This window comes from Nicotiana sylvestris, chromosome 7 (genome assembly GCF_000393655.2).
Source record: "Nicotiana sylvestris chromosome 7, ASM39365v2, whole genome shotgun sequence".
Taxonomy (NCBI): domain Eukaryota; kingdom Viridiplantae; phylum Streptophyta; class Magnoliopsida; order Solanales; family Solanaceae; genus Nicotiana; species Nicotiana sylvestris.
In genome coordinates this window covers 13,465,617-13,537,705 of record NC_091063.1, presented here as the reverse complement: position 1 = coordinate 13,537,705, position 72,089 = coordinate 13,465,617, and the positions used below count along the sequence as shown (strand labels likewise).

General features: G+C 39.2%; 1 protein-coding gene and 1 long non-coding RNA gene across 3 annotated transcripts; one reads left to right on the top strand and one right to left on the bottom strand.

Annotated features, from left to right (window-relative positions):
- The first annotated feature begins 43,968 nt into the window (after positions 1–43,968).
- Positions 43,969–60,253, top strand: LOC104214267 (uncharacterized). 2 transcript variants are annotated; one of them, XR_011401125.1, is made up of 3 exons: positions 43,969–44,312; positions 55,025–55,110; positions 60,002–60,253. It is a non-coding gene; the product is annotated as an uncharacterized lncRNA (long non-coding RNA). The 2 variants fall into 2 exon arrangements; XR_011401124.1 differs by lacking the exon at positions 60,002–60,253 and having other exon boundaries at positions 55,025–55,258.
- Positions 60,254–60,423: 170 nt separating this feature from the next.
- Positions 60,424–61,342, bottom strand: LOC104214272 (uncharacterized). Its single transcript, XM_009763925.2, has 3 exons — positions 61,100–61,342; positions 60,634–61,029; positions 60,424–60,516 (listed from the first exon to the last, which is right to left on the bottom strand). The coding sequence occupies exons 1-3, from the start codon at positions 61,340–61,342 to the stop codon at positions 60,424–60,426; spliced, it is 732 nt and encodes a 243-aa protein (XP_009762227.2).
- Positions 61,343–72,089: the final 10,747 nt, after the last annotated feature.

Genomic DNA, 72,089 nt, shown 5'->3' with positions numbered 1-72,089 from the left:
TTGGACGTCGATGTTGGTTTTGGGGTGGGGCTAAAGAAAGGCTATCAAAAAATGAAATAACTTTGATGGGTGATCCGCTACAACTTTTGGAATCAAACCTTTGTTGGAATTTTAAAACATAGCCTCTGCCCCAGTTTTCTTGCTTGGGGAATTTTATTTTTTACTCTATGTTGAGATATGTGCATTTGCACACTGTGCCTATTATGCGTACTTATGTACACTGTGATGCACACTATGACCGAGCCGTGAGGCGCCTACGTATCCTCTTTGAGGAATCAGGTCAAACGTAGTTCCCACGGTTTTGTTTTTCTTGTGATTTTATCTTCTTCTTTTTTTCTTATTCTCTTTTTCATTTTTCTTAACACTTTCCTTTTCTTTTCTTTCTCTTTTTCATATCTTTTCATTAGTGATTCCAAAAGAGGGGTATGAAAGAATAACTTAAGGCTCAAAAGGGGGAAACAATGGTTAAAAGTGTTTGGATAGAAGAAAGAATTGCCTCCGTCATCTCATTATCCAATAAATACCAAATACAAACAAACGAACCAATAATTGCCATAATTAAAGAAATTACGCATAATATCTCTTGACTACATCAGAATTGATAGCCATGTCGACACATCTCCCCTCGATATCTGTCAAACACAAAGCACCGTTGGACAATACTCTGGTCACAATATAAGGCCCTTGCCAATTTGGGGCGAACTTGCCTTTTGCCTCGACCTGATGCGGGAGGATCCTCTTTAATACCTGCTGCCCTACTTCAAACTTCCTGGGGCGTACCTTCTTATTATATGTTCTTGCCATTCTCTTCTGATACAGCTGACCATGGCACACCGCTGCCAATCTTTTCTAGTCTATCAAGCTCAATTGTTCCAGTCGAGCTCTGACCCATTCATTATCCTCAATCTCGGCTTCAGCGACAATCCGGAGGGATGGAATTTCGACCTCTGCTGGTATTACGGCCTCAGTTCCGTACACCAACAAATAAGGAGTTGCACCTATGGAAGTCCGGACGGTAGTGCGATAACCCAACAAAGCAAAGGGTAGTCTTTCGTGCCATTGTCTAGATCCTTCCACCATCTTTCGCAGTATCTTTTTGATGTTCTTATTGGCTGCTTCGACCGCTCCATTCGCCTTGGGACGATATGGGGTGGAATTGCGGTGTGTAATCTTGAATTGTTGGCATACCTCTCTCATCAGGCTGCTGTTAAGATTCGCACCGTTATCCGTGATGATTACTTTTGGGATCCCAAATCTGCAGATGATATGGGAGTGCACAAAATCCACCACCGCCTTTTTAGTTACCGACTTGAAGGTTTTAGCCTCAACCCATTTGGTGAAGTAGTCAATGGTTACTAGAATGAACCTATGACCGTTGGATGCTGCTGGCTCGATAGGTCCAATGACATCCATGCCCCATGCAACAAACGGCCAGGGTGCTGACATCGTATGTAACTCTGTTGGCGGAGAATGAATCAGATCTCCATGTATCTGGCACTGATGGCATTTCCTCACGAAAGTGATACAGTCGTGTTCCATGGTGAGCCAATAATACCCTGCCCTAAGGATCTTCCTTGCCAATACATATCTGCTCATATGTGGCCCACAAACTCCAGCATGTACCTCTGCCATAACCGTCGTGGCTTGACCGACATCTATACATCTCAACAATCTCAAATCCGGGGTTCTTTTGTATAAAACTCCTCCGCTGAGGAAGAAACCATTCGACAATCGTCGAAGGGCTCTTTTTTGGTCTCCAGTGGCCTGTTCCGGATATATTCCCATTCTGAGGTATTCCTTGATATCATGAAACCAGGGCTCGCCATCTGCTTCCTCTTCTACGGCGTTGCAATAAGCGTGCTGATCACGGACCTGGATGTGCAGAGGATCAACATACATTTTGTCAGGGTGGTGCAACATTGATGCTAAGGTGGCCAATGCATCCGCAACCTCGTTATGAACTCTCGGGATATGTTTGAATTTTACCGATCGAAATTGCTTGCTCAGATCGTGCAAGCATTGTCGATATGGTATGAGTTTTAGATCCCGCGTTTCCCATTCACCCTGAATTTGATATACCAAGAGGTCCGAGTCTCCCAAGACCAAGACGTCTTGGACATCCATGTCCGTAGCCAATCGCAGACCCAAAATGCAAGCTTCATACTCGGCCATATTGTTGGTGCAATAGAAGCGTAGTTGAGCCGTAACAGGATAATGGCGTCCTGTTTCAGAAATGAGTACTGCTCCTATTCCAACCCCTTTCGCGTTTGCAGCTCCATCGAAGAAAAGCTTCCAACCCGGTTCCTCGGGTAACTCCAGCTCATTTGTATGCATTACCTCTTCGTCGGGAAAATACGTTCTTAAAGGCTCGTATTTTTCATCAACAGGATTCTCTGCCAAATGGTCGGCCAGCGCCTGGGCTTTCATGGCTGTCCTCGTCACATAGACGATATCGAACTCTGTGAGCAGAATTTGCCATTTTGCCAACCTCCCTGTGGGCATAGGTTTCTGAAAGATATACTTCAATGGGTCCAAACGGGATATGAGATAAGTAGTATACGAGGACAGGTAGTGTTTCAACTTCTGAGCTACCCAAGTTAGGGCGCAACATGTTTTCTCGAGTTGAGTGTACTTGACCTCATATACTGTGAATTTCTTGCTAAGATAGTAGATGGCCTGCTCCTTCCTTCCTGTGTCATCATGTTGACCCAGCACACAACCAAATGAGTTTTCCAGTACCGTCAGATAAAGGATCAAAGGCCTCCCCGGCTTAGGCGGGACCAACACGGGTGGATTAGACAAGTACCCTTTGATTTGGTCGAAAGCCTCTTGACATTCTGTCATCCAACTTATTGCAGCATCTTTTTTCAGTAGCCGAAATATGGGCTCACAAGTTGATGTGAGTTGAGCGATGAACCTGCTGATGTAATTGAGTCTGCCCAGCAAACTCATTACCTCTGTTTTGTTCTTTGGCGGTGGCAAATCTCGGATGGATTCGATCTTGGATGGTTCTAACTCAATCCCCCGTCGACTGACGATGAATCCTAACAGCTTTCCTTATGGAACCCCGAATGCGCATTTGGCCGGGTTGAGCTTAATATCATACCTTCGGAGTCTTTGGAAGAATCTCCTTAGGTCTGCTACATGGTCCTCTTGACGCCAAGACTTTATGATTACATCATCTACGTACACTTCAATTTCTTTGTGTATCATGTCGTGAAATACAGTAGTCATTTCTCGCATGTACATTGCCCCGACGTTCTTCAATCCGAACGGCATCACCCGATAGCAGTAAGTTCCCCATGGCGTAATGAAAGTTGTCTTTTCCGCATCTTCCTCGTCCATTAGGATCTGATGATAACCCGCATAGCAATCCACGAAGGATCCAATCTCGCGCCCAGCGCAATTATCGATCAAGATATGGATGTTGGGCAATGGAAAATTGTCCTTGGGACTTGCTTTGTTGAGGTTGCGGTAGTCGACGCACACCCTGATTTTTCCATCCTTCTTTGGAACTGGTACCACATTGGCCAACCACTCGGGATATCGAGTGACCCGAATGACCTTCGCCTGCAACTGCTTAATCACCTCTTCTTTGATCTTTACACTCATTTCTGTTTTAAATTTCCTTAGCTTTTGCTTGACCGGAGGGTATGCCGGGTCAATGGGCAATTTATGAACCACTAGATTGGTGCTTAATCCCGGCATATCGTCGTATGACCATGCAAAAACATCTTTGAATTCCACGAGGGTTTTGATCAATTCTTCCTTGACATTCGGCTCAATATGGATGCTGATTTTGGTTTCTCGGACATTATCAGCATCTCCTAGATTCACAGCCTTAGTGTCATTTAGGTTAGGTTTGGGCTTTTCTTCAAATTGGCACAGTTCTCGGTTTATCTCTTCGAAGGCTTTATCTTCGTCATATTCAGATTCATCGTCACAAACGACCTCTTGCCTCATTGAGTCGGATTCAGATTGATTTATTAGACTAGGTCGAAGATCCACTGTGCATGCCATGTCATTAGAACCAGTAAAAAGAGAACTGTTCAGAAAGAAAAACAAAACAAAATTAAAATGGGACAAAAGAAGAGAACTTTATTAAACTTGCGGGATAACAGGGTTCACACTTTTACAGAACAAAAGTAAAATTTGGATTACACCCTGGAATAATCCGAACAAAACAAAACAAACAAACATAAATCAAAGCCTACTACCAAGACTCCCCTCGGACAAGAAGAGGAGTAACTGTCCAATTGTTGGTTTTGGCCTCAGGCCCCACAAACTGTATCTCTGCTCTGCTGGAACCTTCTCCAGCTTCTACCATACTGACATCAGCGAATAGCTTCTCAAAACTCTGATTCAGGTCCCCATCCATACCAATCAATGGTCCTAGGATCTTCGGGACTGGCGACCCCTTGGAACTGGCTCTGACAAAGGACCTTGAGAGACGTGGCACCGGTTTGGGTAGAAACCAGACCCTCTTCTTCATTTTTCGCGGTTGCTTCCTATCTGCTGCGGTTGGTTTGAACCCCAATCCGAAAGTTTCCAGATTTTTAGGCAGGGTGACAGGTTGGACAATCCCCTGAAGCTTGACTCCCAGGCCTTTTCCCGGCACGAATCCATTACCCAGCATTTCCGAGACCATCATGACTGTCGCGGCAGATACCCTAGGCTGCGAGATGATTTCTCCTTCGGAAATTTTGTTTGCCGACCCTGTATCGAAAATCTGGTAGACCCAAGGACCTTTGTCATCATCGGTCTCTATGAAAGGTACAATGGCGCCACCCATGGCGCACGCCGTGTCCTCGCCGTGTAGTACGACCTTCTGCCTATCCCACTCGAACTTCACCATCTGATGCAGGGTGGAGGGCACTGCTTTGGCTGCATGAATCCATGGTCGTCCTAACAGAAGGTTATAAGATACTGTGGCATCCAACACCTGGAACTCCATGGTGAACAGGACTGGACCGATGGTCAATTCAAGCACAACATCACCCACAATGGCCGTTTCGTTTCCGTCAAACCCTCGGACGAAGATGCTATTCTTGCGGATCCTTCCATGGTCGATCTTTAACTGGTTTAGGGTGGATAATGGACAGATATTGGCGCTTGAACCGTTGTCCACCAATACCCGAGTGACTACCGAGTTTTCACATTTGACAGTTAGGTAGAGAGCTTTATTATGCTCCGTACCTTCCACCGGCAGATCATCATCTGAGAATGTTACCCTGTTCACCTCGAAAATTTTGTTGGCAATGGTTTCCAGGTGGTTTACCGAAATCTCGTTGGGCACATGAGCTTCGTTCAATATCTTCATCAAGGCCCGACGATGCTCCTCCGAATGGATTAGTAATGACAGCAGTGAGATCTGGGCCGGTGTTTTCCTCAGTTGTTCGACCACGGAGTAGTCTTGCTCTTTCATCTTCCACAAGAACTCCTCAGCCTCTTCTTCGGACACAGGTTTCTTGGTTGCAGCTGGGTTGGGTCTTCTCAATTCTACCGGAGCAAAACATCGACCTGATCGAGTCAGCCCTTGCGCTTCACAACTAACTTCCTCCACTTGTTTACCTTTGTACATCACCACCGCCTTCTCGTATTTCCAAGGCACAGCCTTGCTATCAATCATAGGCAGCTGGACTACAGGCTTTATGGTGACCAGTTCTCTGTATACCCCCTTCAACACAACTGCAGGTGTGGGCGGAGTCCCTGATACTACCAACTTGTTTGGCTCGGGTTTGCTTGTTATGGCGGACGGGCTCTTCCCCAATATCACTACTGGCTTGATGCCTTCTTTCTGTGACCGCACCCTGGTCCCTCCACTGGTCAATTCCTCTTTTGGAGCGGCCTGGATCATCATCACTGTTTGTGAGGGTTTTCTCAACTCTCCTCCCTCATACACCAACTCAATCATGTGAGTCTCGTGGTGCGCTGGCAGTGGGTTCTGGTTGATGTTAGGAGCTTCCGGTGTCTGGACCTCGATCTTATTGGTGTCAATAAGATCCTGTATGGCATGCCTTAATTTCCAACACTTTTCGGTATCATGCCCCAACATCCCTGAGCAGTACTCACAGCTTATTGATTGGTCCAAGTTCTGGGGTGGGGGATTTGGTCCTCGAGTCTCGACTGGACTAACCAAACCCAATTGCCTCAATTTGTGGAACATATCGGTGTAGGTTTCTCCCAGCTCAGTGAAAGTTCTCTGCTTCCGCAGCCTGTCATTCCTAGCAGCTGGATTTCCCCAAAAACCTGCCCCTGGAGGGTTTCTATATGCCCCTGGTGGAGGATAGGTGTTTTGTGGTGGTGTATAGGTGTTCTGGGGAGCCGGCGCGCGTCATTGAGGGCGAACCGAAGGCTGAGTGTATGTCTGGGCCTGGTGTACGGAGCAATGTGGTTCTTGAGGCGGATAGCAATGTTGCGGTGGGTTGTATGGGTAGTTTGGCCTGTGAGGTATGGGTTGGTTGTAGTGTGTCTTGCCAGCCCTGGACCAACTGCCTGCCTCGACCGTGGCAATTTCTTCTTTCTTTCTTCTTCCCAGCGCACCTCCCGTGCCGCTCTGAATAGCCTGGGTCGTGGCCTTGAGTGCCGAATAATTCAAGATTTTGTCAGACCTTAGGCCTTCTTCTATCATGACCCCTATCTTCACTACCTCGTTGAAGGATTTTCCAACTGTCGTCACCAAGTGACCAAAGTAGGTTGGATCCAATGTTTTGCAAGAAGTAGTCCACCATCTCCCCCTCTCTCATGGGAGGATTGACTCTGGCCTCTTGTTCTCTCCAGCGGAACCCGTACTCGCGAAAACTTTCCCCGGGCTTCTTCCCGGTCCTCAACAATGTGAGACGGTCTGGGACTATCTCGAGATTGTATTGGAAATGACCTGCGAAAGCCTGCGCCAGATCATCCCAAGTGTACCATCTACTGGAATCCTGCCTGGTATACCATTCTAGTGCAGATCCGCTCAGACTTTGGCCAAAATAAGCTATCAGCAGCTCATCCTTGCCGCCTGCCCCTCTCATTTTGCTACAGAATCCCCGCAAATGTGCCATAGGATCGCCGTGCCCTTCATACAAATCAAACTTAGGCATTTTGAAACCAGCCGGGAGTTGGACATCCGGGAAAGGGCATAGATCTTTGTAAGCCACGCTAACTTGGTTGCCTAATCCGTGCAGGTTCCTGAAGGACTGCTCCAGGCTTTTGAACTTTCTCAATACCTCATCCTGTTCAGGGGCTTTAACCGGCTTTTCAATCTCTGCCGGTACCTCCAAGTGCGGATTGTAGGCCTGTGGTTCGGGGGCGTGGAATGTAGGCTCAGGGGGATAGTATTGCGTATCGGGAGCCTGAAACAATGGCTCTCTGGCCGTTCTCTGCAAGGTGGCTGATGTGGGTCCCATAAAAATGGGAATATTTGGTGTTGGGAGAGGTTGATGGGGTGGTGGAGCTTGGGAATCATGAGGGCTTCTTTCTTGATGATAACGGGGATTTGGGAGGCTTGTGGAAGGGCCGGAGTGAGGGTATTCCGGCATGTTCCCCAGTGGCTCAGTGCTCTTTTGTGCCCTGGCTAAAGCCAGCTGCATTGCGTTCATCTCTAATCCCATCCTTTCAATCTTTTCCATTGCTTCTTTTAACAATTGGCTCATCGGCCTTTCTTCCTCATTACTATTCTCTGAAGTAGTCATGCTTGTTGCTACCGGTCCTTTGGATCTGGTTTGGTAAGAGTGTGTTGCCAAAATTCTTTAACAACTAACTTGTCTGGTATAGACAACAACAAACTTTGTTAGCGTTAGAGTTTAACATATTTGATCACAACACATAGAGGATGCAATGCTCCCAGGCAGTTAACCGTTTCTACATGCTTTGCTTCAAACAACATGTGTCATCCCGGTTTGCTCAACCCTGTATTTTATTTTATTTTTGTATTTTCTTTTCCTTTTTTATTAAAGCGGTCGAATCTTATGGGGATTGCCTACGTATCACGTCCCCGCGCGAATCAGACCAGGCGTAGTTCTGCTATAAAGTAAAGAAACACAAAATTCTTTTGGAATCATTAAATTCATTCTCAAAACTTTGCTATTACAAATTACTTCAAACAAGGAATAGCAATAGTACAGACTCCACAATCCTTAACCCGGTTTGACCTAAAAAGAAAACAACATATGGGAAAGCAACAAAGCCAAATAAATAGGATTCGACCAAAGATTAATTTTCCAACTTAGGGGCCCACGAGGCATCATTCGGCCCTTCCGCGGTCCTTGGTGTGAGGTCCCTCTGCAAGCTCTTCAACTCGTTCATAATCCGGTGGACGCAACCCATGATGGAAACAAGGAGGGTCTTCCGAGGTATTTGCTCACATGCTAGGCATTTCATGTAGATGTAATGCCCAATTTCGTCGATCCTTCCTCGAATGTTGTTCCTTTCAATGAACAATTGCCTGATTTGTCGATTCTTCAATCCCAGTACCTGAGCATTGTCGGCAAGTCGATCCTGGAACAACTCCATTTGTCTTTCCATGCAGGCCATTGCATCGTAACAATGTCTTCCGTCGGCCTGGGCATCTCGTGCTTGTTTGATGATTTGATCATGAAGAGTGGAGTTCGTCTTCCTTAATATCCCGATGCTCATCTCATAATCCCTTATGACCTGTTGCAGACGCTGCCTCCGGGCTATTGTACCTTTTGCCCATTTGACCTTCATCCTTTCTATGCAAGCTTCTGATTGTTCTAACTCTTCTTGGCTTTGGAGAACCTGGTTTCTCAAACTTGCTATCAATCTTTCGTCAGAGCGACGCTTCTATCGGTCAATGTTACTCTTACTGGCTTGGCGAAGGCGGGTCTTTAGGGTCTGGTTCTCTTCGGCTATCTTTTTTCTTTCAGCCTACTCCGAGGCAACTTGCACGTTGTTCTCAAACACAAGCCTTTCAACTTCTTGCTTTAGTTTCCCGATTTCAACCCGGTAGCCTTCCTCTCTTTTTAACCATCCCCATTGCTCCTGCGAATCATCTGTGAATTGTTGAACGTGGGCTCTTTTAGCAGGTATTTGCCGAATCTAAAACCTTCTTTCGAACCAAGCATCGTACTTTGGGTCTACCTAACCTTTAGCTAGTTCTCGCACCATGGTCTTGTGTTCCAAGAATCTACATTCGTGCCACAGCTTTCTAATCTTCCCCTCGGGAAATATGACTCTCGGGCTCAGCTCCAAGGCATGCTTGCTCAGATCTTCGTCAGTAGGGATTACTTGAAACCTGCCCAGCTGTCGTAATACCCGATGAGGAGCATATGGCTGGATGCTGCGAAGTCCCATTAAGAGAACATGACATTCTTCAGCCGACATGTAGATCACCTCAGTATCAATCAACCAACTGAATGCCCATTCAATTTGGTCAGCTGTTGTTGACCTTAACCGTGTAAACCATGCTTCGACACCTTCAGGAAATCTGGCGCCTGTCATGCGCTTCTCGAAGCCGCTGATACAATTCCTCTCGGTCAACCCGTGGTTCATGTATCCTTCTCGGTGATGGAGGTGTTCTTGCATCCATAGCTGAAGTAACAGATTGCAACCTTGAAAGAACTTGCCTCCTTCTCGGCATATAGTCAAAGCTCGGTAGACTTCGGACAAAATCAAAGGAACCACAATGCTGTCGGTTATTTTGATTGCAATGTCGGCCATCCCTACAAGGCCTATCTCTATCTTTTTATCCTTCCTTGGACAGACCATGACTCCCAAAAATGCTGTGATGAAAGCCAAAGTACGTCTTGCTTCCCATTTGTTTTTGTTCCCGCCATGAGTTAGTCCAAGGTTTGGTTCCTCGAAACCTTGCGGAGTTCCGTACCGCTGATACAAAAAATGGAGATCACAACATCCTCTCGATAAATCATCATGTTGTATCTTTCGACTGATGCTTAGCAGATCCAGAAACGCATGCGGAGATACCGGCCTTGGCGAAAGTAGGTATTGCCCTCTTAACCTCCCACTCAATCCTGCATATCCGGCGACTTCCTCCAGTGTTGGTGAAAGTTCAAAGTCAACGAAACGGAATACATTGCGGGTTGGGTCCCAAAATGGTATTAGAGCTTCAAGAATATCTGTCCTTGGCCTAACACTCAGCAAATCGACAAAACCTCCCAATATTCTTCCCGCTATCTCTTTGCCATTGGCTTCCAAGTCATTCCACCACATGTGGAGTTGTAGAGGGACCTCGCTGAGGGCCGAGAACGGTTCATTTCGCTCTGTGCTCATCCTGCACATTTATTAAGGTGTTTTTAGGCGACAACAAAAATCTTTATTTTGGTTCCAAAAAAAATCTTTGAGAGAGAAAAAAGAAAAAAGAAAAAACAATATATGCATATATATACATGTGTATATATATATATATATATATATATATATATATATATATATACATATATACTTTGTTGTATGTCACTATTGGTAAAAATGAAACAGGGAATTCCAAGGCTTCTTGGATTCCACAAATGTTCCCCATGCTTTGATTAATATAATAGCATGCTTAATAAAAAATCGTGCAACTTTCTTATTTAACGTGATCAGCATGATAAGAAGTGTCATTTGTCCGCAAATATCATTTGTCCGCCAAATGACTCATTCACCCTTGAATAAATATAACATGTAGCACATAGGATGCCAAAGATGGTCTATTATTTTCAGGTTGCTTGTCCTAGACGGACCCAACCCCTGTGTTGAGTCCCCTAAGTCAAATGCACATGATGCAAATAAACGTTCCTACTAGGGATCCGGCATGTGGCTTTGTTATACTAGGTTCAGAACCTGGGTGTTTGTTCTAGACCTGGCTTACCCGAGCGGACAGCTCGAGCCGAGGGGGGGCAGCGTACCGGGAATACAGAAGCTTCACCGGCTTAGCAACTTGTCCGAACCTCGTTCTAAATTGGGATTTGACACTATACAGAAAAGAAGTCGTACGAAGTACGCCCTTCTTCGTGATTTAGAAGACTCAGAAAGGATAGGGGTTTCGGCACAGTTTATATACAGTTCACGTAATATCAAAGCGGTAAAAGCAGCATTTAGCACATTAGGCTCAACATGTAAAAATCAGATAAAACCAAATATAACAATTTATCTAAGCTCGAATTTCTAACCCTGAACCAGTGGTTCTGGGCCACCACTCCCCAGCAGAGTCGCCAGAGCTGTCATACCTCCTTTTTCCGTACCCGCAAGGGTGCAAGGGAGTTTTTTCCAATTAAAGGACAATCGAAACGGGATTGGTTTATTTATTTCAGAGTCGCCACTTGGGAGATTTAGGGTGTCCCAAGTCACCAATTTTAATCCCGAATCGAGGAAAAGGATGACTCCATATTACAGTCTGCGTACCAGAAATCCGGATAAGGAATTCTGTTAACCCGGGAGAAGGTGTTAGGCATTCCCGAGTTCCGTGGTTCTAGCACGGTCGCTCAACTGTTATATTCGGCTTGATTATCTGATTTTTTAATACAATTATGAACCAATGTGTCAATTTTAACTTTTTACCGCTTTTATAATGATTATTATTGAGAATGTGAACATCGCTTAAAACATGTTTTTAGACTGCGTCACATGAAATGCACCCACAATCCGGAACATATTTTATTTGACGTTTTGGGATTTGGATTTGGGTCGCATGAAATGCACACCCAAGTTTAAGAAAGTAGATTATTAAACACGCACCTGAAGAGACTATCGTGTTATTATTTTGGGAAGGCCGTGAAATTCGCTAAACGGCTCTCCCGAATTCTAAGTAATTAACACATATATTTTGTGAGGGCCCCGTGATCTGTGTGTTTTATTTGGCGAGGCTCATCTCGTTTTATTTAAAAGGATAAACCTATAGTGACTACGTTTTCTATTAGGTTCGTCTCTACTTAATAAAAGCAAAAATGATCCTACTTAACTACATGCTTGCAGGTTATTTATAGAAGGATTCCGAGTGCTAACGCAAAATCAGAAGCATGGCCACATACACAGGCTGCATATCGACTATTATGGGCCCAAACCCAGCCCACACAGTGTCGGCTAGGCCTGGGCCACTGCTTTCCGACGGAAAGCCTGCTCGGTTCGTTCGACTTGGGCTCAACCTTCGTGAGGTTGAGAAGTGCAGGCTTGTGTTTTTTGTTCTAAAAGCAATGGTTTGCCAATTATAATGAGGCAGTTTATCGAAGGGAAATGAAATTAACTAACAAGGGATAGCTTCCATACTTAACATGCATTGAAGGATATGCTAAACAAAATTAGCTAAAGTCTAAGATATAACCTACTGCACTGTGAATCCTTTTATCTAACAGCCTATATACACAATCTGACATCAAGTTACCATACATTGACATTCACTATACATGAGGGCTACCTCCAGTATCCAAGCAAAAATGTAAACTATTATACATCACATGATATTTAATATAACAGGATATGTATAAAAATAACGTCTTCAACTCTTCTCTTTTGAATTCATGTTCAAACCTTCAAGTTACATTGACAGTGTATTAGTCGTGTACCTGGTATAGAAAGCAAAAGAAGAAGGAGAATGATCAGCAACAGGCAACCAAACACAGCAACAGCAGATACACAGCAACAACACAGCGACAACAACCAGCCCAACAATGATGAAGCTCACAAGTGATCGAGCAATGAACAGACAACCCCAGAAATAGAGTAGAAAAACAGCAGGAAGCCCAGAATATCGAATGTAACCGCACCAGCAGTTTAACAATCACACACAGTTCGGCAAATAACCAACAACAATTGGCCAAGACAGCTTGGCCAGCTTAAATTCTTATGCTGTTTTCAGACAGTCTTTGTTACAATGTTCTGAGATTTCTTTTTGTTTCTTTCTTTCAGCTTTTCTAAGAAAACCTTCTCTCCAGGCTCAAAAATCCCCCCTCTTCTAATGGAAGGTCTGCCTCTTTTATAGCCTAACCTCAGCACTTTACAGTCTGTTGGACAACTCAGAATTCCCCCCTCCCTGCTGTTTTTCCCACTCAGCTATTTAAAATAAACAAAACTACCACGAGATTCCCTGACAACCCCTCTCTATTTTATTGTTAAAGTGGCCTAATCTCTTATTTATTTAATAAAGCATGAGCAGCAGGAATATAATCTGACAGCACATGCTGTCCAATTATTTAAATTCCTTAATCAGCTGACCAAGCACATGCTGCCCAAAATCTGAACCAAGTAAACATGCCATCCATTTAAGACCAAAGTCTGAACTGCCATTATAACGCACCCCTAAATGTTTTTTGATTCAAATTGAACAAAATCAATAGGCAACATACTTCAGTTCCTAATGGAATTCAAATACGATCACAGCAGAACACAAACAACATGAATCAAATTGTTACCATTTAATGACTGAAACTAATTGACGACACACATCGACTCGACTATATTAATTGTGATACATGACAAGCAATAACCCCAACAAAACAACACAAAACAAAGTGTAACAACGCTCTTGGCAATTTGCAATGATACAGGAAAACAAACGGACATTTTTGGTTTGACGAATACCAACTGAATTGAAATAAACACACTACCACATGAACTTAACATAACAGAATAAACTAAACAAAAGGTCTTGTATAGATGGGGAGACAAACTGATAACATAAATCCCAGAACTAGACAAACAACTAAACATGCTAACAAATTAATCTGAATAACAAAATAGACGATAAAAGGGACAAATGAACAAACCTGAAAAACTTTAAACATAGCTGAACCCAGGCCCGGGCTTGATTTGCTCGTTTAAAGTCGAACAAATCCTAACCGAGGTGTTCTCGACCAAGAACACTTCGATTAGGGTTTACTAGACTACAAACTTGTCTAAATTCAAACAGACCCCACGAAATCTTTATGTTCTAGGATTTGACTTTTCCAGATTTGGTTTTTTGGGATTTGTGGGTGGATTCGGACCAAACCAAGCATGGTTTGGTCACGAGGGATGTTAGGGGAGTATCTAGTGTGAATCTGGGGTAGATCGGTGTAGATCGAGTTTTGTCTCGAATCTTCCAATGAAGATTCGAGAAGGTGGAGGAGGATTCGAGCCAAGCTGTTGATGGATTTGGATTCAGGGGGTTGAGGTGCATCAGGGGTGTTAAGGGGGTGGTCACCGGCGTCCATGCCGCCGGGATTAGTGGTGAGGGGAAATGGGGCGGCTAGGGTTCCTAATGGGAGGTTTGGGTTCGTGTTTGGGGACGACGGAAGGGGGGGTGTTCGTATAGGGGGCTGGGTAAAGGGTTAGGCTTATATATGTAACGGGTAATTAGATCCTGGCCGTTGGATGAATCGAGATTGATGGCCAAGATCTTTCACTTAATACGGAACGACATAGTTTGGCCTTGGTTGGGGGGTCGGTTCGAACTGGTTACTGGGTCGGGTTTGGAAACGGGTTACTGAAAAGGAATCCTGGGCCGTTGGATTGGCCTGGACAGGTGGCTCAGATTAAATGGCTCATACGACGTCGTTTTGGGGTCGTGCCTGGGCAGGCCTGGTTTGGACTGGATCTCTGTTTTGATTTTGGGCCTCATTTTGGGGCCCAATCTGATTTTCCACAGCCCCATTTTCCTTTAATTAACAAGACTAAACTAAAACTCCTAAATTGCAAAAATTAAATACAATTACACCATATTGGTTATCACCTATAGTAGTTAACACATAATTTTAACATTAAATAAAAATCACTCAATGACAAAATACTTACGCATATATTTTTGAGTTTCTTACTTTTCTTTTTTGGAGTATTTCCGTGAAGCAAAAATCACATGCTTACATATGTGTCTTAATTTATGATTGTAATCTCACCCCCTTTGCTAACATGATACCCTACTCTGCTATGGTTATTTGACTCATCACAATGCTACCCTGTTTCCTTGGTTATAACATTAGGTTGTGTACTTGGCATAATTCAACCATGTTTTAACCTGTCTTGCACCTGTGTGTAACAACTTTAGTCAATCCTGCAAACATGTTCTTCTCTCAACTTTTCTTTTAGTATGTGACTGCTTCTGTGCTAAGTGTTGAACATGTTTCTCAGTTTACATTAAGCTTTGTGATTTAATCAACTGTCTGCCTGGTTTGCTCAACACTTAGGCTAAAATATTTGAGGGAGTTACGAAGTATTATTTATGTTGCATGGGGTGATCCTTTAGGCTAAAAACTTAGGACCCCTCCCCCCTTTTTATTTTAAATTTAATCATTTTTATTTGTCCTTCCACTTAGACTAATTCACATAATTCAAGTTCGGCCGGGACCTACCATTGTAGACCTCGAGGAGTGCCTAATACCTTCTCCTCAAGGTAATTTGAGCCCTTACCCGATCTTTAGTGACGTAACTAGTTAATCCAGAATTATCTGCAAATAGGTGCCCTAACGCACCTTAATCCGTTAGGTGGCGACTCTCTCTTTTAAGACCCTTCCTTAAAAGAGTTGTCAATTTCGAAACCCGATTTCGCGAGAAAAAGGAGCGTGACATTGGCCGAAGGGAATTTCTCTTCGAAGTCTTTTGTCGTAACAAAACTTCTAGGGATGATGGTGCCAACTGTTGGAGGAGCAACATCCTCGCCTTTGTTCTTGTTCTTTGAAGAACTGGTATTCTTTGAAGAAGAAGCCATTATATGTTTTGGATGAAAGAAAAGTTTTGTTGAAGAACAGGATACAAGTTGAATAAAGAGAGTTTTGGAGAATTTGGAGAATTATGGAGTATGAATGGAGAAGGTTGATGCGTGTAAGTAGAGATTTAGGCAGATATCTGCTTCTCTAATTTTGACCGTCTCGACCCTGATCTTTCATCTGCCCTTGGTTGTGCGACCGTATCCTCTTCTATCCGCAACTTTGTAATATACCTATTGTACACATCGTTCCAAGTTGTTGTTGGAAATTCTCTCAAACTTTCCTTCAGCCTTCTTGTGACTTTGAAATTTTTCTCGTTTAAATTGCTCGCAAATGCCATAGATGTCCAATTATCAGGTACTCGAGGTAACATCATCCTCTCCAGCTATAATCTATCTACCAATTCTCTGAGCAATTTTGTACTCCCCTGCTTAACCTTAAAGATGTCTTCCATCCCCTTTTCAACTTTTTGAGCTCCTGAATGTGTTTTTATAAATAAATCTACAAGCTCAGCAAAAGAATCAATATAACTTTCAGGAAAAAGAGAATACCGTGTTAATGCTCCCTTTGCGAGTGTTTTACCAAACTTTTTGACCAGAACCAATTCGATGTCTTGCTTAGTTAAATTGTTGCCCTTCACGCCTATAGTGAATGCAGTCACGTGGTCTCGAGGGTCAATGGTTCCATCATATTTTGGAATATCAGGCATCTTAAACTTTTTAGGGATTAGTGAAGGTATTGCATGTGGCTTCCAGGATTGTTGTGAATATTTATCAATATCTACCCCTTTGATCACGGGAGGTATGCCAGGTATTTGTTCTATGCGATCATTTTGCTCCTTCAATTGTTTCTGCAAAGTTAGTACTAAATTTTATAAATTAGCATTATTTGGTGTACCTAACCCTTTATCACGAGATTCGTTAGGAATATCTCCACTTCCAGAGTTGTCAAGCCTTGAGCGCGGGTTTTCTAAGGTTGTTGTATTGACCGGTGGAGGAGTTTGTGGTGTATTGGGAAATTCTCTGACAAAAGCTTGTAGTGCACTATTTACATGTTCCACAATCAATTTCTTTAGAGCATCTTGCTCTATGGTTTGTTCGTCCCCTTGTTGATCATCAGCACGTGATATAGACCTTTCGGGTGAACCTTCACGGGATTGTCAAGAGGACCCCATTGGTGAGTGGTATGGTGGATTTTCACCTTATTGGTTCAGTTGGTTATTCTCGTTAACAGTTGACATAGCTTGTGTCATAAAAGTGGAATTTGAAAAATTAAAAGATTATCAAATTCTCGGTAACAGAACTAATTTGTTTAACCAAAAATAGTTTTCTTGGTCAAAGTCAATATTTAGAAATAAATGGGTTACTGATAACCGAGATTAACTTCACTATCCAGACAATTTTAGAAAGAATAGATAGCAAAATAGAAATGATTGACAAAGAAAAATTAGAGAATAAACTAACAATCACTATTCGAAATTAAGGCTTAAAACTTGCAGAGTAAGCAAAGAAAATAGTATGTATTTCAGTAATAACCGTAACATGTCCTTACAAATCAGATTTCTGTCCTTATATAGGAGCTTACAATCATAACGGTTCCCACACTTAATTTGGGTTTACTAATGGTATTAATTATATTGATAGCCCGTTACCATACGTATCCATAACTGCACATTTATGGGTAAAGATTCCTTGTAGCTACTCCGATTTCCCTTTCTTATTTACTTCTGGTTTGTGTATCTTCCCTTCTTTATAGCCTTCATTCATTTCTTTTCCGTTTTTCTTCTGACAACTGTCAGGCCCAGTTCTTTTCTTTGCACTGTCCTGTGGGCATTTCTCTTGTACCTTCCTGTCTCTCTTAATTCAATTAATCGAGAGTGCCACTTGTCGCTATATCGATGCTCAATGCATTGTGCCTCATCGGCTTACTTATATCCCACGTGTCATGTCTTTTTTTCCACCAGTACATTTTCCCTAGAGCCACCCATGCCTCTTACTTTTAATTAGAGGCATTGGGCTCGAGTTCTTGATATGCGGTCGCCTTTAATAAGGAGCGTTTACCCCAAAGTAGAATTTTCGACATCAATCCGAATTAGTCGAGCCCTAAAACGGATAGCGTTCACTGAAGGAGAAAAGCAAAATAGTAAAATCTTGTCATCACAAATATATTTCAAAATTGACATTTTAAAAGCAAATCGAATCAAGTTAAATTCAAATGGGATCGGACAAGTTTATTTTGTTGCTTATAGTTATATGGGGCGCCTTTTTCCCCACAAATTTATAGTAAAACTGTTGATTCTTAGCTTGTCAACTAGTATTAGAATTTATACGGATAGAAACTAGGAGGCCACCGAACAATACAGAGAATCAAGTTCTCTATCAGTTCCCACAGTACGCAATAGACTATAAAACCAAACAGTATAGGGAACCAGGTTCTCTATCTGTCCCCATAGTAAATATGTAGTACATAAAGAGCACACATATTTATGTGGAAAATTTCTTGCTCAAGGAATTAAAATCTACGACCTGCCCTAGTAGAATTTCAACTTTACTAAACCGAACAAACTTCAGATTACAACCTATTGCAATCTAAGATTAAAATCTTAATCCTTTACCCCTTATAATAACTCTATTATAAGACCTTTACAATAACTCTATTACAAAGCAACAAACCTTGACTAACTCTAGTCGAGAAACTAAATCAAACAATGGTTGAAATTTATCCTACAAAGACACTTCTTGAAAGTAGTGTAGGATTACAAATGAAGAACAAAATGACAAAGACTTAACAAACCTAAGGACTTAAGATATCTTCAATAGCTGGATCTGGTCTTTGAGGTTGCAGCAGCTTTGTTCATGAGAGAGATGGTGGCTAACACTTGAGAGAGTATGATTTTTGGATTTGCAAGTATTAAGTGAAACCTCTTGATCATATTGATAATATATGTGTGAGGTCATGAAAGATGATGTAAGAGAATGTCCTTTAGTTTGGCCTTAGAAAGCTACAATTGTGTTGTTGTACTACTGTCAGATGGTATATTGTAACAAGTTTTACAGCTATTGAGTTGGATACACGATGACAAGGGGAACTGATCCCTATATGTTCCCTCTATTGTTCCCTTATCTGATTCATTGAGAATTGAACCAGATATCTGACTAGTTACTCTGAATGTAAAGGAACTAATTCTATCAAGTTCCTTATCTGGTTATCTCATGAAGTTTGTCAAATTATCAAAATAAAAGACGCATAATGTCACGACCCTGGTTCGCCCTCCATGAACCATCGTGACAGAACCTAGTCCTCTACGACTAGGTAAGCCTAAATTGTGGAAGATAACCAAAATTCGGAATAAAACAAATTAAAATAGAATGAAGAGTGATAAAAACAGTGTTTAAAAGTGCCACTCGACATATACAACACAACATTCTCAGAATCAAGTACACTATCCCAAAACCCGGAAACTCACGGAACCACAAGCCTTTGGATATCTACAATGTCTAACTCCAAATATCTATCAAGGGAAAGAAATACAGAAGGGCAATGTTTAAAAGCTAGAATAGAAAGGGACTCCTTGATCTGCGGACGCGGCAGATATACCTCGAAGTCACTGTAGCAGTCGCCAAGCCTCAAGGGTGATAGGATTGAGTCACAGTACCTAGATCTGCACATGAAAACATGCACAAAAGGGGCATGAGTACACCACAGCGGTACTCAGTAAGTGCCAAGCCTAACCTCAGTCAGGTAGTGACGAGGAACGTCAGGTCCCTACTGAGGTTAAATAAAATGTAAAGTTTGACAGTGTAGAACAGAATAAATAAATACAATAGTAAAAGTAACACATGATATAAAAAGGGCAACAACAACTATTACAGAGACAAGGCAAAACACGGAAAGAAATGCAACTTAGCACCGAGATAACAACCGGGGATCTCCCAGGACACCATCCTGTAGTCCCATATGTAAATATCCAATGGATCTCCCGTAATCCCGTCCCGTAGTCCAACTCATAATGCGCGGGGATATATCGGAATCCGGTTCCGTAGTCCCAAATGTAAATACCCAGTACTGGGGAAATCTACCGGGGTGTATTCCCATAGTTCCATATAACTGTGCAGGGGGATCTACCGGAAGCCCACATCCGTAGTCCCAAAATAATCACAGCAGCAACGGGAAATTATACAGAATTGGCAAAATTTCATATTACGGCAACAAGTGATTCTAGCCTAGCATGCTGCACAGAATTCAGGTAAGGCAAGTTGAGCAAATAAAGCAATTAAGTCACTTAGATATGCTTTCCTAAGCTAACAACAAGCTTAATAATGCAAGTAATAAAAATAGGAAAGGAAACATACTAGTGATTACTTAATGAAAACCGGATTTCCAATAATTAGCACAAGTAGCACTCGTCACCTCACGTACAAGGCATTTCAATTACCAAATATACCAATCCTAAGGGGAAGGTCCCCCACACAAGGTTAGACAAGCCACTTACCTCGAACCGGCTCAAAATCAACCCGAAACCATGCTCTTGCCACGAGTACTAGACTCCAAATGGCCAAATCTATTCAATTCAATTGCATAATGTAAATAATACTTCAAGTAACTGATTCTACAAAGAAATTCTAAGCTAATACGCGAAATTAGGTAAAATGACCAAAACGCCCCTCGGGCCCACATCTCAGAATCGGGTAAAATTTATATTTTCAGAATTCTCATGCTCTCACTAGTTCATGCATACCAAAATTATCCAAATCCAAAGTCAAATTCCCAATCAAAAGTTGAATTTTAGGTCTAAGAACTTTCTTCCAACTTTTCCCCAATTTTCATCTCCAATCCGAAATTAAAGGATGAATTCATGCTTAGATTAATGTGTTACAAGTAAAAAGGAGTTAAGAATTATTACCCAATCGATATCTCTGAAAATCCCTCAAAATCTCGCTCAAATCCGAGCTCTTAAGCTTAAGTTTTGATAAAAATGGCTAAACCCTCGTCTTTGAACTTAAATATTCTGCCCAGGCGCGTTCGCGAAGGATACGATCGTGAACGCGATGCACTAAAGTTCCACTGGCCAGTCTCCCTCTTCGCGAACGTGATGCCTGAGCCGCGAATGCGATGATCATTTCTCTTCTCCTACGCGAACGCAAGACTGCCTTCGCGAATGCTAGGCACAAAGTCCCACAGCCTCGCGAACGCGAAGCGTTAATTCCTCACCAGCCCCAGCTCCTCTTCGCGAATGCGAGACCCCACTCGCAAACGCGAAGAAGGAAACCAGAACTGACTGCTGCAACATTTTTCTGCAATTCTCTAAAGTCCAAAAATGACCCGTTGAGCATCCGAAACACACCCGAGGCCCCTCAGACCTCAACCAAACATGACAACCAATCCTAAAACATCATTCAAACTTGCTCCAACCTTCGGAACGGTCAAAACAACATCAAAACACGTATTTTTCATTGGATTCAAGCCTAAAAATTCCAAAAAACTCTAAAAATACGCTTTCGATCAAAAAGTCTATCAAACCTCGTCCGAATGACCCGAAATTTTGCACATGCGTCACATTAAACACTACGAAGCTGCTCCAACTTTCGGAATTCCATTCTAACCCTCGTATCAAAATCTCACTATCGAACCGGAAACTTCAAAAATTCAACCTACGGCATTTCAAGCCTAAATTAGCTACGGACCTCCAAAACACAATTCGAGCATGCCCCTAAGCCCAAAATCATCCAATGGAGCTAACAGAACCATCGGATTTCCATTCCGAGGCCGTCTTCACACTGTTCCGATTACGGTCAACTTTCCAACACTTAAGCTCCCATTTAGGGACTAAGTGCCCCAAAACTCTTCGAAACTCAAAACCGAATATCCCGGCAAACCAAAATAGCAGAAATAAACTTGGGGAAAGCAGTTAATGGGGGATCGGGGCATAAATTCTTAAGACGACCAGCCGGGTCGTCACACATAACTTATCAATTTCCCTCTTTTTGATGAAGACAAACTTAGAATTGATATTCCCCCTAAGAACCAGATCTCCACATTGTTCCTGTAGACATGTGATTTTTGACCCTTCCCAAGAATTTTCACATTTTTAGCGTAAATATTTAATTTAGGTCTAATATAGCTATTTTAGCTAATTTTGACTATTTTACCTTATTTCGTCACAAAAAGAAAAATTACAAAAAAATATATATATACTTTAGTTTATGCGTTTCTCATAAATTTGAAAAATACAAAAATAGTACCTTATTTTTGTACTTTATATAATTTCGAAAATTACAAAAAAAATAGTTACTAATGTCTTGCAGCCATTTTAATCTTTTGAAAATACAAAATTAGTACTTTGTATTTTTTTTATCTTATCTTCATATAATTTCGAAAATTACAAAAAAAAATGGTTTCGTTAACGTTTTATAGTCATTTTAATCTTTAGAAAACACAAAAAAAAAACAATACTTTATATTTTATCTTTATATAAAAACGAAAATCACAAAAATAGTTTTATTAATGTTTTGTAGCTATTTTAATCTTGAAAAAATATTAAAAAATAGTTTTGTTTTAAATGTCAGTCTTATTTTGGTAGTTATTTTACTTACATAGGATTAATTGAACAACGTCGTGTTCTTATTCTCGGGTCCGGACAAAAGAATAATATTTGGGTTCAAACTACCCATTTTTAGGCCTAATTTTCGGACCTAACCTATAACAATCCAAACCCACCACACCTTACACCAACTCCAAGATAATGGGGAACATCTTTTGAAAAAGGAGGAGGAATACACGGACATCTTTTGAAAAGTGGGAAAAAGGAACGGAGGAGGGGAGTTTGAAAAAAGGAAAAGGTTGGATTGAAAAATGAAAAGAAAAATTGGAAAGGGACGGGTGGATTTAAAAAGGAAAAAGTTGGAAAGGAAAAAGGGGGTCTGGAAAAAGAAAAGAAGGGAAAAGAGATTGAAAAAGAAAAAAGAAAAAATTAGAAGAAGGGGGTCACCTTCTTCTTCATAAGGAAAAACGAAACAAAACGGAAAGGAGAGAAAAAAGGTTTTGGACTTCATCTTCTTCTTCCTAAAAAAACTGAAAAGAAAAAAAACTCCCACTCTCTCACATTAAAACGACCCCTTCTGCTTCATCTTCTCGAATCAATCTACTGCGTCGAAAAAAAAACCCAGCAACAGCCAACATCTCTGGTCGTTGACAGTCTTGGTCCGAGCTTCCTATTTCCGTCGAGGTTTCCATTTCGGTCCAGTGATAACTGTCGTTTTTGTGTGTGAAGATTCAATGTAAGACCCACTTTCTTTATTTTGGATTTGTTCTGCTTACATGTTTCTGTCTATGTATTTTGCTTCTTCGGTAACTTGTGTGAAGATTAATGTTTTCCTTGATTATTTGTTTTGATTTAGACACTAATCCATTAAAAGTGTGAATCCAGCGAAAGAGAAAAACAATCCAACAAATATGGAAATAGGTATCATAATGTAGTAACTGTATTTGGTTATATGTTGAAATTGATTTCGACTGATTTTCATATCCTTTTATTAAGTTTATTTCAAATGGATCTCTATTCTATTTAATCACAGAAGAAATGAAAATAAGAAAAGTTTTACTGTTCGGTCAAGGTTGTTGCGCCAGTTATATGCCCATGTGATTATTTTACTTGTTGTTCTCTTTTTAAAAGTGAATAAAGCCATGATAACCCTGTGGCCCATGTGATTATTTTGCTTGTTGTCTTTTTTTTAAAAGTGAATAAAGTTATGATATCTTTGTGGATTCCTTTACGTTAATGTTGTCTTCATAGTTTATATTTTTTAGTTTTTTCTTGTTTTCCTTATAGTTAGCCTATGGATATGAATATGGTTAAGTTTGTTTTGATTATGAACATTCGTGCTTTAAATTAAATGTGATCTTTTGAAATAAATCGAGGCGTGCCATTTAGCAAATTTCATGGCCCTCGCAAAGTGCAAACGCGCAGTTGCTTTAGACGCATATTTAATAAAATTACTTTCCTAAATTTGGGTGCGCATTTATGTGATCCAAATCAAATCTCAACGACGTTAAAATATGTTAAAAACTACGGGCACATTGATTGTGACGTGGTCCGAGATGCATGTCCACGACGTTGCAATTCTTTAAAAATAAGAGCGGGATGAGCCTCGCCGAAGAAAAATACAAAATTGCGGGGCCCTCAGTACATATTTGCTTTAAAAAATTGCTTAGACTTCGGAATGGACCGTTTAGCAAAACTCCACGGCCCTACCCAGAATAACAATACGCTAGTTGCTTTAGACGCACCTTTAATAATTTATTTTCCTTAAACTCGGGTGCACATTTATGTGACCCAAATCCAAATCTCAACCGAGTCGAGATATGTCAACAACCACGGGTGCATTGATGTAACGTGGTTCAAGATATGTTTTCACGATGTTGCAATTCTTGATAAAAATAATAATAATGACAAAAGCGGTTAAAAGTTAAAATTCGCACATAGGTTCTATATGTATAAAATCAGATAATCAAGCCGAATATGACAGTTGAGCGACCGTGCTAGAACCACGGAACTCGGGAATGCCTAACACCTTCTCCCGGGTTAACAGAATTCCTTATCCGGATTTCTGGTACGCAGACTGTAATATGGAGTCATTCTTTTCCTCGATTCGGGATTAAAATTGGTGACTTGGGACACCCTAAATCTCCCAAGTGGCGACTCTGAAATAAATAAACAAATCCCGTTTCGATTGTCCTTTAATTGGAAAAAACTCCCTACGTACCCTCGCGGGGGCGGAAAAAGGAGGTGTGACAGCTCTGGCGACTCTGCTAGGGATAAAAACCCAGAACCACTGGTTCAGGGTTCAAGAATTCGAGCTTAGAATAATTGTTATATTTGGCTTTATTATCTGATATATATTGCATGTTCTGACATAACATACTAAATGTTGTCTTTTACCGCTTTGATATTATCTGAACTGTATATAAATTGTGTCGAAACCCTTCTCTTCTTACCTCCGGGGAGAAGCTCGCTGGTCGAGGCTCCCTATTCTGTTAGTATCAATACCTGAAATAAGAAAGAGGACGAATATTACGAAGCCGGATGGCCTTATGGTTCCCGGTAAGTTGTCCCCTCCTCGACTCGAGTTGTCCGTCGGGTATACAGTCTAGAACATATACCCAGGTTATAAACCTAGAATAACGTGACTTCATGTCGGATCCCTAGTAGGAACGCTTATTTGCATCACATTGCATTTGACTTAGGGGGCTCAACACAGGGGTTGGGTCCGTCTAGGACTAGCAATCGGAAATGAAACGACCATGCTGATGCATCCTACTTGCTCTGTACATATATTTGTTTCGAACTTGCATGTTGACCGGTTTCTGAATCTCGGGAATGTTGGAAAATGGAAGGGAGAATAAGAAAAAAAAAAGAAAAAAAAAGAGAAAATTTATCAGTTAGGGAGTTAATTGATTATTTTAGGGAAAAAATCAATGACCAATTACTGGTGAAACTCTACCAAAATTTTGAGAAAGAAAATATTTTATTTTAATAAAAAAAGGGTCTTTTATTTTAGTTTGGAAAAATAGATTGTTCTATTGTTTGTTGAAAATGAAAAATCGTTATTTTGTCTTGTTTTCAAGAATAGAAAAGGTAAATAGTTTGTCTTGCCATGAAAAATAAAAATGGAAAAGAGTCATGTTTTAAAATAGTTCGGTTAATTTGCCCGAACTACGCGGGTTTGATTCTCACCGGATGTGAGATACGTAGGCAACCCTCAACGGGTCCAACCCCACCTTTTGCTAAAATAGCCAAAAACAAATGTCAAAATTTCAATTCTGTCATAAAGAGGTCGGGTGATGCTGTTGTGTCATAAATAGCCGAATGTTCCCAAAAGGGACGCCGGAAGGCTGACTTTGCATAAACAGCCACCTTCGGGTCATTTTTTATGATTTGGTCCAGTTGACCCACACAGCCTTAAAAATCTCCGTCCCCAAGACGCTGAAGGGCCGTGTTTGCAACACTAGATTTTATTGTAATTTGAAAAAAAGAGTCAACGGTCAAGTGAATACCGTTTGGGTTTTTAATCAAAATAAGCCGAACCAGCTTCGGCAGTGTCTTAAATCGTTCTTGCCGAAATAGCCTTAGAGTATCTTTCAATTGTCGAAAGGCTATTTTCGTAAAAGAATGGACGAGTTTATAAAGTGTCATGAAATAATCCTCCCGGCCTCAAACTCATGTGAAATTTGGAAGGGGCCACATTGGGAAAAATAACCAGTTGGTTGCATTTGTCCAACGGGAAAAGGAACTGGCCGTTTGTTTTTGAGTTTGTAAATATTTTGACTGGAATATGTGGGTTGTTTGATTTTTGAATTTGTTGGATCTTTCAAACCCTTAAAACCCAATTTGTTTTATTATGAAAACTGATAAAGAAAATGTTCCATTGCTTTTACCTTTCATTTGTCACGAACTACGCGAGGTCTGATTCATGCGGGGTCATGATACGTAGGCAATCTCCATAAGATTCGACCACAACAATAAAATGAAAAAAAAAAGAAAAAAAAAAAGAAAAAAGAAATCGAAAAAAAAATCAAGAAAAAAAGAAAAATGAAAAAAAAAGATGTTGTTAATAATGAGGACCGACTGAGTCCATTTTAACCTGTTTTGTTTTGAATCACAAAGAAAGTTAAGGTGGTTGGTTTGTGGTAAGCCGGACAATGACACCCAGAATATCGCGCGGAATCCTTTACATGCACATCATGATACACACTTTGCGGGGATCAGGCCTGATGACAGAAGCACTCGAATCCTATTGGGGAATTGTTGACTAAGGTTGATGATATCGAAGTTGGCAATGGTCTGGACAATACTGATGCGAAGCTCAGTGGCTAAGATGTCAATTTTGATAAAGTGGGAGGACGCTCCGTTCCTTGGTTAGCAAGAGAGAAGCTTGTGGTGGCTTATTTTGTTGTCATTTCTGTTGTTCGGATTATTAGGGTTGTAATTCGGATATTGTCTCGTGTCAAACTGTCTTATCTTTCCGTTTTGTCATAGCGGTTTGTTTAAGTTTGTCCAGGTTGTTTTAGGATTTTATTCTGGTTTGTTTTTGTTATTCAAACCATTTCACCGGTAGTCTAATGCAAAATCCGGTCTTTTATTATTTCCAGTCATCTTTTGTTTAGTCCTTTTATCATTTTGGTCAGCGCCGATTCTAGTGACATGACATGCGCACACAGTTTGGGCCTAGTCTTTAAAGTTAATCATAAAACCCCGGAAAGGCAATCAGAACATTTAAAGGAAATAAGAACGGTTTGAGATTATTTGAAGCCCGAGTCATATGGAACTGGGGCAAGTAAAACATAAACAAAATCGTTAAATGCAAGATTCGCCAAATTGGCATGAGGATCGTTCATAAGAGTGAGAGTGTCGCCCAACGGTGCTTTAGAAATGACAAATGAAAAAGCAAGTGTTTAACATAATTGTCAAGTCCAGCACCATCGGAAGAGACTATAAATCTATGATCAATTGTGTTGTTTGCATTTGGCATGTTTTGAAGACTGGAATGACGAAGGCATTTTGTTCTGCTATCTAAACACTTTATCCTTCGTTACCCCCCTTTGAGCCTTATTTATTTTCTTTCATACCCCTCGTTCGGAATCAATAGCAATGACTAGGAAATACGAGCCTGGAAGGTAAAGAAAAAAAAACGAAAAAAAAAGAGAAAAATGATAATAAAAAAAACAAAAGAAAGTCAAATGAAAACAGAGGAATTGGGAATTACATTTGACCTGATTCCTCAAAGAGGATACGTAGGCGCTTCACGGCTCGGTCATAGGGTGCATAGTGTGCATAGTGTGCATGGTGTAATAAAAATTAAAAAAATAATAATAATAAATAAATAATCCCCAAGCAAGAAACTGGGGCAAGGGTTGTGCTTGTTGTAAACAAATATGGTTCTGAAGGTTGTAATTTTGAACCCCGAATTGATTTGTTTTTTGAGCCTTTAATACCCTTTCTTTCTAGCCCTATCCAAAACCCACATTACGGTCCAAAGAAAGACCTTCTGATCGGTCTTCAAAAGATGCCAAGTCAGACAAATGAGAGTCTTACCGGTGAACATAACACTTTGTTCCACAATAGAAAGGACTCTAATCTCCAGCAGAGAGAGTCATACCGGCAACACTCCAAATCCCCAGCTGGAAAGTGATACAAATGAGAGAGTCTTATCGGTGAAAATCTTCACGGACACCATAAGGCGATGAAAGCTGAGAGAAAAAACAAAATGAGAGAGACTTGATAGTGAAAACCCTTCGGGCACTACAAGTCGAATAAGATTGAGAATCAGATGGGGAATTGTCAATTGAAGGTCTTAAAAAACGATTGACGACGGAAGATAGGCCACAAATGCATGCCATGACCATTAGAGTCGGTGTCTGCGTTTGATAGGTTTTTATTTATAGTTTCTTTTGTTACAGAGTCATCTTTTTCATTTGTCTTTTATTCTGTTCCCTTTTTATCTTTTTCCTTTCATAGAAAAACTCCCCAATAGAGTCTGTCTGGTCAAAACAAGTGTGAATTGACTTCAAAATATGCCATCAGCTTTCCAATTATGCAAGATAAGATCTGACTAGTACATCCAAGTGGTATAGTCAGCGAGGAACAAACGCGAGGCCAGTGTCAAAAAAAGATATCCCCAGCAAAAGGGAATTGACAAAAGGATTGACAAGTGTCAAGAGGGATACCCTTGCCGAAATCAAAGGTTATAAACCTCAAGGCCAAGGCCCGTTGAACAAAGCAAGGAGAGCAGTGAGCATGATTTGGGGAAATTCATACTAGACTAAAAGGTCGGGGAAATGCCAGTTTCCGAGCTATGCCACAAAAGAAGAGGGATATCCCCAGCAGAAAGGGATTATCCCCAGCAAATAATATCATCCCCAACAAGTTGTGGAGCGCAGAGCAAGGAAGGAGAAAAGGAAAAGCCATCCCAGTAGGAGTATCACAACCAACCACCACGTTTTAAACTAACAAATTTTGTTTGATTTGAAACAGGTAAAGGAAATGGCATTGATGACAGAAATGCATGCCATAAGGGAGACTGTCAAACTGGGGCAGAAAATTTTCCTTTCATTTGGAAAATTTTCTGGAAGTCAGGTACCCATTCGAGGAAGAATAAAGATAGCACCAGTCTCAAGGGAAGTGGTGTTTGAACCAGTGTTGCCCCAACATAATAAGTTTAAATGGAGGAAGTATTCCCCAGCAGACAGAATAAAGGGATGACACTTGTGCTCAGAAAAGCAAAAAGCCATTATCATCCCCAGCAGCTTCCAGAAGAATGAAGCATCGACTTGAAGGGATAAAATTCCCCAGCAGCGTTATCCTCAACAACGTTATCCCGAGAAGATAACACTTTTATCCCCAACAGTGTTGAAAAAAAAATTGAATTTGAAGGAGGGGAAGAAAGGAGACTTCCCTAGTAGTATTATCCTCAGCAATCAGGCGTCCACCTGGAGAACAAGGAAGAGCAGTTGGAGTATTAGCAATCAGGCGTCCACCTGGAAAACAAGGAAGAGCAGTTGGAGTATTAGCAATAAGGCGTCCACCTGGAGAACAAGGAAGAGCAGTTGAAGTATCGGCAATCAGGAGCCCACCTGGAGAATAAGGGAATACAATGGAAGTATCAGCAATCAGGAGCCCACCTGGAGAATAAGGGAATACAATTCAAATCTTAAGTAATCAGGAGCCCCCCCCCCCTGAAAAACAGAATGGCGTTTTATTTTTGACATTATTGGTTGAAGTCAGGAGCCCCCCTGAAGGACAGAATGGTGATTTGTTGGTTGAAGTTGGGAGCCCGCCCATATAACAGAGGAATACATTCAGTCTTTTCATTTCAAAAAAAAAAAACGAAAAAAAGAAAAAAGAAAAAGGGGGAAGTAGTTTGCACAGGAATGAAACATCCTACTCAAAAGGAAGTAATTTTGGAAGGAGTAAGATAACATATTTACTTAGCAGAGTTATCCCCAGCGGATCATCGAGATGTAGAAGTATCCTCGACAGAGTTTCGGGAAACCCAGAGTGGGTAAGGAAGAAAAGGAAAAGTCATCCCCATCAAAATAATCCCCAGCAGTTTCGAGGGAAGACAACACAGGTAAGTAAATAATTCAGGAAGAAGGAAATGGTTCACCCATAGGAGATGCATTTCCTCCTAAGTTTAGTTTCACCCATAAGAGATGCATTTCCTCCTAAGTTTACTTTTACCCATAGGAGACGCATTTCTTCCTAAGTTTAGTTTTACCCATAGGAGATGCATTTCCTCCTAAGTTTGTTTTAGTTTCACCCATAGGAGATGCATTTCCTCCTAAGTTTTTTATTTTTACCCATAGGAGAGGCATTTTCTCTTAAGTTGTTGTTGAACCAATAGGAGAGGCATTTCCTCCTAAGTTTAGCTTCACCCATAGGAGATGCATTTCCTCCTAAGTTTGTTTTTTACCCATAGGAGAGGCATTTCCTCCTAAGTTTAGTTTTACCCATAGGAGATGCATTTCCTTCTAAGTTTGTTTTTACCCATAGGATAGGCATTTCCTCCTAAGTTTATTTTTACCCATAGGAGAGGCATTTCCTCCTACATTTCAGTCTTTTCATTTCAAGTGTTGAAGTTGGGAGCCCGCCCATAGAACAGAGGCATACATTTCAGTCTTTTCATTTCAAGTGTTGAAGTTGGGAGCCCGCCCATAGAACAGAGGCATACATTTCAGTCTTTTCATTTCAAGTGTTGAAGTTGGGAGCCCGCCCATAGAACAGAGGCATACATTTCAGTCTTTTCATTTCAAGTGTTGAAGTTGGGAGCCCGCCCATAGAACAGAGGCATACATTTCAGTCTTTTCATTTCAAGTGTTGAAGTTGGGAGCCCGCCCATAGAACAGAGGCATACATTTCAGTCTTTTCATTTCAAGTGTTGAAGTTGGGAGCCCGCCCATAGAACAGAGGCATACATTTCAGTCTTTTCATTTCAAGTGTTGAAGTTGGGAGCCCGCCCATAGAACAGAGGCATACATTTCAGTCTTTTCATTTCAAGTGTTGAAGTTGGGAGCCCGCCCATAGAACAGAGGCATACATTTCAGTCTTTTCATTTCAAGTGTTGAAGTTGGGAGCCCGCCCATAGAACAGAGGCATACATTTCAGTCTTTTCATTTCAAGTGTTGAAGTTGGGAGCCCGCCCATAGAACAGAGGCATACATTTCAGTCTTTTCATTTCAAGTGTTGAAGTTGGGAGCCCGCCCATAGAACAGAGGCATACATTTCAGTCTTTTCATTTCAAGTGTTGAAGTTGGGAGCCCGCCCATAGAACAGAGGCATACATTTCAGTCTTTTCATTTCAAGTGTTGAAGTTGGGAGCCCGCCCATAGAACAGAGGCATACATTTCAGTCTTTTCATTTCAAGTGTTGAAGTTGGGAGCCCGCCCATAGAACAGAGGCATACATTTCAGTCTTTTCATTTCAAGTGTTGAAGTTGGGAGCCCGCCCATAGAACAGAGGCATACATTTCAGTCTTTTCATTTCAAGTGTTGAAGTTGGGAGCCCGCCCATAGAACAGAGGCATACATTTCAGTCTTTTCATTTCAAGTGTTGAAGTTGGGAGCCCGCCCATAGAACAGAGGCATACATTTCAGTCTTTTCATTTCAAGTGTTGAAGTTGGGAGCCCGCCCATAGAACAGAGGCATACATTTCAGTCTTTTCATTTCAAGTGTTGAAGTTGGGAGCCCGCCCATAGAACAGAGGCATACATTTCAGTCTTTTCATTTCAAGTGTTGAAGTTGGGAGCCCGCCCATAGAACAGAGGCATACATTTCAGTCTTTTCATTTCAAGCGTTGAAGTTGGGAGCCCGCCCATAGAACAGAGGCATACATTCAGTCTTTTCATTTCAATCGTTGAAGTTGGGAGCCCGCCCATAGAACAGAGGCATACATTCAGTCTTTTCATTTCAAGTGTTGAAGTTGGGAGCCCGCCCATATAACAGAGGAATACATTCAGCATTAATTTTCAAGTATTGAAGTTGGGAGCCCGCCCATACAACAGAGGCATACATTTTAAGATCAAGTCAGAGGACAATAAAACAGAGGGTTACAATAGGAATCCCCAGCAGGAAACAATAAAAATCCCCAGCACCGGGAAGCAGAAGGTTGCAACAAGGAAAAAGAATCCAAAGTGCAGAAGGGTAGAAAAGATGTGCTCTGCTCAGTAGTTGGTTGAGGTCGCAAGAACTGCAAGCCTGGTCCTGATCCGAAAAGTTGAAGAAGGATGAACTAGCATCTACAACTAGCAAGTTTCAAGGTTCAAATCCAAAGTCTACATGAAGCATCATTCAAGATTCGAGACCAAGTTTCAGAAGACTTATAGATAGGAATCCTTGTAACTAGTAGCTGATAGGCTTAGTTAGTTTTCTTCATCTTTCATTTTTTGTAATAGCAGGACCGGGGACCGGAACCTCAACGGAATGGCACCTCGATCAGCTCTTCACCTCGGTACACTCTACCATCTCTCTCATTTTCGAACTACACGTGGCCTGATTTCTCTATAACCAAGGATATGTAGGCAGCTCAGATACCAGGGCTCAGTCACATTCCTTTTCTTTTCCTTTAGTTTAGTCCCTCCAAATAAGGGTCGGGTCAGAAACATGTCTAGTCGTTCTTTGTCGGAAAACTCATCGTGTTTCCAGTCAAAGAGGGGCAGCTGTAGACATGTGATTTTTGACCCTTCCCAAGAATTTTCACATTTTTAGCGTAAATATTTAATTTAGGTCTAATATAGCTATTTTAGCTAATTTTGACTATTTTACCTTATTTCGTCACAAAAAGAAAAATTACAAAAAATATATATATACTTTAGTTTATGCGTTTCTCATAAATTTGAAAAATACAAAAATAGTACCTTATTTTTGTACTTTATATAATTTCGAAAATTACAAAAAAATAGTTACTAATGTCTTGCAGCCATTTTAATCTTTTGAAAATACAAAATTAGTACTTTGTATTTTTTTATCTTATCTTCATATAATTTCGAAAATTACAAAAAAAAAATGGTTTCGTTAACGTTTTATAGTCATTTTAATATTTAGAAAACACAAAAAAAAAACAATACTTTATATTTTATCTTTATATAAAAACGAAAATCAAAAAAATAATTTTATTAATGTTTTGTAGCTATTTTAATCTTGAAAAAATATTAAAAAATAGTTTTGTTTTAAATGTCAGTCTTATTTTGGTAGTTATTTTACTTACATAGGATTAATTGAACAACGTCGTGTTCTTATTCTCGGGTCCGGACAAAAGAATAATATTTGGGTTCAAACTACCCGTTTTTAGGCCTAATTTTCGGACCTAACCCATAACAATCCAAACCCACCACACCTTACACCAACTCCAAGATAATGGGGAACATCTTTTGAAAAAGGAGGAGGAATACACGGACATCTTTTGAAAAGTGGGGAAAAGGAACGGAGGAGGGGAGTTTGAAAAAAGGAAAAGGTTGGATTGAAAAATGAAAAGGAAAATTGGAAAGGGACGGGTGGATTTAAAAAGGAAAAAGGGGGTCTGGAAAAAGAAAAGAAGGGAAAAGAGATTGAAAAAAAAAGAAAAAATTAGAAGAAGGGGGTCACCTTCTTCTTCATAAGGAAAAACGAAAAAAAACGGAAAGGAGAGAAAAAAGGTTTTGGACTTCATCTTCTTCTTCCTAAAAAAACTGAAAAGAAAAAAAACTCCCACTCTCTCACATTAAAACGACCCCTTCTGCTTCATCTTCTCGAATCAATCTGCTGCGTCGAAAAAAAAACCCAGCAACAGCCAACATCTCGGGTCGTTGACAGTCTTGGTCCGAGCTTCCTATTTCCGTCGAGGTTTCCATTTTGGTCCAGTGATTACTGTCGTTTTTGTGTGTGAAGATTCAATGTAAGACCCACTTTCTTTATTTTGGATTTGTTCTGCTTACATGTTTCTGTCTATGTATTTTGCTTCTTCGGTAACTTGTGTGAAGATTAATGTTTTCCTTGATTATTTGTTTTGATTTAGACACTAATCCATTAAAAGTGTGAATCCAGCGAAAGAGAAAAACAATCCAACAAATATGGAAATAGGTATCATAATGTAGTAACTGTGTTTGGTTATATGTTGAAATTGATTTTGACTGATTTTCATATCCTTTTATTAAGTTTATTTCAAATGGATCTCTATTCTATTTAATCACAGAAGAAACGAAAATAAGAAAAGTTTTACTGTTCGGTCAAGGTTGTTGCGCCAGTTATATGCCCATGTGATTATTTTACTTGTTGTTCTCTTTTTAAAAGTGAATAAAGCCATGATAACCCTGTGGCCCATGTGATTATTTTGCTTGTTGTCTTTTTTTTAAAAGTGAATAAAGTTATGATATCTTTGTGGATTCCTTTACGTTAATGTTGTCTTCATAGTTTATATTTTTTAGTTTTTTCTTGTTTTCCTTATAGTTAGCCTATGGATATGAATATGGTTAAGTTTGTTTTGATTATGAACATTCGTGCTTTAAGTTAAATGTGATCTTTTGAAATAAATCGAGGCGTGCCATTTAGCAAATTTCATGGCCCTCGCAAAGTGCAAACGCGCAGTTGCTTTAGACGCATATTTAATAAAATTACTTTCCTAAATTCGGGTGCGCATTTATGTGATCCAAATCAAATCTCAACGACGTTAAAATATGTTAAAAACTACGGGCACATTGATTGTGACGTGGTCCGAGATGCATGTCCACGACGTTGCAATTCTTTAAAAATAAGAGCGGGATGAGCCTCGCCGAAGAAAAATACAAAATTGCAGGGCCCTCAGTACATATTTGCTTTAAAAAATTGCTTAGACTTCGGAATGGACCGTTTAGCAAAACTCCACGGCCCTACCCAGAATAACAATACGCTAGTTGCTTTAGACGCACCTTTAATAATTTATTTTCCTTAAACTCGGGTGCACATTTATGTGACCCAAATCCAAATCTCAACCGAGTCGAGATATGTCAACAACCACGGGTGCATTGATGTAACGTGGTTCAAGATATGTTTTCACGATATTGCAATTCTTGATAAAAGTAATAATAATGACAAAAGCGGTTAAAAGTTAAAATTCGCACATAGGTTCAATATGTATTAAATCAGATAATCAAGCCGAATATGACAGTTGAGCGACCGTGCTAGAACCACGGAACTCGGGAATGCCTAACACCTTCTCCCGGGTTAACAGAATTCCTTATCCGGATTTCTGGTACGCAGACTGTAATATAGAGTCATTCTTTTCCTCAATTCGGGATTAAAATTGGTGACTTGGGACACCCTAAATCTCCCAAGTGGCGACTCTGAAATAAATAAACAAATCCCATTTCGATTGTCCTTTAATTGGAAAAAACTCCCTACGTACCCTCGCGGGGGCGGAAAAAGGAGGTGTGACAGCTCTGGCGACTCTGCTGGGGATAAAAACCCAGAACCACTAGTTCAGGGTTCAAGAATTCGAGCTTAGAATAATTGTTATATTTGGCTTTATTATCTGATATATATTGCATGTTCTGACATAATATACTAAATGTTGTCTTTTACCGCTTTGATATTATCTGAACTGTATATAAACTGTGTCGAAACCCTTCTCTTCTTACCTCCGGGGAGAAGCTCGCTGGTCGAGGCTCCCTATTCTGTTAGTGTCAATACCTGAAATAAGAAAGAGGACGAATACGTTACGAAGCCGGATGGCCTTATGGTTCCCGGTAAGTTGCCCCCTCCTCGACTCGAGTTGTCCGCTCGGGTATACAGTCTAGAACATATACCCAGGTTATAAACCTAGAATAACGTGACTTCATGTCGGATCCCTAGTAGGAACGCTTATTTGCATCACATTGCATTTGACTTAGGGGACTCAACACAGGGGTTGGGTCCGTCTAGGACTAGCAACCGGAAATGAAACGACCATGCTGATGCATCCTACTTGCTCTGTACATATATTTGTTTCGAACTTGCATGTTGACCGGTTTCTGAATCTCGGGAATGTTGGAAAATGGAAGGGAGAAAAAGAAAAAAAAGAAAAAAAGAAAAAAAAAGAAAAAAAAAAGAAAGAAAATTTATCAGTTAGGGAGTTAATTGATTATTTTAGGAAAAAATTCAATGACCAATTACTGGTGAAACTCTGCCGAAATTTTGAGAAAGAAAATATTTTATTTTAATAAAAAAAAGGGTCTTTTATTTTAGTTTGGAAAAATAGATTGTTCTATTGTTTGTTGAAAATGAAAAATCGTTATTTTGTCTTATTTTCAAGAATAGAAAAGGAAAATAGTTTGTCTTGCCATGAAAAATAAAAATGGAAAAGAGTCATGTTTTAAAATAGTTCGGTTAATTTGCCCGAACTACGCGGGTTTGATTCTCACCGGATGTGAGATACGTAGGCAACCCTCAACGGGTCCAACCCCACCTTTTGCTAAAATAGCCAAAAAAAATGTCAAAATTTCAATTCTGTCATAAAGAGGTCGGGTGATGCTGTTGTGTCATAATTAGCCGAATGTTCCCAAAAGGGACGCCGGAAGGCTGACTTTGCATAAACAGCCACCTTCGGGTCATTTTTTAAGATTTGGTCCAGTTGACCTACACAGCCTTAAAAATCTTCGTCCCCGAGACGCTGAAGGGCCGTGTTTGCAACACTAGATTTTATTGTAATTTGAAAAAAAGAGTCAACGGTCAGGTGAATACCGTTTGGGTTTTTAATCAAAATAAGCCGAACCAGCTTCGGCAGTGTCTTAAATCGTTCTTGCCGAAATAGCCTTAGAGTATCTTTCAATTGTCGAAAGGCTATTTTCGTAAAAGAATGGACGAGTTTGTAAAGTGTCATGAAATAATCCTCCCGGCCTCAAACTCATGTGAAATTTGGAAGGGGCCACATTGGGAAAAATAACCAGTTGGTTGCATTTGTCCAACGGGAAAAGGAACTGGCCGTTTGTTTTTGAGTTTGTAAATATTTTGACTGGAATATGTGGGTTGTTTGATTTTTGAATTTGTTGGATCTTTCAAACCCTTAAAACCCAATTTGTTTTATTATGAAAACTGATAAAGAAAATGTTCCATTGCTTTTACCTTTCATTTGTCACGAACTACGCGAGGTCTGATTCATGCGGGGTCATGATACGTAGGCAATCTCCATAAGATTCGACCACAACAAAAAAATGAAAAAAAAAGAAAAAAAAAGAAAGAAAAAAGAAATCGAAAAAAAAAAAAGAAGGAAAATGAAAAAATAAGAAAAAAAAGATGTTGTTAATAATGAGGACCGACTGAGTCCATTTTAACCTGTTTTGTTTTGAATCACAAAGAAAGTTAAGGTGGTTGGTTTGTGGTAAGCCGGACAATGACACCCAGAATATCGCGCGGAATCCTTTACATGCACATCATGATACACACTTTGCGGGGATCAGGCCTGATGAGAGAAGCACTCGAATCCTATTGGGGAATTGTTGATTAAGTTTGATGATATCGAAGTTGGCAATGGTCTGGACAATACTGATGCGAAGCTCAGTGGCTAAGATGCCAATTTTGATAAAGTGGGAGGACGCTCCGTTCCTTGGTTAGCAAGAGAGAAGCTTGTGGTGGCTTATTTTGTTGTCATTTCTGTTGTTCGGATTATTAGGGTTGTAATTCGGATATTGTCTCGTGTCAAACTGTCTTATCTTTCCGTTTTGTCATAGCGGTTTGTTTAAGTTTGTCCAGGTTGTTTTAGGATTTTATTCTGGTTTGTTTTTGTTATTCAAACCATTTCACCGGTAGTCTAATGCAAAATCCGGTCTTTTATTATTTCCAGTCATCTTTTGTTTAGTCCTTTTATCATTTTGGTCAGCGCCGATTCTAGTGACATGACATGCGCACACAGTTTGGGCCTAGTCTTTAAAGTTAATCATAAAACCCCGGAAAGGCAATCAGAACATTTAAAGGAAATAAGAACGGTTTGAGATTATTTGAAGCCCGAGTCATATGGAACTGGGGCAAGTAAAACATAAAGAAAATCGTTAAATGCAAGATTCGCCAAATTGGCATGAGGGTCGTGCATGAGAGTGAGAGTGTCGCCCAACGGTGCTTTAGAAATGACAAATGAAAAAGCAAGTGTTTAACATAATTGTCAAGTCCAGCACCATCGGAAGAGACTATAAATCTATGATCAATTGTGTTGTTTGCATTTGGCATGTTTTGAAGACTGGAATGACGAAGGCATTTTGTTCTGCTATCTAAACACTTTATCCTTCGTTACCCCCCTATGAGCCTTATTTATTTTCTTTCATACCACTCGTTCGGAATCAATAGCAACGACTAGGAAATACGAGCCTGGAAGGTAAAGAAAAAAAAATAAAAAAAACGAAAAAAAAAGAAGAGAAAAATGATAACAATAAAAAAAACAAAAGAAAGTCAAATGAAAACAGAGGAATTGGGAACTACGTTTGACCTGATTCCTCAAAGAGGATACGTAGGCGCTTCACGGCTCGGTCATAGGGTGCATAGTGTACATAGTGTGCATGGTGTGCATGGTGTAATAAAAATTAAAAAAATATATATAATAAATAAATAATCCCCAAGCAAGAAACTGGGGCAAGGGTTGCGCTTGTTATAAACAAATATGATTTCGAAGGTTGTAATTTTGAACCCCAAATTGATTTGTTTTTGAGCCTTTAATACCCTTTCTTTCTAAGCCTATCCAAAAAACCCACATTACGGTCCAAAGAAAGACCTTCTGATCAGTCTGCAAAAGATGCCAAGTCAGACAAATGAGAGTCTTACCGGCGAACATAACATTCTGTTCCACAGCAGAAAGGACTCTAATCTCCAGCAGAGAGAGTCATACCGGCAACACTCCAAATCCCCAGCTGGAAAGTGATACAAATGAGAGAGTCTTATCGGTGAAAATCTTCACGGACACCATAAGGCGATGAAAGCTGAGAGAAAAACCAAAATGAGAGAGACTTGATAGTGAAAACCCTTCGGGCACTACAAGTCGAATAAGATTGAGAATCAGATGGGGAATTGCCAATTGAAGGTCTTGAAAGACGATTGACGACGGAAGATAGGCCACAAATGCATGCCATGACCATTAGAGTCGGTGTCTGCGTTTGATAGGTTTTTATTTATAGTTTCTTTTGTTACAGAGTCATCTTTTTCATTTGTCTTTTATTCTGTTCCCTTTTTATCTTTTTCCTTTCATAGAAAAACTCCCCAATAGAGTCTGTCTGGTCAAAACAAGTGTGAATTGACTTCAAAATATGCCATCAGCTTTCCAATTATGCAAGATAAGATCTGACTAGTACATCCAAGTGGTATAGTCAGCGAGGAACAAACGCGAGGCCAGTGTCAAAAAAGATATCCCCAGCAAAAGGGAATTGACAAAAGGATTGACAAGTGTCAAGAGGGATACCCTTGCCGAAATCAAAGGTTATAAACCTCAAGGCCAAGGCCCGTTGAACAAAGCAAGGAGAGCAGTGAGCATGATTTGGGGAAATTCATACTAGACTAAAAGGTCGGGGAAATGCCAGTTTCCGAGCTATGCCACAAAAGAAGAGGGATATCCCCAGCAGAAAGGGATTATCCCCAGCAAATAATATCATCCCCAACAAGTTGTGGAGCGCAGAGCAAGGAAGGAGAAAAGGAAAAGCCATCCCAGTAGGAGTATCACAACCAACCACCACGTTTTAAACTAACAAATTTTGTTTGATTTGAAACAGGTAAAGGAAATGGCATTGATGACAGAAATGCATGCCATAAGGGAGACTGTCAAACTGGGGCAGAAAATTTTCCTTTCATTTGGAAAATTTTCTGGAAGTCAGGTACCCATTCGAGGAAGAATAAAGATAGCACCAGTCTCAAGGGAAGTGGTGTTTGAACCAGTGTTGCCCCAACATAATAAGTTTAAATGGAGGAAGTATTCCCCAGCAGACAGAATAAAGGGATGACACTTGTGCTCAGAAAAGCAAAAAGCCATTATCATCCCCAGCAGCTTCCAGAAGAATGAAGCATCGACTTGAAGGGATAAAATTCCCCAGCAGCGTTATCCTCAACAACATTATCCCGAGAAGATAACACTTTTATCCCCAACAGTGTTGAAAAAAAAATTGAATTTGAAGGAGGGGAAGAAAGGAGACTTCCCTAGTAGTATTATCCTCAGCAATCAGGCGTCCACCTGGAGAACAAGGAAGAGCAGTTGGAGTATTAGCAATCAGGCGTCCACCTGGAAAACAAGGAAGAGCAGTTGGAGTATTAGCAATAAGGCGTCCACCTGGAGAACAAGGAAGAGCAGTTGAAGTATCGGCAATCAGGAGCCCACCTGGAGAATAAGGGAATACAATGGAAGTATCAGCAATCAGGAGCCCACCTGGAGAATAAGGGAATACAATTCAAATCTTAAGTAATCAGGAGCCCCCCTGAAAAACAGAATGACGTTTTATTTTTGACATTATTGGTTGAAGTCAGGAGCCCCCTGAAGAACAGAATGGTGATTTGTTGGTTGAAGTTGGGAGCCCGCCCATATAACAGAGGAATACATTCAGTCTTTTCATTTCAAAAAAAACAAAAAAAAAAGAGAAAAAAAAACGAAAAAAAGAAAAAAGAAAAAGGGGGAAGTAGTTTGCAGAGGAATGAAACATCCTACTCAAAAGGAAGTAATTTTGGAAGGAGTAAGATAACATATTTACTTAGCAGAGTTATCCCCAGCGGATCATCGAGATGTAGAAGTATCCTCGACAGAGTTTCGGGCAACCCAGAGTGGGTAAGGAAGAAAAGGAAAAGTCATCCCCATCAAAATAATCCCCAGCAGTTTCGAGGGAAGACAACACAGGTAAGTAAATAATTCAGGAAGAAGGAAATGGTTCACCCATAGGAGATGCATTTCCTCCTAAGTTTAGTTTCACCCATAAGAGATGCATTTCCTCCTAAGTTTACTTTTACCCATAGGAGACGCATTTCCTCCTAAGTTTAGTTTTACCCATAGGAGATGCATTTCCTCCTAAGTTTGTTTTAGTTTCACCTATAGGAGATGCATTTCCTCCTAAGTTTGTTTTTACCCATAGGAGAGGCATTTCCTCCTAAGTTGTTGTTGAACCAATAGGAGAGGCATTTCCTCCTAAGTTTAGCTTCACCCATAGGAGATGCATTTCCTCCTAAGTTTGTTTTTTACCCATAGGAGAGGCATTTCCTCCTAAGTTTAGTTTTACCCATAGAAGATGCATTTCCTTCTAAGTTTGTTTTTACCCATAGGAGAGGCATTTCCTCCTAAGTTTATTTTTACCCATAGGAGAGGCATTTCCTCCTAAGTTTTGTTTTTACCCATAGGAGAGACATTTCCTCCTAAGTTTAGTTTCACCCATAGGAGATGCATTTCCTCCTAAGTTTACTTTTACCCATAGGAGACGCATTTTCTCCTAAGTTTAGTTTTACCCATACGAGATGCATTTCCTCCTAAGTTTATTTTAGTTTCACCCATAGGAGATGCATTTCCTCCTAAGTTTGTTTTTACCCATAGGAGAGGCATTTCCTCCTAAGTTTATTTTTTTACCCATAGGAGATGCATTTCCTCCTAAGTTTAGTTTTACCCCATAGGAGAGGCATTTCCTCCTAAGTTTATTTTTTTTACCCATAGGAGATGCATTTCCTCCTAAAGTTTAGTTTTACCCCTAGGAGACGCACTTCCTAAGTTTGTTTTTACCCATAGGAGATGCATTTCCTCCTAAGTTTAGTATTACTCATAGGAGAGGCATTTCCTCCTAAGTTTATTTTTACCCATAGGAGAGGCATTTCCTCCTAAGTTTAGTTTTACTCATAGGAGAGGCATTTCCTCCTAAGTTTAATTTTACCCATAGGAGAGGCATTTTCCTCCTACGTTGTTGTTAAAATCAGGCGACCACCTACATAACGAGAGGAATATTTTTCAGTCTTTACATTTCAAGTATCAAAGTTGGGAGCCCGCCCATAGAACAGAGGCATACATTTCAGTCTTTACATTTCGAGCATTGAAGTTGAGAGCCCGCCCAGATAATAGAGGCATACATTTCAGTCTTTTCATTTCAAGCATTGAAGTTGGGAGCCCGCCCATAGAACAGAGGCATACATTTCAGTCTTTAATTTTCAAACATTGAAGTTGGGAGCCCGCCCAGATAACAGAGGCATACATTCAATCTCTTCATTTCAAGCGTTGAAGTTAGGAGCCCGCCCAGATAACATAGGCATACATTTCAGTCTTTACATTCCAAGTGTTGAAGTTGGGAGCCCTCCCATAGAACAGAGGCATACATTTCAGTCTTTTTATTCCAAAGTGTTGAAATTGGGAGCCTGCCCATATAACAGAGGCATACATTTCAGTCTTTTCATCTCAAGTGTTGAAGTTGGGAGCCCACCCAGATAACAGAGGCATACATTTCAGTCTTTACATTCCAAGTGTTGAAGTTGGGAGCCCGCCCATAGAACAGAGGCATACATTTCAGTCTTTTTATTCCAAAGTGTTGAAATTGGGAGCCCGCCCATATAACAGAGACATACATTTTAGTCTTTTCATTTCAAGTGTTGAAGTTGGGAGCCCGCCCATAGAACAGAGGCATACATTTTAGTCTTTTCATTTCAAGTGTTGAAGTTGGGAGCCTGCCCATAGAACAGAGGCATACATTTCAGTCTTTTCATTTCAAGCGTTGAAGTTGGGAGCCCGCCCATAGAACAGAGGCATACATTCAGTCTTTTCATTTCAAGTGTTGAAGTTGGGAGCCCGTCCATATAACAGAGGAATATTCATCATTAATTTTCAAGTATTGAAGTTGGGAGCCCGCCCATACAACAGAGGCATACATTTTAAGATCAAGTCAGAGGACAATAAAACAGTGGGTTACAATAGGAATCCCCAGCAGGAAATAATAAAAATCCCCAGCATTCAATCCAAGATGGAAATAGCAGGAAAAAAAAGGAAAAAGAATCCAAAGTGCAGAAGGGTAGAAAAGATGTGCTCTGCTCAGTAGTTGGTTGAGGTCGCAAGAACTGCAAGCCTGGTCCTGATCCGAAAAGTTGAAGAAGGATGAACTAGCATCTACAACTAGCAAGTTTCAAGGTTCAAATCCAAAGTCTACATGAAGCATCATTCAAGATTCGAGACCAAGTTTCAGAAGACTTATAGATAGGAATCCTTGTAACTAGTAGCTGATAGGCTTAGTTAGTTTTCTTCATCTTTCATTTTTTGTAATAGCAGGACCGCGGACCGGAACCTCAACGGAATGGCACCTCGATCGGCTCTTCACCTCGGTACACTCTACCATCTCTCTCATTTCCGAACTACACGTGGCCTGATTTCTCTATAACCAAGGATATGTAGGCAGGTCAGATACCAGGGCTCGGTCACATTCCTTTTCTTTTCCTTTAGTTTAGTCCCTCCAAATAAGGGTCGGGTCAGAAACATGTCTAGTCGTTCTTTGTCGGAAAACTCTTCGTGTTTCCAGTCAAAGAGGGCAGCTGTAGACATGTGATTTTTGACCCTTCCCAAGAATTTTCACATTTTTAGTGTAAATATTTAATTTAGGTCTAATATAGCTATTTTAGCTAATTTTGACTATTTTACCTTTTTTCGTCACAAAAAGAAAAATTACAAAAAAATATATATATACTTTAGTTTATGCGTTTCTCATAAATTTGAAAAATACAAAAATAGTACCTTATTTTTGTACTTTATATAATTTCGAAAATTACAAAAAAATAGTTACTAATGTCTTGCAGCCATTTTAATCTTTTGAAAATACAAAATTAGTACTTTGTATTTTTTTTATCTTATCTTCATATAATTTCGAAAATTACAAAAAAAAATGGTTTCGTTAACGTTTTATAGTCATTTTAATCTTTAGAAAACACAAAAAAAAACAATACTTTATATTTTATCTTTATATAAAAACGAAAATCACAAAAATAGTTTTATTAATGTTTTGTAGCTATTTTAATCTTGAAAAAATATTTAAAAATAGTTTTGTTTTAAATGTCAGTCTTATTTTGGTAGATATTTTACTTACATAGGATTAATTGAACAACGTCGTGTTCTTATTCTCGGGTCCGGACAAAAGAATAATATTTGGGTTCAAACTACCCGTTTTTAGGCCTAATTTTCGGACCTAACCCATAACAATCAAAACCCACCACACCTTACACCAATTCCAAGATAATGGGGAACATCTTTTGAAAAAAGAGGAGGAATACACGGACATCTTTTGAAAAGTGGGGAAAAGGAACGGAGGAGGGGAGTTTGAAAAAAGGAAAAGGTTGGATTGAAAATGAAAAGGAAAATTGGAAAGGGACGGGTGGATTTAAAAAGGAAAAAGGGGGTCTGGAAAAGAAAAGAAGGGAAAAGAGATTGAAAAAAAAAAGAAAATTAGAAGAAGGGGGTCACCTTCTTCTTCATAAGGAAAAACGAAAAAAAACGGAAAGGAGAGAAAAAAGGTTTTGGACTTCATCTTCTTCTTCCTAAAAAAACTGAAAAGAAAAAAAACTCCCACTCTCTCACATTAAAACGACCCCTTCTGCTTCATCTTCTCGAATCAATCTGCTGCGTCAAAACAAAAACCCAGCAACAGCCAACATCTCGGGTCGTTGACAGTCTTGGTCCGAGCTTCCTATTTCCGTCGAGGTTTCCATTTCGGTCCAGTGATTAATGTCGTTTTTGTGTGTGAAGATTCAATGTAAGACCCACTTTCTTTATTTTGGATTTGTTCTGCTTACATGTTTCTGTCTATGTATTTTGCTTCTTCGGTAACTTGTGTGAAGATTAATGTTTTCCTTGATTATTTGTTTTGATTTAGACACTAATCCATTAAAAGTGTGAATCCAGCGAAAGAGAAAAACAATCCAACAAATATGGAAATAGGTATCATAATGTAGTAACTGTGTTTGGTTATATGTTGAAATTGATTTCGACTGATTTTCATATCCTTTTATTAAGTTTATTTCAAATGGATCTCTATTCTATTTAATCACAGAAGAAATGAAAATAAGAAAAGTTTTACTGTTCGGTCAAGGTTGTTGCGCCAGTTATATGCCCATGTGATTATTTTACTTGTTGTTCTCTTTTTAAAAGTGAATAAAGCCATGATAACCCTGTGGCCCATGTGATTATTTTGCTTGTTGTCTTTTTTTAAAAGTGAATAAAGTTATGATATCTTTGTGGATTCCTTTACGTTAATGTTGTCTTCATAGTTTATATTTTTTAGTTTTTTCTTGTTTTCCTTATAGTTAGCCTATGGATATGAATATGGTTAAGTTTGTTTTGATTATGAACATTCGTGCTTTAAGTTAAATGTGATCTTTTGAAATAAATCGAGGCATGCCATTTAGCAAATTTCATGGCCCTCGCAAAGTGCAAACGCGCAGTTGCTTTAGACGCATATTTAATAAAATTACTTTCCTAAATTCGGGTGCGCATTTATGTGATCCAAATCAAATCTCAATGACGTTAAAATATGTTAAAAACTACGGGCACATTGATTGTGACGTGGTCCGAGATGCATGTCCACGACGTTGCAATTCTTTAAAAATAAGAGCGGGATGAGCCTCGCCGAAGAAAAATACAAAATTGCGGGGCCCTCAGTACATATTTGCTTTAAAAAATTGCTTAGACTTCGGAATGGACCGTTTAGCAAAACTCCACGGCCCTACCCAGAATAACAATACGCTAGTTGCTTTAGACGCACCTTTAATAATTTATTTTCCTTAAACTCGGGTGCACATTTATGTGACCCAAATCCAAATCTCAATCGAGTCGAGATATGTCAACAACCACGGGTGCATTGATGTAACGTGGTTCAAGATATGTTTTCATGATGTTGCAATTCTTGATAAAAATAATAATAATGACAAAATTGGTTAAAAGTTAAAATTCGCACATAGGTTCTATATGTATAAAATCAGATAATCAAGCCGAATATGACAGTTGAGCGACCGTGCTAGAACCACGGAACTCGGGAATGCCTAACACCTTCTCCCGGGTTAACAGAATTCCTTATCCGGATTTCTGGTACGCAGACTGTAATATGGAGTCATTCTTTTCCTCGATTCGGGATTAAAATTGGTGACTTGGGACACCCTAAATCTCCCAAGTGGCGACTCTGAAATAAATAAACAAATCCCGTTTCGATTGTCCTTTAATTGGAAAAAACTCCCTACGTACCCTCGCGGGGGCGGAAAAAGGAGGTATGACAGTTCCTCCCTACGAATCAACCTTTTTCCCTCTAAGAACCTGTTTTCTCCCTTTCAATTTTCAAATAAGTTATCATCTGGCAATCGGTACAGTGCAACAATTTTTATAGTTGTAGAGTTGATTGTACAATGGCCAAGGGAACTGATCACATCTGGTTCATATCTAGTCCCTTGAGAATGTTTCGCAAATCATCAAAACACGAAATAACATAACTTATCAATTTTCCCTTTTTTGACGATGACAAACTCAAAACTGATATTTCCCTTGAGGATCAGATTCCTTATATGTACTGATCACATCTGGTCCCTATCTAGTTCCTCGAGAGCGTTTGGCAAATTATCAAAATACGAAATAGCATATCTTAGAGCAATTTTCTTCTTTTTAGTGATGCCAAACCCAAAATTGATATTCTCCCTACGAACCAGATTCCTCACATGTTCCCTTATAGATTAGACCTATAATAAACACATTACCAATAATGTTTCCCCTGCGAAGCAGACCTATCTTTCATGCACAACACAACATATCAATTTAGTTTTGTTCCTCCCCATGTTGACACATATGTAACTTTCTCCTTTTGGCATCATTGAAAAGAATAACAAAAGAAGCCCAACCAAAAAGAAGTTCAGAAACATTAACTCGTGCTAATTGAGCAACACAACATAGAAAATAACAAGAGCAACAAGTGAATGTCATTGCACAAAATAGAGTACTTTCCCATAGTAGAGTAATTATAACAAAAGTACAACAGTTCCAATCAATACAAAATATGACAATTTAAACAACTAAAGTACCAAAGTCATCAAACATAGGGATCAAAAGAAGATATGAATCCGAGGGAATTTGGTAGGAGTGAAAGGCATGGATCACTGGGCATGAAGAAAAGTAAGGGGCTAAGGCCTTTATGAGTTTGTCCATTTGTTCATTTGCAGTCTTTTGATCAATGATCATCTGCTCTCTTAGGTCCTCCACCATTTCTTCAATCTCACCCTTTAACTAAGCATTCTATTCTGCTACGAGACTACGGGGACCTGGTTCTCTACCTATCCGGGCGAGCTGAACAATCAGTCGGAACACCAAGTATCTCCCCAAGCTTCTCCTTATCAAGAACAAACTCACTCTCATTAATATACAACATCAAAGTATCAACATAAGTAACATACAAGTTTTCATAGAAGTTTTTACTTTTTCTTCATAAACTTTGGGATTTGGAGGAACAAAGAAGTGATTCTATTTTGGAACTCAACACTATCAAGAAGCTCCTCCTTTTCTAGGAATATCAGAGCCAAACACTCTGTCCAACAGCACATTTTGAGACTTCAATGTCTCCTTCCTTTCCAACTCCAATAACTCAACCTTTTGCTTCTTTAAGGAACCGGGCTTCTCACTCACACTACCCTTTCTTTTTCTGAGCGGTCAGGTCTCCCTATTCTCTTTCTCAATCTGTTCACTCTTATCATTTGTTACATCTTTCTCAGCTGATTTTCTTTTCTCCATTTTGTTCTTCTTTGAGTTATTTCTCATAAATGGAGACTTTTTACTATATTCTTCCCATCCTCCACATACACCACATTATCAAGTGACGCCACTTCATCACCATTCAGCCTACTTTTTTACCAGTCCTTTTTACTGATAAACAATTTGACTAAACACATAGTCAGAAAGAAAAGTCATCATCAGAATTAGTATCATAATTATGACTAAAGGGATTATATCCCTTATTCAGTTCCTCTTTTTCCAGCACATTCATCAATTTATCCATCCTTCAAGGCTTCTACAAATACAATAATAATTTCAACCTCACTCTCTAGAATATCAGATCTACCATGTTCCCTTTCAATTAAAGTCCCATCAAAATCTACCAAAGACTTCTTGGGGTTTTGATTCAGATGGAGTTATGAATTTTGAAGATGACAGAGTTGGCTTCACTTATAGTATATTTAGAGAGAGTGATTCTTTTTTAAACAAGTTTGATTCTGGTTTAGAAGAACAAAATCGGTTTTGGTTGGGTGTGAGAGAGGCAAATGGTTTTTGGGGTAACAGGTCAGTTCAGAAAAGGTTTAATATTTTGGTATTTAAAAATTAGGAGAGTGGCCGGAATAAATTAATGACATGACTCTTCAGCAATTTAAAAACGCATATAAGTATTGAAGAGACTACTAACCTGAGTCGCAGGAACCAGATTCCTTGATGATTTTTGAAATTTTAAGCAAAAACTCCTAGACGTGCAATGTTGCTCATACTTATTTTCTCCTGAAACTTCCATACGTGTATACCTGTAGCGGTATAAAATTGAGTTAGATGCCACAAGAAAAACACTTTCTATCATTGTACCTTTCCTTTTTTACATAGCCAATCGTCGATGGACCAGGTCCTTAGGTGAGCCTGATTAATACCAACTCCAGATGATTTCTTTTAAAGTGTTTTCTACTTAGTGTTATGGTGAAGATATATGTTTCTTGATCCTCCGTCTTGCAAACCTTTATACGAATAAGCCTTATTTCAACATTGTCCCTCAAAAAGTGATGTTGCACATCAATGTGCTTTGTCTTCTTGTGTTGTACCAAGTTCTTTGTCATGTTTAGAGCACTTATGTTATCACACTTTGAAGGGGATGTGAACTCTTTTACTTCTAGTTGGATTATTAAACTTCAAAATTTGAAGGATCAGGTTCCTCCATATTTGAAACATCATTGACATCAACAGAATTATGACTTCCGCTCCTTTGTTCCACATCAGGAGTACTTGATGCATCATCAGCAACCCTATCTTCAGCTTTAGTCGAGGTGATAAAGGGACCAGGTTCCTCTGTGCCTTTTGAAGTTTCTGTTGCATCTCCTTCATCACTCTGCTTGACTTGACTCATCAAATTAGTCTTTCTATTATATATATACATACATATATATATATATATATATATATATATATACATACATATATATATATATATATATATACATACATATATATATATATATATATATATATATATATATATACATACATACATATATATATATATATATATATAGCTTCAGCAGGAACATTATAAATTCTCCATCTTTATCGTCTTTGTTATGTGACCCTTTGCCACCATTGTTGAGAACAAAACATTTGTATCCAAAAGCTCTCGAGTAAGTCGGCTTGAGTTTTCTCTCATTGAGTAGTTCATAGAGAGACTTCTCGAGAAGGGACTTGATCATACACTTATTAATCAAGTAGCAGGTAGTGTTGACTGCTTCAGCCCACGAACCAAGTCCTATAAAATCAACTTTTTCAGCAAATAAAAACTCACATGCCCCAGTCGTCTGTGCCATAACTCAGCATCATCATCTATGACACTTAAGCATATTAGATCACCACCATTCAATGAATCAATGCCTGCAACATAGATGTTCTTGAACCTTTTAGCTATCAACACCACTTTAGCAGTTTTGAGATTGGTGACAGTGCAAGATTTGGACAAAACTTCACTTTATTTTTCCTTATTATAGATTTGAGACACACTCAACAAGATATATTTCAAGCTATTCATATAGTACATATTTTCACTTGCATAGGAGAGTATTTTGCCAATTTTTCCAACACCAAGAATATAGCCTTTCTTGTTGTTTTCAAAGGACACCCTCCCATTTTGGAAGACCTAGAGAGAAAGGAAATCATTCATTCTTCCAATCATATGCTTAGAGCAACCGTTATCCATATACAATTTTTTGATTAATACCTCTCCCTCCAGCCTGCACACGAAATTACTGATTAGAATTAGGAACCCAAGCCATCTTGGGTTCCTTATAATGATAGAACGTGAGAATTAAACTTCTTTTTGCCCATACAGGCAACACATATTTTTCTCTTAGAGGACCATGTTCCTCAATAATATACTTATATTCAACAAAAACTTTATTTTTCTATAGAGACTGAATTTTAGAGTTATAAGAGTCCTTGTAATGACCAGTTTGACCATAGTGAGTACGCATCCATTTATCACCCACAGTTACTTACTTGCTATGAGGATTATAGGAGGTTCTAACCATTTGGAACTCGATTTTTTGCAAGTTTCCACCATTACTCTTGTACATAGATGTTATTATATCAGAGTACCAGGTCCATTTAAGTGACTTATCAAGATTATTTTTAATCCTTTTCAGATCCTCTTGAAGTTGTCTACTCTTTTCAAGCTCAACAACAAGACTTGTTTTAACTTTCTTAAGCTCACTCTCAGCTTAAGTTGAGCCTCACTAGCCACTTCTTTTCCTTTAGGGATGTCCATCTATTTTTTATTTAGTTTTTCAACAAGGTATTTTCTCTAGTTACTTCTTCTACTTGTTCCTTCAAGTCTATAATAGAAACTACCATATTATCCCTTTATTGCTCTATGTTGCCAATTTCTTCAATTAAAGCAATTTTCTCATTAACGAGGCTGCGATAGGCATCAATCAACACATTTTCTAAGGACATCAATTTTTTCTTTGAGAAGTTTTCAAATTTCTTTGAACATTAAGAAAACGTATCTCGTCTTCCTCCTTTTCCTCCTCCTCATCATCAGATTTGGCCATGAGTGCAAAGATTGACTCATATTCTGAAGATCCATTGTCAATAACCACCATAGAATTTTCTCCTTGGTCATCTTCACCTTTAGATTCACTAGAGGAATCTCCCCATGCAGTCAGGGATTCCTTCACCATGTTGTCAGCATCATCTCTTCTTTTGAACTTTCTATTAGGGACCTAGTTCTGCTTAGCCGCCTTATCAGTATTGGTTGTGTCATGATCCTACTTATGAAGAGGACAATTTTTAATGAAGTGTACAAACTTTTCACACTTATGATAGAAATCATTTTCTTTGAAAATCCTGCTGGAACTTCCTTTCTTTGGGATCCTACCCTTTATACGAACCATCTTTTGAAATCTTCGAGTAAGATACCTCATGTCGTATTCATCACTACTTGAGTCGTTATTGGCATCCTTGAGAACCAGGTTCTTCTCCGTCTTGAGCTCTCTTCTTTCAAGATCTTTCTTTCTCTTCATCTCATAGGTTTTCAGATTTCCAATGAATTCATCAATGGCCAGTTTCTGTATATCCTTGGCTTCAGTGAGATCATTTAATTTACTTTCCCAGGATCCTAGTAACACACTGAATATTTTCTAGACCGACTTGTTTCTTGGAATGACTTATCCAAGGGAGTGAAGCTCATTAATAATGGAGATGAAACTGTATGCGTGTTCTGAATAGACTCATCCTCTTTCATCTTAAAAAGCTCATACTCAGTAGTAAGCACATCAATGTTTGACTGCTTAACTTGAGTAGTTCCCTCATGGGCAGTTTGGAGAGCTTCTCATATCTCCTTAGCAGACTGAGATGTGGTTGTATTTATCGGGGCCGATGCCACAAAGATGAATCTTCTTGCCCTAAAATTCTTCTCAATAGCCTTTCTATCGGCATATTTGTACTATTTTCTTATTTTTGGGACTGTAACTATTTTCTCACCAATAGTTTTCATGGGAAAAAAAAGGCCCATCATATATTACATCCCACAACTCTGAGCCTTTAGCCATAATGAAGTCACGCATTCTTGTTTTCCACCAATCATAGTATTGGTCGTTGAATCTTGGTGGTTTGTTGGTTGATTGTCCTTCCTCAAAGTTTCGTGGAGAAACTATGGGATTCTTTTTAGGTGTTAACCTTTTAGAAAGCATCTGCTCTGATACTAACTGATAAAAAGTAGGAGTCCACCAAACAATACAGAGAACCGGGTTCTCTATCAATTCCCACAGTAAGCAACAGACTGTAAAATCAAACAGTATATGGAAGGAGGTTGTCTATCTATTCCCACAATAAATATGTGGTAAATAAAGAACACACGATATTTACGTGGAAAACTCCTTGCTCAAGGGATTAAAAACCACGACAACCTTCAGATTACATCCTATTGTAATCTAAGGATTAATCTCTTAATCCTTCACCCCTTACAATAACTCTATTGTATGCCCTTTGCAATAACTCTATTATATAACAACAAACCTTGACTGACTCTAGTAAAATAACTAAACCAAATAATAGTTTAAATCTATCCTACAAAGACACTTCTTGAAAGTAGTATAGGATTACATATAAAGAACAAAATGACAAAGACTCAACAAACCTAAGGACTTAAGATATCTTCAATCTCTGGATCTGGTCCTTGAGGTTGTAGCAACTTTGTTCTTGAAAAAGGTGGTGGCTTGCACTTGAGAGGGTATGATTTTTAGATTTGCAAGTATTAAGTGAAACCTCTTTAATCATGTTTATAAAATATGTGTGAGGTCATGAAAGATGATGCAAGTGAGTATTCTTTAGTTTGGACTTAGCAAGCTACAGTTGTGATGTTGCACTACTGCTAGACTATTGTAATGATCCGGCCAGTCATTCAGAGCAATTGCACTTAGTTCGGTTGTTAGAGGGCATGAAAAGCTCTTTATGATGCATTATGACTAATATGGACCGTCAGTTTTGATTTTTAGGTTATTCGGAATTAATTTGGAAGAATGATTCTGAGTTAGAGGCTTTAAAATTTGAAAGGTTCGACCAAGTTTTGACTTTTTAATATTTGACCTTGGATTGGATTTCTGATGGTTTTGTTAGCTCTGTTGGGTGATTTTGGATTTAGGAGCGCATCCATATTGTGATTTGGAGGTCCATAGTAGAATTTGACTTGAAATGGCGAAAGTTGGAATTTTTGGAAGTTTGACCAAGAGTGGACTTTTTGATATCAGGGTCGAATTCTGATTCCGGCAGTCGGAATAGGTTCGTAATGTCAAATATGACTTGTGTGCAAAATTTGAGGTCAATCGGACGTGATTTGATACATTTCAGCATCAGTTGTGAAAGTTTGAAGTTTCAAAGTTCATTGAGTTCGAATTGAGGTGTGATTCATCATTTTGATATTTTTATGCGTGTTTTGAGGCCTCGAGTAGGTCCGTGTTATGTTATTAGACTTGTTGGTATCTTTGTATGTGGTTTTGAGGGGCTCAGGTGAGTTTCGGACTATTTTCCCTTCATTATGCATTGTCGGTTGTGCAGAAACTAAGTATCTGGTATCCTTAATTGCGATCTGAGGTATGGATTGTGATCGCATAGAGTTATTTTGAATTATGGGAGAAATTGTTCATTGCGTTCGCGAGTCTTCAGATGCGATCACGTAGGCTGCTGCAATTTGAGCATCGCGTTCGCGTTGAGTGTTTGGCTGAGCTGGGCAGTGTCCGCTTCTTCTTCGTGCTCGCAGTCCTTTGTACGCGATTACGTAGTGCATTTTTAGGGGGCAGTGCATTTACTTCTTCGCGATCGCAAAGTTGCTTCCGCGATCGCGATTCATTGATTCGACCAACAATTATAAAGTACTTTATTTCGAGGGTTTCGGCTATTTTTGCATTTTGGAAGCTATGGAGCTCGGATTGAGGTGATTCTTGAAGCAGTTTTTACCATATGTATTAGGTAAGTTTTCTCTACTCAGTTTTGGTTATATTCCATGAATCTATCTTCATTTTCGCAATTGGTTGATGAATTTTAAAGTGAAATTGGGAGGTTTTGGCCTAGAGTTTCATAATATGAATTTTTGAGTTTTGAACATCGAATTGGAGTTGGAAATGGGTGAAACTAGTATGGTTGGACTCGTAATCGAATGGGTTATCAAATTTTATGAGTTTTTTAGGGTTCTGAGGTGCGGGCTTGGGTGTGATTTTTGGCCGAATTTGTGATTTAATTTAGGATTCGATCTTTATCACTTGTAATGGTTTCCTTGGGCTTTATCTGATATTTTTGAGTTGTTATTGGCTAGTTTTGAGCCGTTCGGAGGTCGCTACGCATGAGATGGTATTCTTAGAGCATCGTTGGGCCTGCTCGGCGTCAGGAATTGGCTTGTTTAAGATAAGTAGCTCTTCTAAACTTAATGTTGAGGGTATGAAACCCCAAATTATGTGTTGTGTGATTGGTATTGAGGTAACGCACATCCTAGGTGACGGGTGTGTGGGTGTGCACCTTGTGAATTATGATTCTGTTGTTTCCATGGCACTGTATAGTGGCCCTATTTTGTTGACATCTGTGTTTTTACCATGTGATAAAGTAACTGGGCTATCAATCATGCTAGATATCATGTTTAGGCTTTTTGCTAATATTGTTAGGACCTATAGTGGTCGTTGTCTGGTGTCATCTCACTGATTTTATTGATATTTTGTACTCAGTCATATTCATGCATTCATTACATATCTCAGTCTCAGTTGTTATTTATTGATACATCATATCATTGTTCTGGGTTAGCTTCCATGACATTGTGAGCCCATGGGTGAGACTGGAGAGATTGATGACCAAGTAAGGCTGAGAGCCTGATTATGAGTGACAGTTATAGGATCGGGCTGCATGCCCCAGTGGTTATATTGATAACTATGATAGCGCTTGGGCTGCAGGAGCCCCTCCGGAGTCTGTACACACCCCCAGTGAGCGCGTATGATATTATAGAGGGATGGATTGCCCTAGACATGGGTTTGTCCAAAGTACTTGATATTTGGAGATGGATTTCTCCACAGGGTTGGATTGCCCTTTTCACTCGATATTGGGTGACTTATAGTCAGTATTGTATATGGGTTGTATGGGCTATATACAGTACCGAGTGGTTGCGCATGATGAGTGGGAAGTGTGAGACAGTGAGATTGAGCACTCTGAGAGTGTGAGTACATAATTCATCTTTGAGATACATGGCATTCGAATGCATATATGACATACATGCATAGAGAAACATTTTTCTCATGTTGTACGGTATCACATCATTCATGACTTTTTACACACATTAGAGAGGTATCTCACACTTGCTATCTGGAAAAAAATTGAAATGTCTTATTTATTGTGAAAAAGATTTTTATAAATATTTATAGTTTTCAAACTATATCATATTTTACGATGATTTCGGAAGAGAATTTGAGTTTTCACTGATATTCTTAAAAAGTAAAACTATTTTCGGAAAAACTGTGAAAGAAAGCTGAGCATTTTATTCTAAGTTACTCCCTTATTTATATGCTCTACGTTGTTATGAACTGCTATTGGTTATTGTTGTTGAACCCGACCTATGTTCCACCTTGTCACTACTTTTAACCTAAGGTTAGGTTTGTTTCTTATTGAGTACACGGGGTCGGTTGTACTCATACTACACTTCCTGCATATTGCGTGCAGATTTTGAATGTCGATGTTGCTGTGTTCGACGGAAGCTGGATTGGAAGATGTACCTGCATCTCGGTTGTAGCTGCCTCTTGTTCATGGTAGCCTTAGATTATAAAACTCTGTTTATGTACTTTTGAAGCAGAAGATGTATTTATTTCTTATCAGCTTTGTAATCTCTACTCTTAGAAGATCATGAGTTATACTACCAATCCTTGGGAAATATAATAGATCTAGATAATTTATTTTGTTTAATTGCCTTATTAATGTTATTGGAATTAGATAGTTATTAGTTGGCTTACCTAGCGGGTTAGGTTAGGTGTCATCACGACTAGTAGGTTTTGGGTCGTGACAGATTGGTATTAGAGCTCTAGGTTCATAGGTTCTACAAGTCATGAGCAAGTGTCTAGTAGAGTCTTGCGGATCAGTATGATGACGTCCATACCTATCTTCGAGAGGCTACAGGAAATTTAGGATATACTTCACATCTTTCTTTTCTTATCGTTCGGCATTGATTCAGCTTGAAGCGTAACTCTTTGAATTTCTTCCACGCATTCGTGTGTGCACATGAGCCCTCGGTATCAGCTGTGCATCGACGGCTTGTGATTTCATGGATGAGGTGCGAGATGTGATTTCAGTGTGTTGATAAAGGGCCAGTCTGGAGGACTTGAGGTCGGGTTTTGACTGTAGCTTGAGCGCAGAGATGTTGATTGTATGAGCACGTGCTTTTGGATTTATATGTCCAGTATTGCCCCTATTAGTGGAATTTGTGGTTGGATGGCTACGTGATGAGTATGATGTGACTGCGAGATGTGTTCCTATGGTTTGAATGTGATGAGCAGGGTTTGCTTGAGGTGTAGAAAGAACTATCTGGTGCTTGATTTCCATCTTGATTTGATGTGTAGTCTCGAGTTATGGGTGTGTTGAAGGATCTTTTAATGTTGTTTAGTTGGGGAATGAAGTAGATTTTCATTTCATGATATGAGTTCAGACTCAGGAAGATTAAGTGGTTTCATAATAGTTATGACTGTGGAAGGGTATGAGGAGATGTTAGTTTGAGGCAAAGCAGGTGGGTTATCTCCAGCGGGGTGTCCTGAGGTTTGTGTGATCCCTATGTTGTTTTATAGCGAGTCCTCTTTTACCAGTGAATTATATGTAGAACAATTTGAGCTTGGATAGCTTGTGGAAGTTCGCTTGACTGTTACAAGGGTGAATACAAAAATTGCAGATGATCTGAGATATTAGATGGTTTGTGTTACATGAGCTTATGAAGGATTTTATTGAATTTCAGTGCTGGATTTTGGCAGTAACAGAGTATGGGTATTGTAAGTTATCAGATGCTTTATTCCTTGGCTTTGTGCCAAATATGGGAGTCTGTTATCGACGGGTTATTGAACGATTATGTGTTGTATTAGTTTTAGTTTGAGGTATATTGGTGAATTAGTTATGGCTTACAAAGGTTGAGATCGAGAATGACTCGAGTAAGGAAATTTTTGGATATGGGTTGTATTACACTCTATGGGTATATGGAAATCATGGAATGATTGAGTGGTTATTCGTGAAGGAAGTAGTGTTCATGGAGTAGAAACTTGCTCGGTTGCTTAGAGGCGTGAATTACTCCTTGGCATGAATGATTGAGTGCTGCCTTTCCCTTCCATGTCAAGTTTAGTGGGGAGTATGGCAGATCAACATGTTCACTTACACCTGTGTTATCTCTTGTAAACTTGATTGTCCTTGTCCTGGTGTTTATACCAACCTACTGCCTTTCCATAAGTCTAGTTTGAGATTCTGATATAATACTAGGCCTTAATGGAGGTCCAGGACCATTATCAACATCAGAAAAATGATCCAGAGTTGGAGTAGGCATAAAGATAAATGATTGACTGCTGCCAATGCCTTGACTTGTTTGAGACACTTGGGGTGCTGATAAACTGATATCTTCCAACACCTCATCATCATTAGTGTCTTCATCAGGCAAAGTCCTTTGTCTTTTGGCTGGCTTCTTAGCCCTAGATGTCTGCCCATCATTTGATGGCTACTTCTTCTTTGTCACTTTCGGCATAGTCAATGGTTGTTTAATGCAAAAAAGAAATATTTAATAAAAATTAAGTATAATAACAAGTTCATAAATAACAATTGGGTCTATACCTTTTTACATCCCCTTGCATTATGGTTTGCCTCTCCCCAATTGCCACAAGTCATAATTCTACCTTTTCTAGACTGACTCCACTCCCTTTGCCTCTTGCTCGCCTCATCCTTTTGTCGATCTCTTTTGACTTTAGGCCTGCCAGCTTGTTTCACCGGTTCTGGAGGTTCTATGGCTTGAGATAGGTCTATCTTCCAGAATTAGGTACAGGTTGTAACTTATGCTTGTAAGTAAGTAGAAAGGCTTCTTTGCTATACCACCAGTGCATCTCTTTCAAAGGGTCTTTGTAATGACTCGGTCAGTCGTCTCATGAGTTACCGCTTCGTTTCCCCCATTTCAACTTCTTTATGCTTCGTTATCCGTGTTTTATGTGATCGAGTTGATTAGTTCGAGTTCGGAGAGGATTTGGTAAGAAATGAGACACTTAGTCTCTTTTAAGAAGGCTTAAGTTGGAAAAGTCAACCGGGTATTGACTTATGTGTTAGAAGGCTCGGAAGTGAGTTCTGATGGTTCGGTTAGCTTCGGGAGGTGATTTGTGACTTAGGAGAGCGATCGGAATGGGTTTTGGGGTTGTAGAGAAGAATTAGGCTTTGAATTGGCGAAGTTAGTATTTTGGCGAATTCCGGTTGGTAGGTGAGATTTTGATATGGGGGTCGGAATGGAATTCCGAGAGTTGCAGTAGCTTCGTTAGGTGATTTTGGATGTGTGTGCAAAATTTCAGATCATTCGGAGGTGTTTTGGTCAGTTTTTTGATCAAATGCGTATTTCGGAAGTTTTTAAGAAATTTAGGCTTGAATCCGATGTAATTTGATGGTTTTGGTGTTGTTTGTGGTATTTTGATGATTGGAACAAGTTTGAATGATGTTTTAGGATGGGTTGGCACTTTTGGTTGAGGTCCCGGGGGCCTCGGGGTGATTTCGGATGGTCAATCAGACCAATCTTGGTTTTTGAAGTTGCAGATTTCAGCTGGGTGTTGGAAAACATTTTTGTTCTCTGCGATCGCAGGAGTGCAATTGCGATAGCATTAGAAGGTTTGGGGAAGGCCGTTCTGATTGCTCAATGCGATCGCGGAATAGGGTATGCGATCGCAAAGGTTGAGGAGGTTGTTCATTGCGATCGCATAAGGAGTAATGCGATCGCGTAGTGTTAAATGGACCTGAGGTTCTGAGGGGTACTTTGCTCAATGCGATCGCGGAGTAGTGTATGCGATCGCGTAGGTTTGATTGGTAAAGCAGTGCAATCGCATTTAAGGGGTCGCGTTCGCATAGGACATTTTGGAGGCTTGGGAAAGTTGAGCTATGCGATCGCAGAGGCTTGGATGCGATCGCATAGAGTAAAATCTGGGCTGATAGAAGGGTTTTAATAAACATTTCACACGCGAACCAAGTCCCATTTCCTCCATTGTTGAGTAACCTTGGGAGCTTTTGACGAGTATTAAAGAGGGTTTTGATTGGGAATCGATTGGAGGTGAGTCCTATGGCCTAGAAACGTCATTTAATTGTAGATTCAACATCTAAATTCATGGAAATTTGATTAAAAAGGGAAGGATTAGGGCTTGACTTTTGAAATAGAAATTTGGGGGTTTGAGGGAGCATTTGAGCTCGGATTTCGGTAAATTTGATATGTATAGACTCGTGGCGAGATAATGAATCCGGTGATGTCAATTTTCTGATTTTTCGAGAAGTGGGCCCGGGGTTCGGGTTTTGCCAACTTTGTGATTTTCGATATTTTTCGAGTCTTTTCGATTGGGTTGTATTCCCTTAGCCTATTGTAACGTATTACTTGTGGTTTTGATAAGATTCGACGCTCGAGGAGGTTGATTTGCGAGGCAAGGGAGTAGCGAGCGAGGATTTCGGCCTGCTTGAGGTGAGTAATGATTGTAAATGATGTCCTGAGGGTTTGAAACTTCGGATTGCACATCGTAGTGCTATATTGAGGCAAAATACGCGCTGGATGATGAGCGTGGGGTCTTTCACTACTGAGGATTGTGACTTGATCCATCCCGATTGATGATTTTACCGAATATTTGACTGAAATATATTTGTTATCATCATGATTTGGGTTGATTGCCATATTTGGGTTTCGTGCCAACGGAGATTTTTATTACTGTTTCCTCACTACTTAACTTATTATTTGAACTCAATCCTGTTGATATCTACTGTTTTACAAACTCAACCACTTTTACTCAGATTTGAAACTTAAATGATATTTCTACATCATGTTTTGGGCTGTTTTACTAATGCACAAGGGGCTTGTGATGATTTTTGGACTGAGTGAGGCCGAGGGCCATATGTGAGGATATGCTGAGTGATATGAGGTCGAGGGCCTGAGATATTTTATATGCCATGAGGTGGCTCGAGTGATGTGAGGCCGAGTGCCGAGTGATGATGCCATGAGGTGGCTTGATATAGCGCTTGGGCCGTAAGGGGCCCCTCCAGAGTCTGCACACCCACAGTGAGCGCGGGTACCCATTGTTCTGAGTGATTGATGCTATGCCCGAGGAGCTGATATGAGTGATTGTGATGTAGCCCGAGGGGCTGATACTATTCTAAGAGTGAGCCCGAGGGGCTGACACTGTTCTGAGTGATTGATACTAAGCCCGAGGGGCTGATACTATGCCCGAGGGGCGGATTTCTACTTGTTATTTACCTGTTAAATTACCGGTTTTACTTGTTTGAAAAGGAATATCATTTGATTTCTTCACTAATTTACTGCTTTAAGTGATTTTTACTGCTTGATATGGAATTGCTTTGTGCCTTTACGTGTTTTCATACTTTCAGCCATTATTTATAGTTATTACTCACTGAGTCAGAGTACTCACATTACTCCCTGCACCGTGTGTGCAGATTCAGGCATAGCAGAGTCCGCACCTGAGCGCTGATTCTGTCCAGGCTAGGGGGTGATTTGGAGTTCTGAGGTAGCTGTTGACGTCTGCAGCCCCTTGTCTCCCTTATCCTCTAACATTTATGTTTTTCTTCAGACTGTTGTATCGGATTCCGTACTTTGTAGACCTATAGCAGATTTTATAGTAGCGCATGACTTGTGACACCCCTATTTGGGTTGTGTCGGGATGGTTCCTGTTGTTGTTAACATTAAAATTCCGCAATTTATGAATATTATATTATATGTTATTACTGTTTATGATGATTAACTGTTTAAAAGAGGTGTTCCGTTTTGGTCTGGCTGGCCTTGTCTTCACGAGAGACGCCATCACGACCGGGTTCGGGGATTGGGTCGTGACAGTCTTCCTTTAAATACAAGCATGATTTTATTGCATGAGGACATGAGATTCCAGAAAGATCCCATCCTCTACATGTGCATCTTTTTCCCTGTAAATTGATAATGAATTTGTCAACCCCTTCTATATTTCAAATCCATTATCACCATTGAAATCAACCTCAATGGAATGAGCTATCTTCAGATAGTCATTATAAAGCTTCATGTTTTGAGGACTGTAGTCTGTCTTTCATGTTCTCACCTTATCTTCATGATTTCTCAACTGATTCATTACTTTGAGTCTTATATCTTCCAACATCTTGATGATGGGCTTGTATCTAGCTTCTAATATCCAAGAATTGAAAGATTCTGTAAAATTGTTACCCACACCTTGATTCTTATAGACAGTGTCAAAGTATGCCCTACACCAACTCTGGGGTGGGTACTTTAACAAGACTGTAACAGCTGCTTCCTTCAACTCTCCCAACTTGCTCAACTGATCCTTGAAGTCTTCTGCATAAGTGGCCCAAGCACTCCACCAAAGTAACTTCTTCATTTCAAGACCTCTATACTCTTTGCACCAGTTTGACTCTACATGTCCCACACAGAACCTATGCTTTGCTTCAGGAAGTACTGTCTTTATTGCCTCCATTAATCCCTATATATATCAAAATATTTTAGCAGATTAGTAATGATAAAGTTATAAGAGATTAGTAATGAAATAATACCTTCTGCATATCCGACATAAATGTGACTCCATTGCCCATATTCAAGTCCAATGAATTGTGAAGAAGCTCCAGAAACCAAGTCCAACTTCTTTTTGTTTCTCTATCAACTATAGCCCAAGCAAGTGGATAAAAGTGATTCATGTTATCTTGCCCAACAGCAACTAGCAACTGTCCTTTAGCCTTCCCATTTAAGAATATAGCATCAAGCCCAATAAATGGTCTCAAGCCCTCTTTATACCCCATCTTCAATGCTTGAAAACAAATTCACATCCTAAGGAATTTCCTTTTGCCTTGCAACAATGCTTCTTTAGATAAATTAATAACCACATCACTTCCAGGATTACTATCCCTCAAAGCATTGGCATATGCTTCAAGCTTGTTATAATCATCAATGAAACTCTCTTCCAACTTCTCCAATATCATTCTCTTTGCCCTTTTAACCTTTGATTTACTAGCATTAAGTTGAAATAAATTCTTTAGGTCTACCCTCATTTCTTTCACCTTATACTTAGGGTTGTCTTGCAACTTCTTCTTGAAGTAGTAAGCTATAGTGTTATATTCAACCCTACTGTTATCAAAAGCAGGATTACAGTCATATCATGGATTTAGTGTCTTCATTTTACACCGCTCACTACCCTTGTCAATGGAAATAAGACATTTAAATGGGCAGCCCTCTACACACTTATACCTCACTCTAATTTTGTCACTTTTCAACAGCTCTAATTTCATTTGATTAACCAATGAATAAAGGTTCATAAACTTTCTAGCTTCAGGAATATCCTTGAAAGACATGCCTTTATGAATCTCTTTGTATTCATTAAGGTTTTCACTAGGATGTTTTTTCCTTTGAGCCTCAAATTGTTCTAACTCTTCCGAATCATAGGCCAAGCCATCAGAACCTGCCTAATCTTCATCTTCACTACTACTATCATCAGTACCAACTAATACTTGAGATATATAAGCCTCAGTATAGTTGACAATGTTTGAGACACAAACACTTTCTTTACACTCATCTACAACATAGACATTTAGTGCCTTAAATTCCTCACAGACAAGGCATAAAAGCTGTCTAATCCCTATATCTCCTTCAACTTCATAATACTTACCAGATGGGCCAGCAATTATTAATTGTTATACCCCTATATACCCTAACTTAAGAATGTATTCATCTACTATATCTTTAAAAGACAATAGGTCAGAATCATTATCTTTCCAGATGTGGACCAACTTCTTTGAATAGACTAGGTGTGGCTCTGTAATCCAATCACCCCTATAATTGAAAACTAGGTCGACAAGAACCATCTACAAACATAAATAAGATAATGTAAAAACTTTATGACCATAAAGTAATACTATAATGGACCCCACTTAATAAAGAAATCAGAAATCAAACAATAAAGAATGGGAAAAAAACAGTGATCGTTACTCTTCAATAAAGAATGTAGAACATTATAATAAAGAATGCAGAACTACAACTTTCCAATGTACTTAATCACATGCATAAGGGATATTTGGACTCTATTCGATCTTACACAAGAAAAAACACAGAGCTCAAAGCAATAATAGACCATCAGAAATTAGAAATTAAGGGACCACCTCAAAAGATACACATGCACGACAAAATAACAATAAATCGACAAATAACAGAGTAGGAAGCATGTATAAGAACAGACATATGCACGTTTACCAGAAAATAAAAAACCTAACTCGAAACATTATGTAGAAATCACACATTCTTCAACAAAATTAGTAGAAAGATCACTTTACAAGCTGAATCATGAAATTTTTGAAGAAATAACTCACCTTTTTTAATGTCTCGAGTCTTAGATCCAGAATTTTGTCCACTAACGGAAACCCTAGATGGAACCCATCCCACTCTTTTTTCCTTTTCTCAGTTTTGATCTTTTGTTTATGTGTTATTTATGGTGATTTTAGTATATTAACTTAGTTAGTCGAGTTTATTAGTCGGGCAGGGCAAGGGAATTGGGGCGGGTTGGGTTTATTTAATGTAGTGGAGTCTTGGTTTTTTAGAGAGTGCCACGTGTCCCAGCCATTAAAATAGGGACAAATATACAACTTTGTTGGACGGTAAGGGCTTTAAGGGATTGAAAGTATAAGGGGGGACGGTATTGAACAATATATCATAGTAGATGGGCATATCAGGCCCTTTTACCCTAGATTATAAAATTCTGTTTATGTACTTTTCAAACAGAAGATGTATTTATTTCCTATCAGCTTTGTAATCTCTACTCTTAGAAGCTCATAATTTGTACTACCAGTCCTTCAGAAATGTAATAGATCCAGATAATTTATTTTGTTTAATTATCTTATTAATGTTATTGGAATTGGATAGTTATTATTTGGCTTACCTAGCGGGTTGGGTTAGGTGCCATCACGACTTGTGGGTTTTGGATCGTGACAAGAGTACAGTGTAATAAATTTTACAACTGTAGAGTTAATTGCACGACGACCGGGAGAACTGATCCCTATCTGTTCCTATGTTGTTCCCTTATATGATTTCATTGAGAATTGAACTAGAGACCTGACTAGTTACTCTGAATACAAAGAAACTAATTGTATCAGATTCGTTATTTGGTTATCTCATGAAGTTTGTCAAATCATCAAAACAAAAGACGCGTAACTTATCATATACTACCTTTTAGGAGTAATATTCAGTGGTTTGTAACTTAACAAAATATGCTAGAAACTTAAACAATAGGGTATTGTAAGCTCTTTGCAATAACTCTATTATAAATGCAATAACTCTATTATAAAGCAACAAACCTTGACTAACTCTAGTAAAAAAACTAAACCAAATAATGGTTGAAATCTGTCCTACAAAGACACTTCTTGAAAGTAGTATAGGATTACAAATGAAGAACAAAATGACAAAGATTCAACAAACCTAAGGACTTAAGATATCTTCAATCTATGGATCTGGTCCTTGAGGTTGCAGCAACTTTGTTCTTGAGAAATGTGGTAGCTAGCATTTGAGAGGGATGATTTTTGGATTTGCAAGTGTTAAGCGAAACCTCTTGCATCATGTTGATAATATATGTGTGAGGTCATGAAAGATGATGCAAGCGAGTGTCCTTTAGTTTAGACTTAGCAAGCTACAGTTGTGTTGTTGTGCTACTGCTAGACGGTACAGTGTAATAGCTTTTACAATTGTAGAGTTGACTGCATGACGACCAGGGGAACTGATCCCTATCTGTTCCTCTGTTGGTCTCTTATCTGATTTCATTTAGGATTGAACTAGACATCTGACTAGTTACTCTAAATACAAAGGAACGAATTGTATCAGATGTGAGCATGTGATTTTTGCCCTATACGAAATACACCTATAAAATCTCAAGAAAATAGATTTTTCTGTTAATTATTTGCCATTTTAGGATTTTTTGTAGAATTTTATTTAATTGTTTGCATTTTTGTGCATGTTTAAGTTTTATTTAAATCATAAAAATATCAAAAATACCATGCATTGCATTTAGGCTTTATTTTTACATTTTAGGATTAGTCAATAATTACTTATTTTAAAAAATGAAAATCACAAAAATTGGCCTATTTTTACATTATTTCCTTTCTATTTTTAGATTATTGATTTTTCACTTTTAATTTAAGATTAAGTGCTTTTTATAATTTTGTAATTAGGTAATTAATTTAATTTCACAATTTGGATTAATTTAGGATTTTTATTTAGGATTTTTAATTCAAAAAAAAAAGAGAGAGAAAAAAAAAGTAAAAGGAATAAAAAAGAAGTAATTGAAAGAAGGGGCTTTCTAATTGAAATTGGGACACTCTTTAATGCCAAAATCGTCCCCAAACTTGCCCAGACCCATGCCCAAACCAACCTTACCCGGTCCATCTCTCTATAGTCCAAAACGACCCTGTTTTGTCCCCTCCTAATCACAAGCGTTGGATCTCTATGATCTAACAGCTCAGAACTGATCTCTCATTAACCATATTATTGTCCTAAATTAGTCAACCCCCCCCCCCAAAACCCCTAAACTCATCTCATTATTGTCTCTCACCCTCTCTGATGAGAAACCTTAGCCGCCCCATCTTACATTCGTTGTTTCCGCCACAAACCACCCGTCAGAAATCGCCTCATGGCGGTTCCGGTGTTCCAATCTTCCCCAAATAAACACCACAGGACCCCCATAACCTCCTCATTCCAAATCCCCAATCCATTTCTTTCGAATATCATCAAAGTTCTCGGATCTTGGATCAAAATCAAGGCCAAAACCCTAACTACTCCAAACCACACCAAATTAATCTCAGACAATCACCTTCTCTTCCTCTTTCCATATCTCATAACCGTTCCCTTCAAACAAGCCCAAAAATTCCCGAATTTTGAATTTGAGACCTTTGAAACCCTAATTTTCTCTTCTCGATTTTGGTCAGTGTTTGAGACCTAAGAACTTAAAACGCCCATTAGCCGACTTTTCTTGACAAAGAACAATCAATTAATGGATGAAACAAGTTCATATCCCCCTTTCGAAGTTTAGACAGGCCTTTGACTACCTAAGTTGGAAAATAAGCTTAGGTAATTTCTTCTCACTTTTCTGTTTGTTCCATCTTTTTCTGCATATTTTGTTATGGTTGCATGATTTTAGTTTGGTAGTTTTAGGATTTCTCTCTTTTTTGTTGCAGCTCTTTAGTTCTTTTTGGCATTTATTGTAGTTTATTAAATTAAATTAAAGAATGCTTCTAATTGCACGAGTTTAGCTTAACCAATTTTTATTGTTAATATCTACCCTGTTCTTTTTCCCACGATTTCATAGCCACTTTCATCTTAGTTGAATTAACAAGTTCTTAGGCTATTTGTTGTTTTATTTGCTTAAGTTTACAAACTAATTTAGGGTAAATTCTAGGTCTCCTTTGCAAATTGCATCTTTACTTTGTTTGAATTACTGTTTAGGCATATTAATTTGTTTAAGGATTTAGATTGTAGCCATTTGTTTCTCTTGGGCAATTTTTGATTCGAACTGTTGATCCTCTCTAGGTTTGTCCTTGTTTGCCTTGGTTTGTATAACAATTGAAACTTTAGGGACTTAACTGAACCTAAAAGTTTAGGATAGAACTGAAATATGTGGTAATTCAAAGGGTAAAAATGGATTTCCACTTAGGCTAAAAAATTAGAAGTTTCTAGAAAATGTATAGCTATCCTAGTTGTTATTAAAGATGCTGAAATATAGGACATCTATACCAAGGGCTGTAAAAGGACAATACTATTTTTACCCTAGGATAAGGAATATGCCCAAAAAGATACCCTCCCTAGGCAGCCTATATATGTAGGCTCTCTCATTCTGATTTTAGAGAATCATAGTCATACAATCATCAGCATTTTTCTGCACAAAAAAAGGTCCTGAAAACACCTCGGAAAACATTCTCAAAATTACCAAAAGTAAAGGAAAAAAGCACTTTGAGGATTCAAGGATTCTTTTGTTCCTTACTATTGATTTTCGAACTAAAACCTCTGAAAATTCCTCCTATTATGGCAAAAATCTGATTCAGTGCTTCTTTTAAGTTCTGGTTTCTTTGGTCGTGGACTGCTGGTTAAAAACTGGTTCATTTTGCTAGCATTCTGAGTGTCATTGTACTGGGTTTGTTGTTGTGTTTGGTTGCTGAAACTTCTTGGTTTTTTTTTCCTTGACCTTTATTTGGTCATCTTTGCTGTTTCTGTTTCAAGGTATATAACCAATCTTTACATCAAATGAAATCTTCAGTCTAGATCTATACTTCATGTCTATGTTGTCTGATTCAATGGTAGAAATAAATGTGTGTTCACTTTTTTTATCAGCTTTTTTGTGTTTTGTATGCACTTTGGTAGTATGAAAATGTTCTTAAACTGCACAAATAGCTTTGCTTCATAGCAAAACTTTTAGGTTTGATGTTGTCTATGATTTATTTGAGTTATGCTTTCCTTCCTTCTTTCATCTCATTTCTTTTACTTAAAACCATTGTTTTCTCTTTCTTTGATTGTTTGTCCATGAGCTATAGCCTGCTAATTTAGTCGCTGGTTGGTTAAATCAGCAGGTTCAGAAGCCTTAAAATGGGACTCACACTGTTCTTTTAACAAAGGAAGACCAAGCTCTAATAGACAAGCCATGTCCAAAAGAGGCAGGAATTCTCTAAAGTTATGCAAGTTTGTAATAGTTTTAGCCTAAATATAGTTAGTAAAGCAGCTGTAGATTGGACTGTTACTTAGAATATTTTTAAGAAAGCAGTATTTTTGGTTTAACAGCAATGCAAAAGTTTGTTTACTGCTGTAAAATTGCCATTGTATTCAGATTTTTGTAATAAGTGGACTGTAAAGAACTTGGTTAAACAGGCTGTATTTGTAAATTCCAGCCTATATTTTGTTTAATATTTTGTACGCTGGATTGCAATTAATGCATCTAACCAGCTGTTACAAGTATATATTTATTAGACTGATTTCATCATGGCATGGATTAGTATATGGTAAAATTTGAGGTTTAGTTCCTGTCAATAGCATTGGTTTAAATTAGATATTTTCTGTTGATTTTTTATATGCTGTAAGAAGAGAATTAAAAATTTTGGTTTGGGCTTGGCTAAGGCCAGGCAAGGCAGCCTGGTGAAACTCAGGGTGGGCTGCCTTCATTTGAACTTATTCCTTGTCTCCGGGCTCAACTTCAGGCCCAAACGACCTTGAGCTCCTGTTCTAATTCTTCCTTAATTACTATTTAAGCCAAATCCAGGCTTTCCCTTTTCCTTATAGGTCATGGCATAAATGTAATGTTTCTTTTATCTTGCAAATCATGTGTAGTATAATTAATATTAAAATTTGAGTTGGGTTTTGAATCTGATTTTTCTCTATTTAAAAGTGAGTTCACTTGCATCTCTTGATTTATGTGTATGCTATGGCTAAGAACGCAAAGGTGGATAGGCCCAGCCGATATAAATTCACAATTGGGCCTGCCTGAAGCCTAATGTTGGCAAGCACTAGTTAAATTCAGTCCTGGAATACCCGTTCTGATGGGCCCAAATTTGGAGCCCAAATCCAACTTGTCAAAGCTGAGTATTTCTGGATTTAATCCAATGTTGAACGTCCTGGCCCAATTCAATTGTTCAATGATAATTCTAAGCCCAGCCTTCCCATTTTTGGTTAAAAGATTTCTTAGTTTGAACTTCAAAATTAGTATCTTTAGTCTAATTAAATACAAATGCAAACTCCCTTTAGTTAAAAAAGTTTGAGGCGTGCTATTTTCCATTAAATAACCTATGGCCTTCATATAAATATTAACCTAGTATTAAAATAACCCTAAATAATCGTAATTTGCTTTAGGCTCGATTTTGATTAGTATTGCGATTATGTATACGTTTGCGTAACATAATTGCGAATTTAATTTTAAAGTAACTCGAGGGATGCGTTCGCGCAACTTCAACCAAACTTTTTCTAAAAAAATAAACGAAGTGTTATTAATTGTGGACACGTTCGCGTGACATAATTTTTGACGTGCCAAGAAAAGAGTATACGTACGCGTAACTCAATTCTTTAATTTTGAATAAATCAAGTAATTAAAAGCTGTACAGAGTTAAATGCCCATAGGTTCTAAAAATAAGTAGTTAAACAACTTAAGCCAAATAATAATCACTAAGCGACTGTGCTAGAACCACGGAATCCGGGAATGCCTAACACCTTCTCCCGGATTAACAGAATTCCTTATCTAGAATTTCTAGTTCGCAGACCTTTAAATAAAAATCGAAATTTCCTCGATTTGGGATTTTAAAATAAGCTGGTGACTTGGGACACCAAATAAACTATTCCAAGTGGAGACTCTGATAAATTAAATAATCCCGTTTCGAATAATGTCACTTTATTGGAAAAACTCTCATATACCCTCGGGGTATAAAAAAGGAGTTGTGACAACTCTGGCGACTCTGCTGGGGATCTGAGTACCCAGAACTTCTGGTTCAGGGTTCAAGAATTCGAGCTTGTTAATTGGCTTTATTTATTGTTGATATTATTTTATTTTGTGGACTTAATGTGCTAATTGCCATTTATTTACCGCTTTGATATTACTTGAATTGTATTTAAATGTCTTCTTACGCCTCCCTTCTGAGTCTTCTAAAAAACGGTGATCACGTTCGCGTGGCCCACTTTTCTGTTAGAGTTATACCAAATAGAACGGGGTTAGGCAAGTAACAAGGCCGGGCAGACTTTCGTGCTCCTGGTACGTTTCCCCCTCCTCGACTCGAGTCTGTCCGCTCGGGTAAGCCAGGTTTAGAACACAACCCCAGGTTTAAACCTAGAATAACATAACCTCATGCCGGATCCTTAGTAGGAACATTTATTTGCATCACGTACATTCGACCTTGGGGACTCAACACAGGGGTTGGGTCCATCTAGGACAGGTGTACCCAAAATAACAGACCATCCTGATGCATCCTACGTGCTATGTGAATATTTATTTGTTTCGACTTGCATGTTGACTGGCCAGGAAAAGAAAGTCGAGAGAAAAACAAAGAGTGAGGTAGGATAGAGAATTTACCCGGTTCTGAAAATCCCGGTATTTGAAAATGCCTCGAAACTCTGCCAAAAATTTTGAAATTAAAAGAGAAGAAAGGAAAATGTATTTTAAAAAAAAAAGTAAGTCAAATATCATGTTTTTTTACTGAACTACGCAGGTCTGATTCTCACCGGATGTGGGATACGTAGGCAATCAACATAAGGTTCGGCCTCATTTTTTTCTTAAAAGTAATAAAGTAAAGTGTAGTTTAGGGATTTGGTCAATAGAATAAGTCAGCCCAGGTTCGGTTATATTTTTAAGTCGTTCTTACCAGAATAGCCTTAGATTATCTTTTAATTGTCGAAAGGCTATTTTCGGGAAGAACGAGCAAGTTTGTCTGTAAAGTGTCTTTTTCCATAAAATACTTTCCCCCGGCCTTAAAATTTGTTGGGAATTGTGAAGGGGCCACGTTTACAAAAATGCCATTTTTGCTAAAAGTAGCATCAAGGGGGTCTTTGTCCGTTGATTTTCTTTTAGAAATTGAAAACTTGTTTTGCAAAATGAGTCCACAAGAGTCAACCCTAACCTTAACCCTCCACAGGTGCAAATGAATATTGTCCAGAACTTGTCGGAAATGAATAATGTCTAGGACCCGTCACAAATGAATACTATCCAGGACCCGTCACAAATGAATATTGTTCAGAACCCGTCACAGTTGGTCATAGAACAGGCTTAGCTGCAGCTTCGCATATGGTGAAATGATTTAGATAAATATGGCCAGGATTGGGTAAAAAAGTAGTTGGGTCCCCTTATAGACATCATGAGCATCAAACCCTAGAAGGATTTAATCAAAGCCTTGGTAACCTTTTGGGATCCTATCTACAATGTGTTCCATTTTTCGGATTTCGAGCTCACCCCTACTCTGGAGGAAATGGACGGATACATTGACTTTGGCCAGGAATTGAGAAACGTCGTATTCAATAATGATATACATGCACAAGAAGCTGAAGGTGAAAGAAGAAGGTTGGTCCAAGAAAATGAAGCTCTCTGGGCCCAAGTTCGAAAAATGAGAATAGCAGCTGAGAACCAGGGCAGAAGCAGAAAAGATGAAAGGCTCATCTACAACCTTATGCAAAAAGCATGTGACTTTGAGGATGATTTGTAAAAGACTGAGTTGAGCTAGTAAAAGTGCAAACGAAGTTGGCCAAAAATGCAGAAGAACGGGCAACTTTTGTTCGACAGTTGAAGGAAAGATATGACAGAGGGGTCATGGGTTGGAAAAAGGAGCTTAATAGCCTTGAGGTTGAAATGACTAAATAAGCCAAGAGCTTCAAAGCCGAGAGAGAACATTGCTACACTTTGATGGCACAGCTAGAGGAAGACCTACAACATTTGCAAGAACAGAATCATATGGCCACCCAAGTTTTGGAGGCTAGATCTCAGTAGATTAGGCGGTTGTTGCAAGAAAAGGGCATCATCAGGGAAAGGGTTAGAAGAATCACCGACTACATTGTGATGAAGTGCAATGAGTGCGAGGACATGAACGGGTCCATGTTCTTGGCCACAGTAATGATCTTTGTTAGCCAGATAATGGATGATCTCTATTGCCTCCAGGAGGACATGGCGCGTAGGCCTGCAGCAAGACCAGATGGTGTTCCTATGGCAAGTTTGGAGGCATTGATGTACTCCTGATTGTTTTCCTATTTTCGAGTCTGTATTTTCATTCCTAAAGTCTGTTTTAGTTTTCAATTCCCAAGTATGTAGGATCGAGTCTTTGCAATAGAGAAAAAATAGAAGTCTTGTTTTAATGAAAATTTGAAAAAACCAAATAATGTTTTATTTATTTCCATTTATTCCTTGAACTACGTGATGATCTGATTCACGCAGCATCGTGATACGTAAGCAATCCTCATCGGATCCGATAATGATTTTTGTAAATAACTCCAATAAAAGAGAAAATGTGGAAAAGAGAAAACCAAAAAGAAAGCAAAAAGAAAAGAGAGAAAACAAAGAAAAGAGAATGAGAACAGGAGAGAAAATAAGAGTGCAAAAGAGAGCAAGAGAGAAGATCAGGGAGATAAACGAAAGCTGGGATGAGACATACGACCGTTGCAAAACATATAGAAACACATTTAACTGTATAGGTGAATCACACCCCTAATGTGCGATTCCCTATGTATTAATTGCTTCAAACTAATCGATTTGTTGTCTAATGTTGAGTATAGGTTCTATTTTTAAGGTGGTTGGTTTGTGGTAACCTGGCTTCACACCCTTACTTTACAATATCCAAGAGCAGTATAGAAATGTCATCAGAAGGTCATCCACCAACAATTCCCATCCCAAAGGATAGCCTGCTATCGGTTATCCCAACCTTAGAGTCAGCAGTTGTTGAAGAGAATAGAGCCATGCGCCTCCACGTGCTGGAAATGTGGGACACCCAGTTTCCCCGAGTTACTTCCCAGAGCAAGTAGAAATTCCAATGTCCCAATAAGTTACCCAAATACCCCACTTGGGTA

Excerpts from the sequence above, each read along its gene's own strand:
- LOC104214272 (XM_009763925.2), bottom strand. The coding sequence starts at position 61,342 with ATGGGGTATAAAGAGGGCTTGAGACCATTTATTGGGCTTGATGCTATA. Across the intron at positions 61,030-61,099 it reads TTATGTCGGATATGCAGAAG|GGATTAATGGAGGCAATAAA; the intron begins GTATTATTTCAT and ends TGATATATATAG. Across the intron at positions 60,517-60,633 it reads TGAGAAATCATGAAGATAAG|AAGGGGTTGACAAATTCATT; the intron begins GTGAGAACATGA and ends TTTGAAATATAG.